Source organism: Amborella trichopoda, chromosome 12 (genome assembly GCF_054954075.1).
Source record: "Amborella trichopoda isolate Santa Cruz 75 chromosome 12, AtrichopodaSantaCruz75HAP2 v2.0, whole genome shotgun sequence".
Classification (NCBI taxonomy): domain Eukaryota; kingdom Viridiplantae; phylum Streptophyta; class Magnoliopsida; order Amborellales; family Amborellaceae; genus Amborella; species Amborella trichopoda.
In genome coordinates, this window is record NC_142347.1 from 49,535,985 (window position 1) to 49,607,257 (window position 71,273).

The window sequence follows — 71,273 nt, forward strand, 5'->3', positions numbered from 1 at the left end:
TTAAAATATCATCGATGAATACCACCATAAATTTATCCAAAGAGGGTTTAAATATCTGATTCATCAAATCCATAAATGCAACTGGTGCATTGGTTAATCCAAAAGGCATAACTAAAAATTCATAATGCCCATACCTTGTTCTAAAAGCTGTATTGGGAACATCTTCACTTTTAATCTTAAGCTGATGGTATCCAGATCTAAGATCAATTTTTGCAAATACTTGTGATCCTTGTAATTGATCAAATAAATCATCAATTATAGGTAATGGATACTTATTTTTCAATGTCACTTGGTTCAACTGCCTATAATCGATACACAATCTCATGGTCCCATCTTTCGTTTTAACAAACAGTACTGGAGCACCCCAAGGTGACACACTGGGCTTGATAAAATTTTTATCTAATAATTCTTCCAATTGTTGTTTTAGTTCCTTAAGTTCTGCAGGTGCCATTCTGTAAGATGCCTTGGAAATTGGTGCTACCCCTGGCAATAATTCAATGGAAAATTCAATTTCCCTGTCAAGCGGTAATCCTGGCAATTCTTCTGAAAAAACGTCGGGAAATTCTCGAATAACCGGAGTGGTATCCAAATTTATTTATTCTTTCCTATCTTCTTTGATATAGGCAAGAAAGCCTTGACACCCTTTTCGGAGGAGGCGATTAGCTCGAATACAAGAGATTAAATATGATGGGGAGTCTTCTTTGATACCATTGAAGTAAAATACCGGTTGATTCAGAATGCTAAAGGTAACCATTTTCTTATAACAATCAATACTTGCATAGTATGCAGAAAGCCAATCAATGCCTAATATTACATCAAAATCTTTAATTTCCAAGAGTATTAAATCAACCAACAGTTCCTTTTCTTTTATCTTTATTACACATGACTTGTACACTATATTGATGTTAATTGAATTTCCCATCAGTGTGGCTACCTCTAGAATGTATTCTAATTATTTTGGTTCTACCTTTAAGTGGCATGCAAAGTGTGATGACACAAATGAATGAGTAGATCCAGGATCAATCAAAACATGAGCTACTTTTTTTAACATAATAAGAGTACCTTGCATGACTGATTTTGAGGCCCGAGCGTCTTGCTCGGTGATTGCAAATACTATTCCCTTCATCTGCGGCTTGTGAATTATCTCTCCCTGCTTTGGAAGTTGTTGCATCTGTAAGCTATGACATTGTCTAATCTGGTGTCTCAATTTTCCACATTTAAAACAGGCTACGGTATTCCAATAATAAGAGCTGGATCCATGGTTTTTCCCACATTTCTTACATGGTTCTATTGCCCTTTGAAGTGGCAAGGGCCTTGGCTTCTTGTTTGCCCTTTCAAACTGTTGTTGATTAAATGGTGTGGGTCTAACATGGCTTTTCTGATTTTTCGTCTTTTGGTAATCTTCAAAATCTTTTTCGACAATTTAGGCTCGATCCATTATTTCAGCATAAGTTCTTAATTTCAATACTGATATCCTGCTTCTGATAGCTGGCCTGAGACCCCTTTCAAATTTTTTCACCTTTCTTGCCTCATTGTTAATCATATGCGGTGCAAACCTGGCCAATTCAGTAAACTTGGCCTCGTACTGTGCTACTGTCCGATTTCCTTGGATTAATTTAAAAAATTCCATTTCTTTTTTGTCACGAATAAAATATGGGAAATACTTTTCATTAAATGCCTCTAGAAATACTTCCCAAGTCGAAGGTTTATTTTCTTTGACCAATACTCCTTTTGCCATTCGCCACCAGTGTTGTGCTTCACCTTCTAACATAAAAACTGCCTAGGCCACTTTCCTATCATCAGGACATTCCATTACCTCGAATATTTTTTCCAATTGCATAATCCATCCCTCGGCTTCCAGTGTGTTTACAACACCCTTAAAAGAAGGTGGGTTCAATTTATTAAATTGTTCGATATTACTTCCACCATTTTCTGTAACCGACTGTCTAGATAGATTGTTGTTTTCCATCTGATGTTGCATTAGAGCAACCATATTTTTCAAGGCTTTGTGAATTCCTTCCATATTGGCTTCAGCTATTATGGATCTTGACTTTTTCCCTGTCTGTACACACAATAAATGTGATTTTAAGTACATTATTTTTAAATTTCCTAAGAATCTTAAACCTATTGCTTTGATACCATAATTTGTCACACCCCAAGAAATTTCAATACAGATATTCTTGAGATGTGACAGTCCAAAACATATATACATCTCTTGATAGGACAAATTTATAGTGGCGAGGTCTTACAAAGTAAATAAAGAAAGCTAGCACAACAACAATATCTTCCAAGGTTGATCTTGACTAGCACTCAAAATGAATCCGCAGTTATCCTGAAAAATGTTTACCATAGTTTGATGAGTTTGGCTACTCAGTAAGTGATCATCATAATCCTAAGAATAATCATGGTTGAAAGATATCAATGTTTTCAAACAGCAGATCTATTAACAGAAATGCATCAACAGTTTCACTTTCAATAAATGTATAATTAAGCATAATCCGAATAATTGAAATGCATATAACACTTTAACGGCAGTGCATAATTCAAATGATTTCACAAAATACCCTACTGGCGTCCCAAGTAGGTCACCTATATACCCCATCAGCGTCCTGATGGGTCCACTTAATCTCTATCGGCGTCCCAGATAGGTCCACTTAATCCTTGCAGGTCCACTTATACCTCATCGGCGTACCAGATGAGTCCACTTAATCCCTACCGGCGTCCCGGATAGGTCCACTTATACCTCACCGGCGAACCGGATGAGTCCACTTACATACTTAAATTATTTCTAAATTTCTTTAAACATTCGAAAGCAGCAAATATCATGTGCTCAACATATCACTGAAATCATTAATATGAATCTCACTGACACCATTAATAACAGTCACTTTCAATAACATTTCAACCAATCAAATATTTTGGGCTCAAATTTAGAAAGGTAGCAGTTCGTAAAGACATTCTAGCATAATTGCCAATCTAATATGTATAGAAAAGCTCTTATAGAAATTCAAAAATACGGAATTATCACAATTTATGGGATGTTAATTTGCAAATAAACATTTCACAACAATGCTATAATCAAATGCAAAAATATCATTTTTCAGCTAATAAGGCAGTCATTTGCACATGAAATTCACAATGTCTAAATATTTAAAAACAGTAGAAAGAAATCTCACAATTTTACTAAAAGCAGAAATATCACATTTATTTTTAATAATTTGATAGTATCTAAAATTTTCTAACAATAGACAAGAAAAATAAATAAATTTATTTTTCTAAGAATTTACAGCATTTAAATTTTTTAACATAGATAAAATATCACAATTTTTATTAAAAATATTATTTTTCAAGATAATGAGGTCGTGTGCGCATAAAATTTATCGCGCCTAAAATTCATGATAATAAACATAAATAATTATTTCATTTTATTTTTAAAAATAATGGATTATTTTTCGAGACAATGAGGTCACTTACACACAAAACTTATAAAATAAAGATCCTGGACGGAAATATCACTATTTATTAAAAACAGACTATTTTTCAAGAAGACGATGTCACTTACCTAAAATATTTTGAGAGGGAGCTTCCGATAAAAATTCGGCTAGAGAGAGAGAGACCTCAAAATTTTATAGGGTGGGAGTCATCGCCTCTCGTATTTAAACTCTTACGATACTTTATAATAATATTTTATTAAGTTACACCTCATACACGAGGTGTAACGTTTATATTACCTCTTATACGCTTAAAGCCCACGTCCACTAGACGTGGCAAGGCAGCGGCAAACAAAACAAATTCAAACTAAAAGCTTTGAAAATGGTGATGGTCCCTAAGAACTATCATGCTCATATATGGACCATCACTTATTAAAAGTTTATTTTCGCTTCTTTTTTTATATATATATATTTTAGGATTATTACAAGGGGTGACCCAAGCGATTGTGCCACAGTTGAAATGATGTAGCATGATTGCATGAATGTATTTTTTTTTTATCTTTGAAGACATAAAGGTCGTCACGTTCTTCACCTAGACCAATCACCCTCTTCACATATAGGACTTGAAAAACACAAAATTTAGAAATTCAAAATGGCAGCACAATTGTGAGTATGTGTTAATTTACTAATGGAAAGCAAATTCAAATGGAAAGAATGAATGCATAAGACATCATTAAGAATGAGTGTTGGAGAACGAGAGAATTGCCCTTTGTCATAAACATTGACAATTTCTCCATTGGGTAATCGAATTGATTGGTGTTGGTGGGGAATAGGTGTGACAAAGGAAAGGTTCATAGAGGATGTCATGTGGTCGGATGCGTCTGTATCAATAATCCAAGAAGATGACTAAGAAGAAAAAGTAGTACATGAAAGGGGCATGCCTGCCAGGTTTGCTGATGATTAACGGTTGTCAGTGTTGAGCAAATATATCAAATGGTTGTGTTGCTCAGGAGACAAGGGAACAACAATAGAACTTTTGCCAGTAGCGACGGGGACTTTGTTGGAGAAATCATGAGAGGAGGTAGCAACAGCAGTGCGACGGCCAGTTTGAGGGCCACGTAATTTGCGGCATTGATCATTAACATGACCAAAGAAACCGTAGTGGTCACATCTTAGGCGTACACGGCCTTGAGGACCATGGAGCTTCCGGCATTGGTCTTTGGTGTGACTATAGAATCCACAATGCTAGCAGTGGGTACTAGTGCGGCCCTTGGAGTTTTGCCAATCTGCCGCGTCCACTGCCATAGGAGGTGTTGGAAGAAGCTGCCATCGTTGTGGCCTCTAATGGCTGGGACATGCGAGAGTGCATATTTCGTTGTCGCTCATCTTGTAAAACTAGAGCATAAGTTTTGCTTATTGCAATAAGGGGGTCCATCGTGAGAATATTGTTGCGCACAGTCGATAATGAGTCTTTCAGTCCCATTAAAAACTGAATGACCCGTTCGTTTTGCTTGGGTGTGGACATCTCCTTGGCAGCTCCGCAATAGCATTAGGGAAGGGAAGAGAGGGAGTCGAGCTCATCCCAATAACCCTTTAGAGTTGTGTAGTATGATAAGATAAGAAGTTGGTCTTGAATTAGATTAGAAATGTCACGGGAAATGCAGTAAATTTGGGCAGCTTTACCCTTGGGAAAATCATTCCTGAAGGTCATCTCAAACATCTTGCGCAGTCTCAAAGTAAATGACGTTGTTAGTATGGTCTCTGCAGACATTATTCCAGACCCAATACAGTACCATTGCTTTGCAGCGATTCCAAGCGGAGAAAGTGGGTGCATTCGCCGCTGGTTTGGTGATAGTACCGTTGATGAAGCCAAGTTTGTTTTCAGCTTCAAGAGCAGTGCTCATGGCACGTTTCCATAGAGGGTAGTTATCTCTGGTGAGAAGTTAGGAGACGAGCACCAACCCGGGGTTATCCGAGTGATGAAGGAAATAGGGAGAGGAATGATCAGAAGCCTCTCCACTGGATTTGGTGTGATCGAGTGCCATGGGAAGAGAGCGATCGAGACGAAGAAGGAGAAGCAAAAAGGAAGTAAGGAGAGAAAGAGTAGTGAACGAATAGGCGTTGTTGGATTTTTTGTTTTTTTTTGTAGAGAGAGAAAGTGGAAGGTAGCAGGGGAAGAAGGGACCAAATAAAATACATAAAGAAAAAGGTTTGAGTGAATAAGGGAAAACCGGGGGTTAATTTGGATGAAAGAAAAGAGTAAAAAGTATTGCGCTTGACCGATAGTGTGATGTTAAAAGAAACAACGTTTTGGTTTAAGAGGGAGAAAATGCAGTAAAAGGGCGAAGAGTTGCAGAAGACCATGAAAGGGGCAGAAGTGGTGAGCAGCAAAGATGGTACGGTAGAGTACAAGAATAACGGAGATGGAGGAAAAGAAGTACGAAGAAGGGGCTGCTAGCTAGAGTTGGGTAGCAGCAGGGCGCGGGGACTGCTGGTCGGAATTGGGTCATAGCAGGGCTCAGGGCAGCAAGGATGGAGAAAAACAAGGAGCGCACATCAACATGCAATGGATCTGGCTGGAATTGGGTCACAACAGGGCTCGGGACAGCAGTGATGGAGAAAAACGAGGGGCGCACAGTAACAGGCAATGGATCAACGACTCTGCTCTGATACCATGTAAAACCGAGAGTGCTCTGTGTGACTTGTCTTTTTATTGACAAACACAGTGAATATATACAGATTACAAGAAGTATATGGTTACAACAGTAGAGAGAAATGAGGGATCCTCTATTGGACTCGGTACAATAGAGAGAAAAGAGGAATCCTCCGTTAGACTTGGTAATAGATTTCATGTGCAAGAACTACATTTTCGGACATGATTCTGCATGTGCAGCTTTGCACTGAAATTTGGAACGATACAAAAAAAAAGTTATTCCCTTTTTTCAGAGACTTCCGATAAAATTAGAATGATACGTAAATATATGTTCGAGTATGATATTTCTTTATCCATTTACAAGTCATGGCAAGAGAACCCAAATCCAGGGTCACCATCTATTTTATCACAACAAGTTGTCAACATTTATAATATATTAATAAAAATCACCTCGAATTGGTGGTCCATGTTGGGATCTGGTCGGCACCCAGATGATTCCCTTACAAAATAAATATTCAACATAATTGCAGGAATCGCTGGCGAACAGGAAATTCCCTTAAATATCAATTTTCAGATAATAGTTTTTTAGTACTTCCATTTTTTTACCCTAGATAACTGAGCCAAACCGGATTGGCGATTCTAATCCGAATTGGTATAGTGAATGGGTGATCCAATACCCAATTCCATGTTTTCAAACACTGATCATCTTCTGGTGTGTTTGTACACCTCAACACACAGCGCCCTAAACATGAACTGAAAAAATGGAGCTTGGCAACTTAAATGCTATGGTCATGGCTGGAATACAAACACTGTTAGGTGTAGGGGGGCAATGGACCTAGACCGACCAGGGACTTGAAGGGTAGACCCAACCGGGTCCGGGTATGGACAAACACTATTTGCGTCCAGGTCTGGATACAGGTCCAAATCCCGCATTATATTTTCGAGTTTGGATACAGGTCTGACTTTGGTTCCAAGACCCATAATACATATTTGGCGGACCTGTTGCCACCCCTAGTTAGGTGGTTGGAGGAAGGGATGCCAGTTCACCTTAGTCCAACATACAATTTACAGTTGACATACCCCCGATTTTGGCAATACATTTGTGGACACCACACATGTTTCCCAATGCCAGGGCAAATGTACGATTAATGACCCCTCACCTTTCATAATAATACAAGGAAAAAATTTGCATACGGTGTCAATCGTGAAACAAATTATATACGGTGTGAATCTTGTATTTAATTCGAGTGAGGTGGTGCATATAAAAAGTCCTCTAGAAGGGAGTGTTTTAATTTCAGAAAACCCTCTTATAAATATGAAACAAACAGATACCCTCCCCTCAAGTAGATATGAAAAAATAAAAAATAAAATTTAAAGTTCTAAATAAAATGTATATTGTAACAAGTTATACGGACTATCTATTTTAAAAATTTTCAATTGTTTATAGATTTGCTCAATTTGTACTATCTTTAACATTTTAAAATTTATAACTAGGGATGAAAGTAGATTTTCATGCTATCATGCGAATTTTAACACCAGCACAACATCTCGAGACAAAATTTGGAGGTGCGCCTTATTCCTACAGGACAAGGAGACAACTTATATAAACCTCACTTATATTACAAACCTTCCCTGATATTGTTGCTTGTCTGTTGGATACAGTTAATGTACGACTGCTGCTCATAACAAAAAATGAACTTAGTATCTCAAAACCCTATCTCAAAATGTATTTTTGGTATCCAAATTTTATATGATGGTTTGAAATTCTATTTGTGTACTTGATTTTAAAACTTGAAGTTTTAAAAAATGAAAAAGTTTATATAAGGTTGTAACCTTAAAATGTAAAAATACATATTTACCTCAAAAATCTATCAATTTTTTTTTTTAATGTTAAAAAACCCTCTAATTGATCATCTCGACATCGAGATGTATGAATATGAAAAAAAAAGATTTTGAATCCTATAAATAGTGCATCTTGCAACATATTATCTAGGCCGTCCATTTTCAAGTTTTTCATATGCGTATAGATCTACTTGAAAATAGACTTTCAGATAATCCTAAAATTGTTTTACTCTAAAATTACATGTTATGATAAAATTTGGAGATGCATCTAAATTGGATTGTTTAAGGTTGTAACCTTATAAAAACCACGCCCTTCAAAAACTGGTGCAGACAGTCGCTTTGTGACTACTCGAAAAAAAGTTGATCTAAATAAAATGCCGCTAGAAGTACTTTTCCCAATGCACCAAATTCATCTTCCATCCCATAATCATCGAGGTTGAGATTCTTCAATTTCCAAAGAGAAATTAACCGTAGACTTAAAAAACCGATGTTTGAAAAGTCGTCTCGTTCCCAGTACTATAGTAGCTAAAAATCATTAAAAAAAATAAAGAATACAAAAAAATTCCCCCAAATTAGGAAAAATATATTTAAAGTAAAATTTTAACAAAATACAACTAATTGTTGTTAAAAAAGTAGCAAAAATCGAGTAAAACAAATGAGTTTGTGATCGGGGGTATTTTAAAAATTTTCCACAAAAATAAGAAAATATAAAAATAAATATTAATGGCCAAAATTTATTCCAATTTTTGCCAAGATGATAGAAAATATAAATAAACATGTTACAAATATATTTATTATTTTCTTATATTTTTTATAATATATATATGTTTTAAAATCCTCGAATTGGATATCCAACTCGGGCTCGATAAGGACCCGAGTCTGAGTAACTCAGCCGAGTCGAATATCTTTTTTTAAAAGCTAAAACTATTTCATTGATGGCAGCCCCTCAACCATGTTTCGTTTCTCTTCTTTCAAGGCCAATGGTAAATCAATCTTCCTTCTACCCAATTTTAAATGTATTTGGGACTTTCACTGCTTCGGACAACCAAATATATGCTCCAAATTTGTATCCACCTGAGGTGATATGGACCTTTTCCTATTAATGTTTTTGGATTATTTTTTTTTGCCTTATTTACATGTCCTAGGAGAGAGAGGATAATTTTTTTGCCTTATTTACATGCCCAAGGAGAGAGAGAGGAGAAAAGGACCGGCCACCTGATGCCCCTTCCAAATCCCTCTTTTGTGTGACTCTGGCAAATCACATGCAAATGTCACTACTCTCAAACGGCTTGGGTTTCGATAAAGGGGCTACGGCTGCGGTAGTAGCACCTCCACACTCTAGTCAAAAAGTTGTGATTTTTCAATCTTATGGACCCATCTCACTAACACTTTCAAAACATTAACTTTTAAACTATTTAAAAAAAAAGGGCAGGACAGGGCAAAGCAGGGCATGTCTTCCTCACTGAATTACCAACTAAATAAAAAAAAAGCTTGGATCTACTTGGATCCATATGTAGACCATATCCAAGGCCAAGCCAGGCTTTGGACCCAACATGTGAGGTCCAATTGAGGGTCTAGATTTTGGCGGTCAAGATATGAACTCTACCAGGTTAAGGTGAATCCAACCATTTGCAGCCCTAGAGTGCATGTACATACACGCCTTTGGTATATCAATTCTCATGCCAAGCAAGAGAGTGTGAATTTCGCATTGTGTTTTAAAGCAAATAACAGGGGGTGGATTGTCCACCCGGCAATTTCAATCCAATCCGGATTGAAAATCAAAATCATACAAATATAAAATAAATAGATTTTAACCTAGATTTAAGTTCAACATGCCGATTCAGTCTAAAAATCATTGGGTGACCAATTGGCATTTTTTCAAACACTATGGTTGCCTTGCTGTCCAACACAAACACGCAGGTGCATGTACCCAAAACTCAGACATGTTACGCCCGATTGTTTGTGCTCGAAGCTCAAAGGAAACATTTTTCAAACTTATGAATAAATGGCAAACATAACCATCCAAGTTTACATATTACGGGTTTGGGTGTTTATGACCCGTCTATATGCATCCCCAAATTTAATTAAGGGAATTTATCAAAATATACATAAAAGTTCAATTATTTAACATTTTATCCGTCGTTTGATTTACTTTCGAAATGCACTTCAAATACAGGCATATGAGTTGGAATAGTTATAGATGGGTGGTGTCAAACTATTGAAAGGTTATGTATATTTTGACAAACTTCTCTTTGATCAAAGAAAAAAGATATTTCCATAGACATTTTTATTTATGGAAAATCTATATAATGTTGCAAACCGGCCTTAACCGGACAAGTCTCGGCCTGTCAAAAAAGTGTTAAAAATAAAAATACACAATATCTACAAAAATTATGAAAAATATATTTGAAGTATGATTAAATGAAGCATGTCCAAATGAAGTTGAAAATTAGTGAAAAATATATTTTGAATATAGACTTGTGCGCATGGGTATTTTTTGAAAAAAAAAAATAGAAAAAGAAGTAAAAACGAGTATTCATGGCCAAAATACTTTCTAATCTTCGTCAAAATGATAAATAATATTAAAAAACGTATTACAAACAAATCCCTCTTTTTTTGGGATTATATATATATATATATATATATATATATATTTTTTTTTTTTTTTATTTTTTTTATTTTTTTAAAATACCCATTTTGAACACCAAAACCAACTAAAATCGGTACCGACCAGTGCCCAATTCTGGTTTGACCGCTCAGTTACAAGTTAAATCGATCGAGTTTACAAATACTTATATACACTATCTATTTTTATTTAGACGGTCTAGATTGGACATTGTCTTAAAAGACATGGCATATATTGATATTGTCTTAAAAGATGCGTCAAATCTACATCGTTCAAATAAAATATATCGTGTAGAGTATTTCAATCTTAGGTTGCAACCAAAACAAAGATATATTTATTACATTGGTCGAGTTCAATGTTCAAATAAAATTTTCTCAAACTTCATTTCAACATCCAAGCTATCAAATTTCACATATGATGGTTATAAGTAGTTGTGACCCCCTTGTACAAAAGGTAAAGGGTATGGTTTGTATAAGGCTCATGCTCTAACCAATCAAAATAAGATGCGTATTCAAATAGTTTTGAAATATCTTGTTTCCCTATTGGAAGTCTTTGCGATGGCCTAAAAAATTAGCTTTATATCTAATTATAAATTTTAAAGCTTTAAAAATAATGTATACATAGTAGATCTACGAACAATTGAAAATCTCGACAAGCGACTATCTGAAAATGCATTACAAGATGCGCTATTTCCAACATATGAATTCCATTTTTTCTTGTATCCATGCATCTTGAAGTTGAGATGATCAATTTGGGGATTTTTGGACATCAAAACAACTCAAAAGTTTTGAGGTGCACCTTAATTTGATTGGTTAGGGCCTCCCCCTTTGGGAAAAAGTTTATATAAAGAGGCGGCCCTAAAAAATAAAAAGGAAATTTTTTTATATAAGGGTGAGACCCTAAACAATAAAATTAAGGCGTACATCAAAACTTTAACCATGAGAGATTGTTTCAATGCCCAAAAATCCTCAAATTGATCATCTCGACTTCAATATGCATGAACACGAAAAAAAAATGGATTTTAAGTATTAGAAATAGTGCATCTTGTATTGCATATTCGGACAGTGAATTTTTTAGGTGTTTAAGTGTTTATAGATCTGCTCGATCTACACTATTTTTCCAGCTTTAAATTTTATAATTAAAGATAAAAATAAAATTTCAGACCACCACAAAGATTTCCAATAATAAAACAAGATATTTCGACATTACATGATGGTGTGCCTTACCTTGATTGTTTAGCGCCATGGCTTTATACAAACCACACCCATTCGTTATTGAAATTAAAAATCAGTCTCATGTATTTCATATTATACATTCAATCTCACTTATTACAACGTATAGTGCAAATTAGTTTATTTATTTTATACCTTGTGCTAAGCCCAAATGTAGGGCCTGCATATTTCTCACATCTACATATTTGTAAAAAAATAAAAAATATTCGAAAGAGATAAAATTATAAAAATACCTCTGAATTTATTTTTCTCATATTTTTTACTTAATTATTTTTCTAACAGTATATGATGATTAGAAACACAGACACCCAAAATTCAAGTTCAATTTCATGTTTATAAAAAGGGAAAAGTTTGTGTAAAGTTGCATCCTTAAAATGTAGAAATATGGATGCACCTAAAAAATTAATCGAAAAACATTATTTTAATGTTGAAAAACCGTATAGTTGATCATCTCGACATAGAAATGTATGAATATGACAAAAAACAGAAATTAAGTGCCGAAAATAGTACATGTACAACACATTATCTAGACTATCAATTTTCAAGATTTTCATATATTTGTAGATCTACTTGATTTTAACTATTTTTGGATTATAATTAAATATAAAAATAGATTTTTGGATAATCCTAATAATTTCTTTTATGATAGAATTTGGAGATCCACCGGAATCCGATCGTTCATCTTTAAAAAAAAAAAAAAAAAAAAAAAAAAAAAGAACAATTCGATTTATTGGCCTATCCATATTAGAATGTAGAGGTTAAGTGAGACAAAAGAGGAGCCCATTTTATCATGTGTCTTATTTAAACGTATTTTGGCATTAAGTGGGGGCAAATGGTTTTCAAAATATTATCATTTCCCCTGTCACTCTCTACCCCATGCCGTACGTAGAGCTCAAAACTTATTTGTTTTACAGAGAGAGAGAGAGAGAGAGGGGGGAAAGGGCATACATTACATGGAAAGGGACAAGGGCATTACAAGTGACGAGACAAGTGCTGAACGAGATCTGATAGGTGTGCTAAACAGATTAATGGAGCCCCATGCCCCTCTCTCTCTAAAGTGTAGAGTCCCATCCTTCTCTCTATCTACTCTCAAATAAGCCTATTTTTTCTCTCTAAACTTCCGCCCTCGAAGGTATTTTCTCTCTCTAGCATTCATTATCTGGTTCAAGGAACAAGAAGAAACTCTTTTTTCGTTGGAAAATTGCATCTACTCCCATTTACACAATGTTGGTTGTTTTTTTACGGTACGTCTCCTCATATCCAGTCATTCACTTTATGTCACATAACGTCTGCAACTCTCTCTCTTCCTTCCTTCGATTTTGTGAAATATAATTTATATATGACTCCTCAGTTTCTGCCATTTGAAATAAGCCGCCGCCTGCTAGCTTCCCCCTACTCTCTCTCTCTTTCTCTCTGGATTCCCCCTCTCTAAGATTCATTGCAGTACCGTCTCTCTCCCCTCCCCATTTCTCTATCTAAATTGGAAAGAACCAATTTGTTCCAGCACAGTTTTGGGACATGCATTTCCATGGTAAATAACTAAAACTACTGTTTTCTTTTCTCTCTCTAAGTTTGAAAGGTGCAATTTGCTGTAGTGCTATTTTGGGGACTTGCATGCATTCTTATGCAATATCTTATTGAAATGAAATATCTTATGTGCTATCTTATAGAGCCTATGGACTTTTTATCTAATTAAGCAGAAATACTTTTATTGGTTTAGACTTCACAAATATTTTCATTGCCAAAATAAAATGCCTCAAAGTTTGAATTTATTTATTGCGTTATAAAGAAACTGGGTATTTTTCCTGCAAAATTTGTGAATTCTCACTTATTGGGGCCTAACAAATTGGAAAAATTATATTAACCTTTTTTTTTTCCTGAGATCATACTGTGTAAAGTGGTGTATGAAAACCCAAATATTTATTGTTGCCCTTCTTCGTCTTCTTTATTTATTTATTATTATTATTATTATTTAATATCAGCATAAAATCATAAAGGTTTTATTTATTTATTTATTATTATTATTATTACTATTTAATATTAGAAGAAAGTCATAAGGGTCTAAATTTATTGTTGGATGAAGTATCTACAAGGTCTAGTTTTTATAAAAACAAAATAAAGCTTCATCTCAAATCCTCTTCCCCAACGCACTTTGGGCAACATCCATATCTATAATGGCTTTAAAATTAATCTCTGACACCAACAATGAAATTTGAAACTCAATAAATTTGTATAAATCTTAGGGATCTATGAACATTATTTATTTATTTATTTTTACGGTAAAATGGACTGCCTAGATAATTTGTTACAAAAATATACTATTTTTAGAGACTTGAAATCCTATCTTTTTTTTCACAACCGCTGAGATGATCAATGTAAATTTTTAGTTAAAAAACTTTACATCCTATTTTTGGTAAATGATAATTCAGGGGCCATTTAATTTATTTATTTTTTTTGTGGTTATTTGTCTACGGTTAAGCCACACGTGGTGAATGTGAAAATATGTGATGGAAAGTGGTTCAAGACAAGCACCCACGGACAGCCAACAATTTTTTTAGTTTTTATTTTGAATTAAAGAATGCAAAAATCTCCACACAAAAAAAAACCCACAAATAGTTGCGTCATCGAGAAATTACAAAAATCAGACTCGATGAACCCATTTTTTAACTTCTAAACGTTTTCTTTTTTTAAAAAAAAAACTCTTTTGGGTGTTTGATATGATTATTTCCTCATAATTCTATGCTTTTTTTTAGCTCTTTGATGCTTTCTTTTAATCTCGGTGAAGGCGAAGAGAACGAGGATTTCACAATTTGATGGTAAGTTTCATGCCATTTATTAATATTTGTTTTTTAGTATTATGTGTAATTTAAGTTTTTAATTTTGTTGGGTATGTAATTAAATGAAAAAAAAAACTATGATGATGATGTAAATTTTTGAGTGAATTTTTTATTTACCTCTTCTTGTCCGATTATCCAATTCTTTTATTGAAAATTTCATTCACGGTGTATTGCATTTATTTATTTATTTTTTATTTTTATTTTTTATTTTTATTTTTTTGAGGTCTGGGATGTTTTGATATGAGGAATTAAGGCAGGAATTTTATTGCTCTCATTTTCTTGTTTTTTATGAAATTTGAAAAGATAACTCTTTTAAATTTGGAAGTATGATTTGGCAAAGAAACAGAGTCTTTGGAACATGGGTTGTTATTTTTTCCGCTTTACTTCACATGAAAACAAATGTTAAGGATTATAATATTTTATAAATGTAGTTTTAAGGAATTTCTCAGCCAGGTAATTCCATGGGAGATTTCCAAAACTTTTATTTGATTTTTCTGAGAGGTCTAGGTATTTATGTTTATGTCTACAGAAAATAACAGCAAAGAGTACTTTCAAAGTATTTATGAAAGGAAAAAGTTTATATAAGGGAGCAATCTTAAAATGTAGAATTGAGGTGCATCTCAAAAATTTATTTGAAAAGGTTGTTTTGATATTGGAAAATCCTCTCTAATTGATCATCTCGACATTGAGATGTACGAATATGTGAAAAAATAAAGATTTTGATTTTTAGTGCAATTTGCAATACATTATCTAGACCGTCCATTTTCAATATTTTAATGTATTTATATATGTATTTGATTTGAACCATTCCTAGGGTTTAAAAATTCATAATTAGACTTTTTCACAACAAAATTATATCTTATAATAATATTTGGAGGTACACCTTAATTGGATTGTTTAAGGTTGCAACCTTATACAAACCGCACCCTTTCTATAATTCATTTCATTTTTTTTTAAAATACCAAACTGGATTTTCTTGTAAAATAGATGTTCTATTAAAGCATGCACTTATTATTCTAATTTAGATAGTCAATATCGTGATACAAAGGAAGACATTAATTTTGTAATTACAAGATACTGTTAGAACTAAAGTTTTACCTTTTTATCAATAAATTTCCAATTTTTTTTTAGACTTTTACTTAAGAACTTTAGTCTATACATTTGAATTTTTCATTTCCAAATACATTATAAAGTCCTTGGTATTTTCATTATGTGTGTGTTTTAAGAGGATATTTCCTTCAATTGTGGCCAAAGTCGGCTGAAAATTCACACTTTATAAAATATAAAGTTTCTTGAATAGGAAATTCACCCGAATTTTGGCTGACAAGGCTCAAATTTGGCCTTATAATATCTAAACTTCTTGCTCCTATATTAAGTATTGTTTTTATCTCATTCTCAAGTGTTACCAAAACCGGATTAGGGGTGGCAACAGGTCGTGTCCGGGTCCACCGACTAGACCTGAACGGACCCGACCCAAAAATTAAAATATTTATATATTTAAATATATTCTAGTGTATTTTCATAAATTTTTTTGGATAAGTATATTTTCATAAATTGAAAAATGTAAGATCCGGACCCAAATAGTGTTCGGCTCCAAGATTTGAACCGGATTTGACCCGCCGTGTTCAATTTTTGAACCCATACCCAAGGGTCGGGTCTAGCCGTTGGGTCCCAGGTTGGGTCCATATCCATTGCCACCCCTAAACCGAATGGGCCACCAAATTGATCCTGGTGCAAAGAAAACATGTCTGTTTGTTGATCACACTGATTGAACTGGATTTTTGTTATTTAAATGGAACTAAGGAATAATAAATTAAAATATGACGTATATTATGGAACAAATACGTTACTTAAGTAACTAGTCAAAATTTGTTGGTTTAACCAGCCTGATCTAAAAAAATGTTTTTAACCAGTTTTAATCACACCAAGTTTTTGAATTAAAAGGTCACCGGTCGACTGTTGGACTAGTTGGTTTGGTCTAAATCGATTTTAGCTAGTCTAATCAATAAAATCAGTTCTACCAGTCAAAGTCGATCAAATATTGTTTTTACTTATTATTTACCAAATGTGTTCGTGCTTTTATTTTCTTCGTTTTTTTAATAAAATTATTTGAAAATTGTCTTTTATTATTGGTTGAAATTTGAAATTGCATATGGGCAAAGCTAAAGTCTCATTTAAAAGTTCATGAAAATCATTACATAAAAAACGTGAACAAGATGATGGCCAAAAGTGGACGAAAGTGTTTTATCTTCTTCCACTTGGAAACGTGAAGACACACGCCTCATATCTTTAAATCAAGATTGACACGCTTACTTTATGCATTTACACTTCTCTTTCTTTTTCTTTTTCTTTTTCTGGCTCAAATTTTGGGTAGGAAAATGTTTCATACACCACTCGTGTATTGTATACGCATAACCTTTGGGTCAGATTGGGAATTTTTATGAGTATTCCATTTTAATTTGATGGAGGCTTAGAGTCTCTTCATGAGGAAGCGAGTCCCTTATTTCATGTAAAAGCAACTCCCTGTGCATGTGAAGTAGCTTGTTTTAGAGAAAATCACCTTTGGATGATTGTTGTCCAATTAAGATCAAATGCCTGTTTATGAGCAGACAACAATGTTAGGATAATACAACTTATTTTATCGTCTAATTTATAATGAATATGTGATATCGTTGTCGACACTGTGATAGCCATTCAGTCGAAGTCAAACAGTTGACACTCATTCCCGATATATATTTTTATATATATATGTATATTATGATAAAGTACAAGTATGTCATGAAATCAAATGGTTAAGGGTATGCCATTGATTATGCATTATGCTCGATAAAACTTTTCTTGAATCGTGTGTATTGATTTTAGTGTCTGAATTTCAAGTCTAATGGCTAGAGGTAATTGTAACTGTTTTTAATGCCTGAATTTCAAATCTAACGATTAGAGATGATTATAACTTTTTTGTAGTAAAAAATAGTTAGGTCTCACATATACATTCCCATAAACTATATGTGTATGCTGGCCCGGCCGCCATTATGTATTGTAATGGGTGCTTGCTAACCGTTACAAAAAGAAACAGTTATTAATTAGTCTCTTTATGTTGCAGACAACGATGGGAAATTGGAGATTACTTTGGTGACAATGAACCCATTTTCTTGAACATTATATCTTTTGCTCCCAACCAACACCTTGACTTCGTGGGTATTGGCTCTTTGATTTGTTTGTCCATCTAATCAACAAATTTGGGTAGTTTGTGCTTAGGCAAATGAGGTTTTTCAATCAATGGACCTGCAAATAAAACAAGGTAAGTTATGAGCCTCTTTTATTTTACTTCATTTTGTTTTATTGTTGATATGGAACTCTTTTCTTGGTTTAACGTTGTTTTAGTTATATTTTCAATTCTTGCCATTTAATTTTTTTTTTGGTGGATATACTTTCTTATTCTGGGTCTTTTTTCAATTCTTTCTCTGTAATTATTATTTTTTGTGTGTGTGGATATAATGTGATAACAATGTTAATTTGTTGTAAATTGATAGAAGAAACGACTGTGTTTAAGGTTTCTGTGATCGACGTACAGTCATCTGTTAACTCTAAAATGGGGTATGCATTTATTTATCTTCATTTGATTTTATGGTTCCTTCTCTTCATTGTTTATCGAATGTTTTATTGTTCAAAACACTTAGCTCAATTATGGAGTGTTTTTTGAGTCTGGTAGTTTGAACTAAGATTATACGTGATTTGAGTTGCAGAGTGCAAGAAGCATCGGGAGAATGCTCCATGGTTATGGCTTGCAATAATGGAAAAGGAAAGATCTTCCCTCTTGCAGAAGAACCATTAAACCTCCTAAAAGAAGAGGTTATTGCAGTTTCTATCACTGGTCGTGGTATCTCCTTAAGTCCTTATTCTCTTCTTTCTTCTTATAACTGTAACTATTATTTTGTGTTCATCACCTTGGTTTTGTAATGGCTTGTCTTTGAATTTTAATATGAGAATATATATATTTTACCCTACCACGTTAATTAGAACTACAATATGCAGAGATGGAGATAAAAACAGAGCAATGCCCTGAAAATGGGACTCGCATGTCTCCTTTCACTTGTGATGACTGCAAAGGAAGTGAAGAGAGAGATAGTAATTGTGTCCAATTGGTAGGAGATGGCTCTCCTAGAGGGGTCTTGGAGGAATCCTTTCATTTATTGGAATCAGATATGAGCTCTTCGAGAACCAGCACCTCGTATTCTGATTCCCAATCCTCGACCACAAATACTTCTCAATGGAGAGCTTTTTTTAGCCTATGGAAGCAAAAGTCCATGAATCGACTCTCCTCTTTTCCTCCTATGCGGGTTCCCAAGATATCGAGTTGGAAACGGGGGAGGTTGAGATGCCAAAGCACAAGTAACGCTGCTGATTTATGTTTTTTGAAGCCTTCTTGGAAGAATTTCACTCTCTCAGAGCTTCGAAATGCAACAAATAACTTTAGTTCAGGTGCTTTTGCCTGCCCAAGTTTACATGCTTTTTTTCTACTTGTTAAGAGTTGAGAAGAGGGAAAGTATAACATAAACGATTGTTTTATGGTATTATTTCAATAAAAAATATGGTTTTGAATGAAAGGAAATGTGATATGTTTCAATTGGTTTACAGTATTATTTCCATGGAACAATGGAATGGTTGTAAATAAACGGAAACGGTGATGTGTTTTGGTTTTGTTTTTGTTGCAGAGAACCTCATCGGAAAGGGCGGTTATGCCGAAGTTTACAAGGGAAGGTTGAATCATGGGCAGCTTGTGGCCATTAAGAGGCTTGCTCGAGGAACACAGGCTGATAGAACAGGGGATTTCTTATCTGAACTTGGGATTATTGCACATATTAATCATCCAAATGCTGCTCACCTTTTTGGATTTTGCGTCGAAGGTGGACTCCATCTTGTTCTACAATTGTCGCCACATGGAAGTCTGGCTTCTCTACTTCATGGTATTGAAACCACATAAATAATATGCTGTTACTCATTTCTCTTTCCTTTATAATGGGTTGTCTTGTAATGTGAAATGATTATTTTGCTTATAGTGTTTTTATGTATTTTTTCAGGTTCCAAGCAAAAACCAGATTGGGCTGTCAGGTATAAAGTTGCTTTAGGAACTGCAAAGGGCCTTCAATACCTGCATGATGGCTGCCCGAGACGTATAATCCATAGAGACATTAAAGCTTCTAATATATTACTTACAGAGGATTTTGAGCCACAGGTATTCTGAAATCTAAATCTTATTGAACTGTCTATTATACAAAGATAAATATTGAGTAATCCTTGAGATGTTGGTGAATCAAATTGGATTTTCTTGTCTTGGGAAACCTAGGCGATTTAGTTTTCTAACAATCTTATTAATGGAAAGTCTTGTTTCTCAGTCATTCGAATCTCCCTTGAATTTTCCTTTGTTCTTTTTGTACTTATTGAATCATGTCCCTCAAATTGGTTTTTACCAGATATCTGATTTTGGACTTGCAAAGTGGCTACCGAATCAATGGACTCACCATACAATTTCCCATTTCGAAGGCACATTTGGGTAAATGTTCATGACAGAAAAAATACTCCTTTCGCTTTAGAACTTGCTTGTGGTTCTTCATTGGGGTGGCATGTGGGTCAGTATGACCTGGACCCTGACCTGACCCAGATGTACACACATGCAGATCTGTGTGGGGTTGACCCTGACATGGAGGTGTCCTAGTCAGGTTCAGATCTTTTGGCCCGCTGATCCAACCCGCTGTTCTGTTCTTAGGGTAAAGAAGCAGCTTGGGCGGGGTCGATCCTCCAGATCAACCAGACCAGACTAGCAGCCCCGTTCTTTACTGACCATTGTTTTATGTATTGTTACAGATATATGGCCCCTGAGTATTTTATGCATGGAATCGTGGATGAGAAAACAGATGTTTTCGCTTTTGGAGTCCTACTTCTTGAACTCATTACTGGGCGTCGAGCAGTTGATTCTTCTCAACAAAGCCTTGTGATGTGGGTATGCGTTTTGCCTCTCCTACTCTATTTAAAACCATTTAGGGGATTCCCTGTTTTTGCTTTTTTCTCCCCCTTTGTGTGCGTTGGTTAACATTGGAGATCAATGATTTCTGTCTCTTCTTTCTCAGTTGATATAAGTATGAAATTTGTGTTGATTCAGAATCGAATGTTTTTTGCACAGGCGAAGCCTTTACTTGAAACAAGTAATTTTGAGGAGCTCGTGGATCCCTGTCTAATGGGTGTTTATGACCTAGAACAGATGAAGTGTGCGGTTGAATCCGCCTCTTTGTGTGTGCAATACATGCCGATTTTCAGGCCTTGCATGAGCCAGGCATATACCATACACCCAGCGTTTCTTTTCTCTTCAATTTCCATTCTTTAGCCTTATTGTGTCGTGCATCTCATTGTGTTTTCTTTCTTGTCTAGGTTCTTGAACTTCTTGTTGGGGAAGGAAACATGGCGTCATTAGAGAAGCACCCAAAGCCCAGTTTGCAAAGGACTTTCTCCTCTGCTGAGTTATTTGAAGTTGCAGAGGGTAAAAGCTATATGGATGATCTTACAAGGCATAGAAAGCTTGCTTTTGAGTTCTGAGATTGCCGAATGCTTGTTCGGGTTCTTGTTCACAACGTAAAATTGTTCTTGATTGTGGATTATGGAAGGTGATAAATTGATGAAGCTACTGAGTGTTTGCATGTTTAAAGTTTCTCTGTGTGCTCTACAATTGTAAGCCAAATGAAGTATGAATTGAGCAGTTTTTTTTCTCTCAAGCATTTCTGTAAGTTATATATGTTGTTTAAGTGTTTGTACTCATGGCAAACAATTGACACTTCCTATATATACTATTTTTGCACCAAAGACACATGGCTCTTTACATGAGCCACTCAAAGGGTCCCCAAAATTTCAGGGTTGATTGCCCAACAACCAACCTTAAAAAAGAAAAGATTACCCACCTTGAAGCCCATGGAAAAATCATGTCCTTTGATTAAATGGTGCAGTTTATATAAAATGTTTGCATTAAACAATAAAAGATACACCTCCAAACCCAACCAGAAGAAGTTCTTCTATTGCCAGAAACTCGTATGGTGGCATAAAATATATTTTCGTCCTGAATTGTAAAATATAAAGCTCTAAGAATAATGTGGATCACGCCGATCTATCAAACTTAAAAATATTGAAAATGAAGAATCCAAACAATATATTACACAATACACTATTTTTAGGCTTTGAAATCGTTTTATTTGTCATGTCCATATACAGCGATGCTGAGATTATCGGTTTTGATGGCTTTTCAACATCAAAGCAATATTTTCTTATGGGTTTTTGAGGTGCTCCTCACTTCTAGAGTATAAGATTAACACCTTATGTCATTTTAGGGGTTTAAGAATTCAAATGTTTAATCCATCTTGCAAAATACTCCTCTAGTAGTTCGAAAGTGGACCCAAAATCTTGAGATCATAAAATTCTTTCTAGGTGGGTTTGTTTTTTGAGGGAGTAAGTGTACATTATATGCTCCCTTATGACAACAATATAAATTTATTTGAAATTAATTGTAATATAAGGCCACCGTAGTTTGAGATTTGGGATTGTATCCCATGAGACTATTTGTCTTTCTTACAAGGAGATTACAATTACTCATGGTCATTAGATGTCAAAATAGATGGCTTGGGGTGTGTCATGAAGTTCGGAAAATTTTTTTTTTTGAACTTTGAGTTTAGTCAATGACATACTTATAATCACTTCGATATGTAATCTGAAAGACGAGAGTAATTATGACCTTCTTGTGTACGGGTCACAACATGCAAATGGAAAGCTGTAAAAGCATTAACAAAGGTGAGAATTCAACTCATGAAGGCCAAACATCAAGGCATTGTGTATTAAGAGTAAGCTCGAAGAAGTTGAAAAATCAAATGTAACGAGCCACAGACATAATTTATCTTCAATTATACTTGTAGAGAGATAATACTATGACGTTTGTTACACTATAGTTAATATGACATTGATTTTAGTTTACCTTTAGTAGTTCAATCGGCTCTCGATAATCGAATACATATAAATCATGTGTATAAAGATACATAGAGAGCTAGTTCACTAATTAAAGTAATTGAGGTTATGAGTAGCAATTATATGTGATAATATTGAATTAGCATTTTTTTTTTTTTTTTGACAAAGTTACGTAATTTTATTCAAATAAAAGGATTACTAAAGGGAGGTTACATCATCACAAATAATTAAAAATTGCAAGGACACTCCCCTCTTAGAAAGTAAATTTGCAACTTCAGAATGACACCATCAGAGAAGCCACCATGTCTAAAATTTGAAGCCCAATCGATTTAAGTTGTCAAGGAATCTATTGCTCCTTCTTGCTCCACTTAATAACATTAATCGAATCTCCTTCAATAGTACACATCAATCCAAAATTATTGTTAACAAAAAATTTTAAACCATAGAAAAGTGCTAGAAGTTCAACATGATTGGCCAATATGACACCACAAGGACCTCCATAAGCAAAAATGACATTACCATGACAGTCCCGTAATACCCACTACAACCAACTTGACCAGGATTACCCAACGAGCTTCCATTAAAATTAAGTTTAAAATATCTTTGTTCTTGCAGCATCCATCCGAAGCAAAGTCTATTTCTAGCAATGTTTAATTTGAAGAGATCTAAAAGAGAGTAGGAAATCTGTTGGCTAAATATATGTTACATTCGTTCTCTTGTAAATTAGTTTAATTTACAGGCTATTTTGACGAATCCTTTTACGAAATTGAAAGATGTTCCTTCACGCCTTAAATATTGAGTAAAACACAAAACTGCAAATAAATCAAAGGAGCAAAACGGAACTCTTCGTTCCTTTATAGGCCACGCAAAAGGGCTTAAAAGGCAATTTCAAGTTTTCAACTCAAACGAATTATGAAAACTGAAAACTAATGTTTTATTAGGATAGGATCGCCACCTAAACGGTGACCGGGTTTTTGTCTTGTCAAAATGGGTCCAATCACCGATCAAAAACTATATTTTAGGAAAAAATAAATAAATATCTTAATTTTAAATATTAAATATATGTAGAAATTTATAATTTCATTTTGATGGTCCAACTAGTTAAAATTGACTTGTTCAATAGACCAAAGCTGGTAAAACCTGTTTTTTTTTACCATATTAGGGCTATTTATTTGACTTTACATATACACTATTTTCATTTCAATAAACAATTATAAAAGGCAAAATTTCAAAACACATGCTAGAAAAAGTTTTGGCTCAATTAATACGTGCCGTCTATTTGATATGATGCTTAGATCTCGACTTTTGAAAGATTTTTCCATGTCCAAATTTTTTTAATAAGGCTTCATTATGAATAGATGAATAATGTTAGAAAAAAAAAAAAAATGATTTTGAATTTGTAAATTCCTAGATCTTGAAGTTCATCAAATGGATGGTCTAGATTCATTGTCGGTAAGGGATTCATTTTGAGTATATCTAATGTGCAAAATGAATTTGATTTTTTTGGGGATTGATTATTAGGATAAAGAGGGTGTGCGTCATTTTTAGGGTCATACAAATACTACAAATATAGAAATCATATATATATATATATATATATATATATATATATATATATATATATATTATTGTGCTTACATTATATAATATTTTATAATTGCGCTCAACCAAATTTGGACACTAATATACCATTGTTTTATACATGGAGCATTTATTTAGTATGGGTGTTTTTTTGTTATTATGAGAGGTGTGGCATCATCCACATAGAACAAACTAGTTATATTTAATGCTCCATGCCGGTGATACTTGGATGATGTCACACCCCTCATAATAATACAAATATGTATTTACTAATAAAAGGGTGTAGATTGTACAAAGTCGAGGCTCTAAACAATCAAAGTAGAGCCCACCTTCAAATAGTGACGAGAAATGTGATTTTAAAACTGAAAATCTTTATGAAAGCCTTAAAATATAATTTCTTCTCTAGTTATAAAAATTAAAGATTTAAAAATAGTGTAGATCAGGTAGATCTATGAAAACTTTAAAATCTTGAAAATTAACAGTAAAAAAATGCATTACAAGATGCACTATTTCCCAAACTTGATATCCATTTTTTTTTTTTAATGTCCATGAATCTTGATGTCAATATGATCAATTTGAGGATATTTGGGCATCAAAATAGCACATTCTAGCGAAATATTTGAGGTAAGCTCTGATTTGATTGTTTAGAGCCTAGGCTCTATATAAACTATTCCCCTATAAAAATATGGGTGGGGTTTGTATAGAGCCCAGGCTCTAACCAATCAAATTAGAGCCTACCTTCGAATAGTGTTGAGAAATGTGGTTTCAATATTGAAAATATTTTTTATAGTCTTGAAATATATTTTCATACTTATTTATAAAGTTTAAAGCTTAAAAAATAATGTAGATCGAAAGATCTATGAAAACTTGCAAATCTTTAAAATTCACGATAAAAAATGCGTTACAAAATACACTATTTCCAAAACTTGAAATCCATTTTTGTGATCATGTCTATCCATCGTGGTGTCAATATGATCAAAATGAGGATATTTGGGGATCTAAACAACCTATTTTAGTAAAAAAATTGAGGCATGCTCGAATTTAATTGTTTAGAGCCTCGATACTATATAAACTTTTCCCAAAAAATATTGTATTACAAAAACAAAGTTATATAAGTGTCCAAAATTTGTTGAGTACAATTATATATTGATCTATAGTGTGAGTGTCATAACAAAACCTATATATATGGATAGTGATTTCATGCAACAGTTTTACAGTAATATAAATGAAATGATATTTAAAAATCATTATTAGGGCCATTTGTTTGGCCCAAAATTTAAAATAGGCTATCTTCTCACAAAAATAATAAATTTTTTTTTTGTCTTTGTTAGGGGGATGAGAGATGGCCAAGTGGGTTGTTTATCCTTCTCAAACAACCACTTGCACAAGGAAGCATGAATACGAAAAATCAAGAACTCATTATGTCGATGGTGAAGTATAGAACCAAAATTAAATGGAATTTTAATAGAATAATATGTATTTTACTTGGAAAAGGTGAAATACTGGGCATTAATTGTTGAGAATTTTATCGAGGGAAAACTATCAAAATACCCATTAGATATGAAGTATTTAACAATTTTCCATAATGAAACTATTCAAACTCAAGACCGTGCGATTTTCTATTAGGCATTTTTACATTAAACCAAACGATTTGCACAAAATATTAAATTGTTCATCTCAAATGAGTAAATTGATAAAGTTCCCTGTAATTTATAAACGGATTTTCATGTGTGTTTGTGCAAATGTGATTTATGCAAACTGGATTTCCAATTTGATCGAACGGTTGAGAATGAGTGAGCAACAAATTGATTATGATACAATAGAAGTTGTTGATGTCATTTCATGAGATTATTTCCAGTCCACAGTTAGTTATTTTATCAATATGAGACAACTGCGAGTCTTTTTGAATTTTCACAAATGATCGGATATATACTATCTTTTTCTCACAAAGTCATGGAGTTCTAACCAAACATGTACAAGTACCTTGTGAATGTGTTCAAAAGGACGAATAGGACCCCATTTTCCCCATGTATGAGGTCAAATTTGACATGAAAATGTATTTTACTACATTAATATTGAGAGATCATAATAAATTAGTAGTGACTTTTCAAACTAGAGAGAACTTTTAAATGGGTGTCGTTTGTGTACGGCCTAGGCCTAAACAATTAAAACTTTCAAATAGTGCTCAAATATGATGTTTTAGAATAATAAATTTATCTAAAATTTATTTTCATTTCTAATTACAAAATTTATATGTTTTAAAAGAATAATGATCCTATGAGACCCTCCCACATCTATGTGTGTAGGATCCCAAATGATCACTATTAAATTTGGTACCGATTTATAGAAAAGTCAAGTCCCACACCCATATGATAATTTTTTTAGAGTTATGCGTTAAATTTAATGGTTATTCTTTGAAGTCCTACACACATGGGTGTGGGAGGGTCTCATAGGGTCATTACTCATTTAAAAATAATGTACATCGAAACATTTAAAATTTGACGATCTAAATAATACATTACAAGACACACTATTTCCAAGATTTGAAATCTATTTTTTCTCGTGTCAATCAATCTTGAGGTTGAGATGATTGAAATGAAAGTTTTAAACATCCAAAACAATCTATTTTTACGTAATTTTAAGGCGTCCCCTAATTTGATTATTTAGGGTTTGAGGGGTTGTTAGCAAATAAGATTTTCACGGACACAATATGTATTTTGCACTTTCATCAATTTAGAAAAGGGCAAAAAACATACAATCAAAATAAGTTAATCACTGTAATTTTTTTTTTTTAATAAACAATAAAACTATTTAAATAAGTAAGTCATTGTAATTTTTTATTTTTATTTTAAAATAAACAATAAGACTATTTATCTTTGATACAAGGTGGTCTAAATTACTTACAACTGTAGGATGTGAAATTTGATAGCTTGGATGTAATATAAAGTTCAAAAAAATTTATTTTGAAATTTGAGTTTGATCAATAGAATAATTACAACCACCTAATTTTATATTTAATAGTCAAGATTAATGTGACTAAAAATAAATAGTAAAAAACCACCGTAAAATTGAGAAACCAATCGTCATTCGATTTAGTCAATACGGTTAAGTAAAAAAGCGACCAAAAACCAACGTCGTGCTGACCTCTCTCTCTCTCTCTCTAAATGATTCTATCCCGTATTTCTCTCCACCCTCTCCGAATTCCACCGTCTCTTCATTATCTACAGAGAGAAAATGAAAACAATATGTAGCTCTCGTGCATAGAGAGAGAGAGAGAGAGAGAGAAAAGTAAGAAGTGGGTCTTTTCATTTATTTTTTTTGGACAGAGACCAGTAAAAACTGGGTCTTTTCAATATATATTTTTCTTTGCAGAAAGAGGGAGAGTGGTTTATCGAGATAGGGGTGAGAGGAGAGAGAAAGAGAAGAGGTGCGTTTAGAGACAGAAGTAATATGTCTTATACTCTCAACAATCGGCGGCCATAAGGTATCCAAAGCTTGACGGGGAAGAGAGAGATGTTTGCGGGTCAAGTTAAGGAGGGCAGAGGAGGAGAGAGATAAAGAGCTGGAGGAGAGAGAAACGGAGAACAAATTTTTTTTTTGATAATTTGGATTGATTGATTCGTTGTTTTCGTGTGGGGGGAAGAGAGACAGATGGAGATGGGTGGGTTATCAGTGCGGAGATGGTGGTGATGAGAGAGAGAGTGGTAATCGGGGAAGAAGAGGAGGGATATGAAGAATGAGGGGAGATCAGGAAAGGGAGGAGGAGGAGGAGGAGGGGGTTTGCTACCAAATTCTCTCAGGATCTTATCTTCATGTCTCAAGACTGTGTCATCAAATGCAACCACCGTAGCTTCCACCGTGTGCTCCGCTGGTGCCTCTGTTGCTGCCTCCATTTCTCCTCATGAAGATGAGAGAGACCAGGTTTTCATTCTCCTCCTTATTCTCTTCTCTCTCTCTCTCTCTCGTGTTTCTTCTTATGAATTCGTTCGTATTTTATAAGGCCCCGCTTCTTATCTTGCTCATTTGTTTGTTATTCAGTCAGTTTTTTTTTTTTTTTTTTGAAGTTGGGTCTTGATAATTTTGGTAGCTTTTTATATTTTTTGTGGTTTGTTTCTGATGATCTGCCCATGCATGGATCTCTGTTCAATCGGTATTTTTTTTTTTCTATTAAATATGTTTCTATTGTTTTTATTTTGAGATGGGGGTTGCTTATTTGATGATTCATGCTTGTGGCTTCCTTTCTTTTTGGCCTTGATTGGGCATGTATGATAGATCTTATTTGATTGAATCCATTTTGATGAAATTATTTGATTACTTCTTTGGCTAGGATTGTGCTTGTTTTATGAATCTTATTCTATTTTTGTTTTGAAATTTATGTTTGTGTGTGCAATTATCCAGTTTGTGGGGCCCAAGTTTTTGTTGATTGGGCACTTATCTGGCTAAGGATTATCAGTTATGGATAGCCTTTTTTATTATTTTGCCTTTTACCTTTGATTTTGTAAAAAAATTAAAATTATATTGATTTGTATGTTTTGTAAATTGTTGGTTTAATACAGATAGTGAGATAATTGTATGAATCGTTGTCAAACATGTTGAGATAGATTTAGTAGTACCAGAAACTTTGACCACTTTTCCATGGATCATGCATTTGCTTAAGGATGTTTTTCTCTGTCGTTGTAAGGTGCAGCTAAAAAAAATGTCTAAGAGGGACATTGATTTGTACGAGTTGCATGAGGTCTCAAAAGTACGTCTATGACACAAACATCACGAATCAATCGGAACTGGGTCTCTCATAAAGAATACTCGTCTTCATTGGTATTATCTGGGAATTGAGATTGCTCAGACATGTAATGGATACGTTCTTTAGAGAGAGAGCCATTATGCATGTGATTCTTGTTCCCCATAGGTCTATGGACATTCCTTTGAAGCTACATCTCTTAGAAGCAGATATTCTCATTTTTGCGTTGAATCTGTACCTGGATGCAGTAGAATATTCAAATGGGTTGATTGACGGAATACTTATAGTTCCATAATTTGCTTGTATATCTTTATTTGGATGATAATTATGGCATTGTGTCTCACATTTGTATGATGTATGGACTATAAGGTCTTCGTTCTCAACTTAAGAGTCTTAGACTTCTTCTTGCCTATCTTCTATGATAGCCTCAAGGGCATATACAAACTACTTCAAATGTAGGGTTTCCTACATTTTGCATGCCATAATGATATGTGGCTGTGCATATGATTCCATTCCCTCTATTCAAATCCGAGTTTTTCCAACATGTTATACAAAAGATGCTGGCATGGATGCTATCCTTATTCGCAAGGCCAATGTGGTTATGTATTTCTTTTCGATTTTCCACTTTTCTTACTTGTTTCTACTTGAACAGGTACAATGGGCTGGATTTGACAGGCTGGAGATTGGTCCATCCATGTTCAAACATGTCCTTTTACTTGGTTACTCAACTGGGTTTCAGGTCCTTGATGTGGATGATGCTTCCAATTTTCAGGAACTGGTTTCAAAGCGTGATGGTGCTGTTACATTCTTACAAATGCAGCCCATACCGGCAAAGACCGACGGGGAAGAAGGATTCAGAGAATCCCATCCTCTATTGTTGGTTGTTGCGGGTGATGGAACCTTTAACACTGTACAGATTCATGACGGTTCATCAACTCATACTCAACAAGGAGGCAATGTTCCAAATCCCACTGTTGTACGGTTTTATTCACTAAGGTCTCATAACTACGTACACGTGCTGAGATTTCGATCCACAGTTTTTGCTATACGTTGCAGTCCTCGAATTGTGGCTGTGGCCATTGCAGCCCAAGTAAGTAGCCCAAAAATTTCCTTCACCAGCAGAGATAACACACAAGAGGAATAGATTTTTAATGGAATGTTGGATGAATATGAGTCTTTTAGCTTTTGTTCCCTTTTCTTTTGTCTTCACTACTCTCATATTTCCTTTGTCTTTTTCCTCTCCCTCTCTTTCCTCCCCCATTTTCCCTCTCTATCTATCCATTCTTCCTCTCCCTTCCTCTCTCTTTTACCCATCCTCTCTCTCATCATCTCCCTTTCTCTTTTTTTCCCTTATTTTCCTACGTATTATTGCATATATGCTTGTTTGTGCTGGGTGCAAATTGTTTTATAACTCCCATTGTTGATTAATATACATTACTCTCTAATTGACTAATATATATTATCCATTAAAATGAGCCTCATAGGGTGACTGCTATCCTTTTCTCTGTGGCAGATATACTGCTTTGATGCTGTCACTCTTGAAAATAAGTTCAGTGTACTCACGTATCCTATCACTTTGAATGGACAAGGAGTGGTAGGGGTTAATATAGGCTATGGTCCAATGGCTGTAGGTCCAAGTTGGTTGGCTTATGCTTCAAACCATGCCTTAACGTCAAACACTGGGCGTCTAAGCCCTCAGAATCTGTCACCCTCTCCTGGTGTTAGTCCATCAACTTCTCCTGGAAACGGGAGCTTGGTGGCCCGCTATGCAAAGGAGTCTACCAAACAAATTGCAGCTGGGATAATTAATTTGGGAGATATTGGATACAAGACTTTTTCTAAATATTATCAAGAACTTTTACCAGATGGTTCCAACTCTCCCGTATCATCAAACGCAAATTGGAAAGTAAACAGAGTTGTATCAGGTTCACATCCAAGTGAAACAGATAATGCCGGGATGGTGAGTGTTATTGGATTTCAGTTTTCGATTGGTAAATATGATGTTCTCTATCACTATCAACAATTATTGAGAAATTGGCTCCTCCTCCACCTGCCACGAAGAAAATAAACTTTTTCTCATGTTAGCTACACAAGGATATTCTTTTTTTGGGGGTGGGGGAATTCACAAATAAATCATGTTTTATATTTTACAGTCAAGTCCCATTTTTCAAGAACATAAAAATGTATTTAGTTTTTGGGGATAGTTTGGTAATTTTATTTATTTTAAATTATTTTTTAATATATTTTTTAGTTGTGTAATGGTGAGAAGTATGGACATACAAAGTTTGAGCTTTGGGGGGGTGGGGGAATTCACAAATAAATCATGTTTTATATTTTACAGTCAAGTTCCATTTTTCAATAACATAAAAATGTATTTAGTTTTTGGGGGTAGTTTGGTAATTTTATTTATTTTAAATTATTTTTTAATATATTTTTTAGTTGTGTAATGGTGAGAAGTGCGGACATACAAAGTTTGAGCTTAATCAAATATATAGAAAAAAAGATAAAAACTAAAATTTACTTTATGGTCTTAAATTAATATTTGATTGTAAATATGAAATATATGTGACCATTTTTAATATAAAAACTAAAAAATGTGTAAATTTCCCTTTTTTGAGAACAAAACATTTATCTATTGTTTATATATCTAAACCAGTGATTTAAAAATCGGCGAGTCGTAACAGACTCGCCCGAGTCGGCACGGGAATCGGTTACCCCGTGCCGATTTTAGTGTAAAATCGGGAACCGCCTGGTTCTAGAACAGAACCGGCTGGTTCTACAGAGTGATCTGCTTGTGACGTCATACTCGGGTGAAAATCGCTCGTATGACGTCACATAGCGAGTTAGCACGTGCCAAAACAACACCGATTCTCTGTAGTCCACACATGGGACTACAGTTTCCCACTGGCTGCGCGTGGATGGCAACCTCGAGAAACTTACAAAGCAATTTATAGACGCAAAACTAAAACTTGTTATTTGGATGTGGGATAATTCCCATGTTGCGTTAAATTATGACAGAATTTGGATAAGTACTATTAATATTAAAAGCAGTTACACTTGCGCTGATGTGGCGGAGTGGTTATCACTTCCATGATAGAGCCTTCACTTCTCAAGTTCGATTCCGCCTTGGACACATTTTATTTTATTTTTGTTGACAACAAAAACTCTTTCTATTAACAATTTTTTTTACTAAATTTATTCTATAAATCGAAAAAATTAATTTTTTTTAAAGAAATTTATTCCATTTGAAATCTCTATCTTTCTATTAACAATCTCTTTTACTAAATTTATTCTAGAAATTTAAAAAATTAAAATTTTGAAAAATTAAAGTGTTCTTTTGAAAATTGGTATGCATTCTAATAAATTCTAACCAAATTTTTATTTTATTTATTAATTTTTGCATTATAAATCTTGTAATTTATTATCTTTCTTACAGTTCTCAATAATACATTTTAAATTAGATCGTATTTCAAAATATTTTGGATTTATTATTATTTGTATAATAAAATAATTATAAAATTTAAACCAACAATTTTAATTTCAGTATATAACATTATAGTTAGTTAGGTTGTAATAAATTTGGATTATAGTTAGTTTGTAATAATTTGGGTTTTTTTAGGGGATTAGGGCTTTCCGCCAATTTGAGATTTTGATGGCCATTTTTTATCGATTAAATCTACTCTTTATAGTAGTCTATGTATGATTATATATTTTATCCAAGAGAATTATATGATTTTTCTTATGTGTGATGCAAATTTAATGGTTAACATAAGTTTATACAGAGAAAAAACATATCAATATTCACAAATTGATGAAAAAAGTGAAAGTTAACAATGAAGTACCCTCATTTCTTATTGGATTCCTAAAAGACAAGATTTATAATTAATTTTAACAATTTTTTTGGATTTTCTTAGAGCTTAATCCGACCGGGTCGGCCGATTACCGATCCGGATCGCCGATTCATCGATCCGGATGGGTTTTTGAAGTGCCCGATCCGGGGCACCGATCCGTTTTTTAAATCACTAATCTAAACAATTAGTCCTTTTGCAGGTTGCTGTTAGGGATTTTACTTCAAAAGCTATTATTGCACATTTCAAAGCTCATACGAGTCCCATATCTGCCATAAGTTTTGACCCGAGTGGTACTCTTTTAGTTACTGCATCTGTGCATGGAAACAACTTAAATGTCTTCCGCATTATTCCATCTCGTGTCCAAAATAGTTCGACAACCTATGACTGGAGTTCATCACACGTGCATCTTTACAAGCTATACCGTGGACTCACAACAGCTGTAAGCGCCTAACTCTCATTTTAGCTAATTTAGAGTCTGATTTGTTTTGTATTCCTGTATATGTATACAATTATGGTTGCTTATTTTTTGGTAATGTTTCCCATATGAGTCTGACTTGTGGTTACTTATTTTGTTGTAATGTTTATCAGGTCATACAAGACATTGTTTTCAGCAATTACAGTCAGTGGGTTGCAATTATCTCGTCGAGGGGGACCTGCCATATATTTGCTCTTTCTCCTTTCGGAGGGGATGTTGGTGTTCATAGTTTTACTGCTCGCGAGAATGAATTCCATTCTTTGCCAAATTTATTTTTACCATGGTGGTCAACCTCAGGGTCTTTAAGTACTAATCAGCATAACTTTCCACCTCCTCCAGCCCCAATTACCCTAGCCACTGTAAGCAGGATAAAAAATGGTAATGGCGGTTGGCTAAACACAGTTAGTGGTGTTGCAGCCTCTGCAACAGGGAAGGCACACTCGCCTTCTGGTGCGATGGCTGCAGTTTTCCACAATTCAATTATTATTGGGCTTCAATCAAATACCTCGAGAGACAATTTACTGGAGAATTTATTGGTATATTCTCCTTCAGGCCACGTGATTCAATATGTCTTATTTCCATCCTCTGGAACTGACGTTTCTTATAGCAATGGTTCAAGAATTGGACCTGGGTCTTTGAGCCCTAATAGAGATGAGGAACTCAAGGTTCTTGCTGAGCCTGTTCAATGGTGGGATGTTTGTCGGAGAACAAGTTGGCCTGAAAGAGAGGAAAATATCTCTGGCATCACGCACAGTTTACCTTCAGTTAATGGAATGCCGATTGATAATGTCAGTTATAGCAATGATGAAACAAGTTCCTGTGGTTTGCCTAGGAATGGGGTGATAGCAAATGATTCCGTGAAATGTGATGAGAAATTTCATGTTTATATATCCAATGCTGAAGTGCAGATAAATTCAGGAAGAATTCCAATATGGCAAAAATCTAAGGTAAAAACTTTAATAAAGTCATTTAATTATTTACTGAACATATCACTCATGAGATGGCATCCTAGTGTTCTATGTTGGTATTCTATAATGTTGAGAACAAGTTATTATGTGCATGCCAGATACGTTTCTATCTGATGATGCCTACATCGGCTGATGAGAAATTCGGTATGAATGGTAACTATGGAGGGGAAATAGAGATTGAGAAGATCCCAATTTGTGAGGTTGAAATAAGGAGAAAAGATCTATTACCAGTCTTTGATCATTTTCGCAGCTTTCAATCAGACCAGAGTGGAAGGTACATGTTATCCCCATAACTATTGTTTCACCAATTGTTTGAATAGAGGTGGCTTCTAAATGCTCTAGATTTTAGTTTGTCGAGGTAACATTATTGTGTTCATGCCGTGTTTTAATAATGGACATAAACAACATGTTTTACTTCCACTCACCCACAAACCAAATAATAATTATAACAATATCTATTGTTATTATGTACTAAGCGAGAAGGGGGCTTTTTTTATTTTTGTGACAAGTGTCTTTTGTTACGTCAATTTTTCCCTATTGATTTTTAATTTATGCTTTGTTCTTTCGCTATCTATTTCAATCTTTTTTTTTTTGATAGTTATCTTTCTTGTGCACTAACTCTATCACTAATTGTCTGTCATTTATCCTTTCATCATTATCTATATTATCACAAATTATATGATTATAAAAATTATGAATTATTACTTTTATATATCTTGTATAATGTTATTAACAGCTTATTAGAATTCAAATTAAATATTGCTAATTTAGTTTTATTAAATGATTTAATTTATAATTAAGTTCATGAATAATGCGAATATTATAAACATAATTAGTAGGTGTTCTAATCTACAAATCATTCCATGGTGTAATTATAACATGCAAGAATACTATGATTATACTATCAATCATCATCATTCGATCCTTATACTATAATTATAATATCGTACTGTAATTATAATCATATATCAATAACACTAGAATTATAAATATCTTTATCATGATTAGTTCCTTATTATTTGGAGAGTTTTTTGGTTAATATTGTAAATATGGTGAAATTCATGCCATGGTAAAATATTATTCTTATTTTGTTTCTTTAAAAAAAATCAACTGTCACATTGCATAAAAAGAGAGTTGTTTTTCTCTTATATATATATATATATATATATATATATTTATATATATGTTGAACGGTAACTGCTAGTAGTGGGTTAGCAATTTTTGAAACCGTTTGCAGTTTTCAAAAGGGGTTAGCATTGGTAGGAATGGAAACTGAAACGGGTAGCTGAGTCACAGGTGGTGCTACCACCTTGACCTCAACCCCATTCCTAATTCATGATATTGGTTTTTATAATACTTCTATCAATATTATTATAAAAAAAAAGATAAAAAATCTATCAATATTATATTATGTATAATATTTCAATGTGACCTGCGAAGCAGGTGCATGTTACAAGTAGTAACAATAATATAGTAACAATAATGACAATAATAGTTATGACAATATAATTATTGTCGTCGTCGTCATCAGCATTATTAAATGAGGAACAATAATAATGGAGTTTTCTTGATATTTTCTGTAGTAATTTTGTTCCCTTTTTATTGTAAATTATGTTGTTGGCATTGGGAATTGGATTTTTGAAATAATACACCCAGTAGTATTTATCTTGTTCCTTGAAATGCTGCTGCTCAAAGTCTAGTGTGACTGAATGATTTATGATCATGCCTGATCATCTATATATTTTATTTTGCTTTGTAGCCTATGTGAGCCTTACTTGCTCATATCAACCTGGCTGGCTTCACCTTTTTATGCTTATCGGGCCTTCTTATGTGGAGTGGATGGTCTTGTTCATGCGTCTTCTTGAGGTCTAGTCCTCTCTTACATAGGTTATGCGTGACGTTTGGACTACCTGTGATGTTTGGACTACCTGATATTGATATTTTATAGTTATGAGGAGAAAGTTAGTCATTGTTGTTCCAATATGTGATTTAACTTATGATTAACCACTCACTAGTCTTGGATTACTAGACTGGAATCAAGTCTAGGGAACCATATAAGTTTGAACGAGTCTAAAAGCTATCAAACTATATAAGCAACTTCAGTAAATCAAACATGCAAACTGGGAATTCTCCTTAATTTAATTGAGATGAGATTTTGAATCTAGAATGGATTGGAATCTGTCCTTTAGCAAAATCAGTCGAATGAAATTGGTTTCCAATCAAATCCAAGGCTAATCTAAAACTTAAAGTGAAGAAGAAGGTGTAGAATAGCCTTGAATGAATTCTGGAAGGAACCCTGCTATTAGATCTAGGGTTTTGAGTTTAGAGAAGGAACCAAGGTTTGGATTTTTGAAGGATTTGTTTGGGTCCAATTTTAGGGAGGGCAGATGGTTTATTTAGGGTTTCTGTGGATTTTGGACAGGGCACATGGTGTTTGGTGGTTTAAGGTAGGATGAATATAGAAGAAGAAAGAAGAAAACATGAAAAGAGAAAGGAGAAATAGGAAAAAGATGAGAATACAAAGAGAATAAGGAAGGGCAAAGAGAATGGGAACGAGGAAGGGAATAAGAAGGGAAAGCGAGAAAGAATTAGAAAGAAGAAAATAATATGGAAAATGAGGAAGAGGGAGAAAGAAGAGTTTGGAAACGAGAAGGGAAGAACAAAGAGAAGAGAATTGAAGGTTACCTTGGAAGGGAGCAACCTTTTGGTTGATGCTATCAAGCCTGCTCAATGGCCTTCAGTCAATGGAGATGAAGAAAAGCCCTTTTGAGGGTTTTTTTTCTAAATGTTTCTTCATCAAAACAATCACCATGAACAAGGAGAGAAGATTTGGGGCATGAAATTTGATATACTCCAGGCTTTAAAAGTAGTTGAATTTCAGGTGCTTCAATTGCTCATTACTCAAACCATGGTTTCACGAATGTCATCTTTGAACAATATTTTAGAGAGCTGAATCCCTCAAAATCAGATACGGTTTTGAGGTTGCAATATACCAAGTCAAAAAACACTAAAGATATACTATAAATAAAAGTAGATTACAATTTGTACAATGGATATTGATCAAAGAACCATTTTTAATGATTTTATGTAAGTGTTTACATGATAAATTGATGCAGGACAACATGGCTCTTATTTTTGAATTTTTATTGTGAAATTTTAAGGGTGTATTTTTGGAATTTTCTAGGATTATTTTTAGGATTTTTAATTTTTTTTGGGATTCTAGGGTTTTTTTTTTAGGATTTAGTAATTGTTTAGAGTAGTAGTTGGAGTGCTTATAGAATTATTTGTTTTTGTTAGGGGGTTAAAATGTCATTAAAGTTTTTATTTTAATTAGGGATTTTATTTCTATAAGAATTAGCACTTATAGGGTTCTAACTAGAATTATTTGTTTTTGTTTTAGTAAGGTTTTTTATTGTAACTAAGGGCCTATGTAGAGAATTTAGAAGAGAGATTTGAGTTATTATTGAGAAAGACTGTTTTCTTGAGTTCTTGTGGACTTTGGAGAGTGCTTAAGCTAGGCTTGTTAGCTTCTTTAATTTTCCAATCAATAGATTATTGGATTTTCTTCCTTATGATATTCTTCCTACATTAATTGGTATTAGAGTGTAGGGTTTTGTGATTGTTAAGGGCCGTGTTTTTTATCGGCCTAGGGTTTGTGATTTTGGTGAAGCCATAGCAACAAGAAGACGTCGAGGAAGTGGAGTTCTGTGGGATCTACTTTGCAATACCGGAGATGAAGAAATGAAAGACCTTAGAAGGCAGGTTCAACAACTTGTACAACAATTCTCAGACATTACTCATGGGCAAGGTTGTTGTTTTTTCCGCCAAGAAGATGTCGAGTACAACCCTTTTCACCTACGTTCTCAGAGGAGTCAAGTGAGGTGGAGAGTGACCTAAGAACTTGATGTGGGGACCATACTCTAGGGTTTCCAACATGAAGGTGGACATTCCTGATTTTAACAAGTTAATGACCATAACTAGATGATAGGCGATCTAGCTATTTGTGAGTCTAATATGGTTTGTGATATTTAGGAAGCCTGCCTATAGAAAATCTTTAGTTTCATGAAGTTGTTTCCAAAATCAGCAGGTTGTAGATTGAGATTCGCCACCAATCTTCAATACATGCTCATATGAACATAAAGATCTCTCCGGAAGTCCGATCAGTGATAAGGTTCAAGATAAAGATCTCAAGCACATCGAAGAGGTGGAGCATTCAAAAGATTTAGGGCATTGAAATTATAGTATAGTGGAAATGTGGTTGATTCATAAACCACAAAATGTGGGCCTTGATTTAGAGAGTAATGGAATAGATGTCAAAAAAGCCTCTTAAGGCATGAGAATTGATTTTGAAGTTTTGTACACGATTTTCATTGTAAGTTCAAGGATAGCCAAATTTCATAAAATTTGTATTGATTTTTGAATATGGATAGTAGGATATGTTTCTTGAGGATTTCTTCTTACCACTAGTAATATTTGAGCCAACAAAGAAGAAGACGTTGAAGGAGGTTTTGATACTGAATTCATCTTAGCCTATTTCAAAACTCAAGGATGAGTTTTCTCCAACTAGGGGAGATTGATGGAGGACAAGATGCCTCGTATTTTTTATTTTTTCTTATTAAATTTTAGTGATGTAATTTTGGATTTTTTTGAGGTTATTTTTTAAGATTTTTAATTTTTTTTTAGGATTCTAGGAGTTTTTAATATTAATTGGATTTTGGAAATTTTTTAGGAAGTAGTTAGAGTGCTTATGGAATTACTTGTTTATCAATGGTAAAAATATCATTACGAATTCTATTTTAATTAGGGCTTTTATTTCTATTAGAATTAGGATTCCTTGGGTTGTAAGAAAGGTCTTTTGTTATAAATAGCGTCTATGTAGAGACTTTATAATAAATATTTGAGTTACTGTTTAGAAACACTTTTTCGTTGAGTTCTTATGAATTCCGTAGAGCCATTGAAGCTAGGGTTGATATAATTTTGAATCAGTAAATTATTTGATTTTCTTCCCTGCAAAATTCTTCCTACATCATAAATGGATCCATCATAAATTCTTCCTACATCATAAATGGATCCATCCTGATAAGTTTAAAACAAGTTATTGTAGGCCTCTCTTTGTTGAAAAAGGAGCCATTGATCAAGATGAAAGCTATAAAACCTCATTGGTTTGTAAGTCCTAAGCTCTAGAATGGGGCTTTCATGGAGCAAGAGGGAAGTGTCTGTTATTCTAGCATCGTTGAGGTTAAGATGGGTATTGAAGCCATGCATCTTGTTTGATAAAATGAAGGTTCTTGCTTTGTGTAAGAGAGAAAATGTCATTTTCATTAGAGAGAGAACTGATACTATTTGCTCAAGCTGCAGTAGCAATCAATACAATGTTATCAAATGCGGCTGCATAACTCATTATACGGCTGTATAATCATTATCTGGCAATGGGTGCATTGCCTCCACTTGCATATGGGGGATAACCATTATCAAATGCGGCACATAGCTGCATATGCGGCCGCATCACACAAGGGGTGGTGAATATGCATATGCGCCCCTACTCATGGACAGAAAAAAACAGTTTTGAGGGGACTGAATTTGAAAAGAAAAATGACAAAAAAGTTATGTGCTTCCAAATCTTTGAAAAAAATTTGGGGTTTTTTCTTGAATCTTTGGTGGATTGTTTGATAGTCTTTTGGGTTTTAGTTTGAAGATTTTATAGTGAAGATTCAACAAGTATTCGAAGTATTCAAGGTCTAGAAGATTAAATCCAAGAAACCAAAATTCCTTTTGGTTTGGGGTTCGGAACCTCGGATCATCATTTTTGGTGTTTATTTCCTATTAGTATTGTTTTGGAACAATTTCTTCTTCTTGATCAAGTAACAACGATCCAGCGTGGAAATATTCGAGACTCAACAATCCCAAGGATCGAAATAGTATTTCGTATGCTATGTGAGAAAAGATTTGCTGGGGGTATGTTCCTGCAAAAAATGCATCTTTTTGGAATTACCGGGAATGTGACATTATGCCCTCAGGCAACCTAAGAGAGATTAGGGCATATATTTGGATAGCCTTAAAAAGAAAAAAGAAAAGAAAACGCTGAAACAAAAAGAATTGGTAAATGAAATTCTTGTGTGCTGATGATGAAGAAGATGAAGACTTCGAAGTTGGAAGAGGACATAGAATTATAATGTAGAGGGTTATAAAGTCAGTAAGCTAAGAGAAAGTGCTTACCCTTGCTTTGAAAGCGCAACCGCTTTTTCTTCTTCTTTCCTTTAAGAACAGTAAGCGTCTTTATTATGATCATTTCTAGTGAAGATCAGCCTTGCAAAGAACAGCCTTGGTACACATGTAGGGCATAGAAGACCACTCTGTAAGGAGTTTGTAAGTTATGTTATGTCATGGTTATGAGGATGTAGTGGTAAACATGGGAGTGTGAAGTATTTTTGGTCTTTGGAGGTTATGTTAAATTAAATTGTTTATTCTCGTTAATACTGGAAAGGATTGGTTATATTACATCACATGTAAGACAATATACTTAGGTTGATGAGGAATCGGGTTTGGTTTGAGGCGGCAGCAGCTGGGTTTTTTTTTTTCTTTTTCCTCTAAAAAAAACCCTTGTCAAAAAAAAATATACTTGGGTTGATAATCCAGGAAATTGGAAAGATTGAGGAAGATGTCACGCATAGAATTAGAGCTGAGTAGGCGAAGTGGAGATGTGCAACTGGAGTTTTATGTGATCGTCACGAACCAATGAAGTTGAAGAGAAGTTCTATTGAACAACTGTGAAACCAACTTTGTTTTGTGCGGCAGAATGTTGAGAAGTCAAGAAACAACATACCCATAGGATGAGTGTAGCTAAGATGATGATGTTGAGATGGATGAGTGACAAGACAAGAAGGGATAGAATTCGAAAATAAATACATTCGGGAGAATCTAGGTGTGACTCTAATAGGTGATAAGATGAGGGAAAGGGGAGTTTGATGGGCTGGCTATGTGTAGCACAAACCCAATACAACACATGTTAAGAGGTGCTAGTTGGTTTAAGTGGAAAGCTCAAAAAGGGCAAGGGGAATACCCAAAAGGGCATTGATTGGAGGTAGTAAGAAAATATATGGGGACTTATGGCCTCATTGAGGGTATGACCTTTGAGAGAGTAGAATGGCGGACCATGATTCGTGCAGCTGACCCCAAATAGTTGGGAAAAAGTTCTAATGATGATGATGATGATGTTAGACAATACACTATGTTATTCTTTATCAGACAATCATGTTATCAGGCGACTCAGATAGCTAATATATTAGAGGAAAGTACTGCTGTCACATAAGTCGCACATTTGTGTTTTCCTCTGTGTTTTTACATTTTTATGATTTTTATAATTTTTTTAAATTTATTGATTGCATCGCCTATGATGTGCTCTCTTCGGACCGCATCAATCTGCATTCCAATCTCTCATCGGACTCCCGATTGCATCAAGTGTGCATCCCACATTTGATAACATTGCATCAACATGAGAATGCCGATGAACAATATATGATAAGTAATAAGCTTGATATTGCAGTGTGCAAAAGACCTTGAGAACAATAAAGTCTTTTCTAGAGGTTTCTTCTCTTCTCTTCAGATCCTGAATCCTATAGAAATCCAAAATGCCCAATATTAGTTAGAGTACCCTCCCATTCCTCTCTGCATCTCAACTTGAAAGAGAAGATGTGATAGCGAATGGAGAAACCCTTTAGGTGCCAAAACAAGTGAACGTCCTTGTAGAAGGTAATTAAGTATATAGTTGGGCTTTGAGCATCCTACAATGGGAGAGAATGCAAGAGGGAATTGGTTTTTTTGGAGAGAAGAACATAGAACTTTTAGCGAGTATTTGCTCCTTCAGAGAAAATGGAATGAATCCTCTCTTCCATTCTCGCCATTTGTTTTCCAAACCAGTGGGGTTTTATAGCTATAATCTTGATCAATGGATCCTTTTTCTAACAAAGAGGGATCAAGTTAGAAAGAATATTTCGGTGATGATTTTGATAAAAACTTTAAAAATGGGTTGTTTGATTGAGATGAGTCATACCATTATTCTTCTCTTTTTCTTTTTCTGCGCAAGATGTCTTCTTATTATATATATGGTTCTTATTATTATATATATATAGGTGATAAGATGATAAGATATCCTCTCCCTCACACAATTCCCATGAGATTTGTGTTAAGGCAGCCCAGAGGCTGGGTGCTTTACATGAGTAAAAGAGGAAAGAGAAAAAAAAATTTAAGGAAAAAGTTTTTATGAGGTCTCAACCTTATACTACAGAAGTAAGGTGGATGTCAAAAACCCACTGAAAAAGGTTGTTCTGAACTTGGAAGACCTTCCAATTGATCATCTTGACCTCGAAATGTTTGGATATGAAAAAAAATGATTTCGAGTCCCGCAAATAGTGCATATTGTAATGCATTATTTGAAGCGTCAATTTCAAGATTTTCTAGTGGTTGTAGATCTCCTCAATATCATTTTTAGAACTTAAAATTTCACAAGATGACCTGAAAATAGATTTTCATACTACCACAAGGGTTTCTAACAACAAAACTGCATTTTTCGGCACGTTTTTTAGGTGCGTGTTACTTTGATTATTTAAAGTTGGCGCCTTATTCAAACCCCACCCAAAAGTAAAACAATTTATTACTCGAATATGTGGCCCTCAAGTGGAGTCTAAAAAGGAGGGGGTGTGAGCTGTGAAAGTGTGAGGGAGAGGATTTTCGAAGGCAGATAAAAGAAAACACCAACAACCAACATGTCCATTTGCAACAGACAATCCAAAATAAAAAAAAACAAAAGGGTGCTAAGCATGTATGTCCGTTTGGACCATTTTTGCTAAAGCATCAACAGCTGAATTCGCTTCCTGCCAGGTATGACGGAAGGCCACTGGAAGTGGTATGCAGAAATGGAAAAAGCGGTCAAAGATATGCATTAGTCTCTAGGGGCATTGGGAAATTCTTGTAGCTTAAGATATGATATTCTTTGAGTCTCTTTTGATCCGAGATGTGTCATGCAAATCGCATTCTTCTTTGTTCTCTTGTGTGTCTTTAGTGTCTTTGGACTTGGTTAGCTTAAACCTTCATCAGTTTTGAAGGTTTTTAGCTCACTCAAATATCTCTTTCTAAAACTTGTTACCTTCAATGATGACAATGACATTCTTGAGTCCATAGTTTTGGGTAGTGAGCAACTGGAGCACGTGGAATTAAATATTGCCATGGCCTTGAGTCTATTGAATTACATGCCCAGATCTTGTTTTCTCCTTGTTTGTGGCAGCTTTTCCGTTAAAGAAACTTTCAAGGAAAGAGACAGAGGGCCTCAAAGTGGGTCTACCCCTGAAGCTCAAATAGTGAGTTTCACACTACATTAACCTATAATCATAAGTTTTTAATCAAACTTTTTCGTTTGGGGAGGTTTTTAAATTAGTCAAGTGGGTGATAGGGGGGTTGTCCACCTTTCCCCCATTTTATTAGAAACCCCAGCTAACCTGGGATTCCACAAAACTGTGGAAAAGGGGAAAAGCAGACCACCACTTTCTACTCTTTCCATAGTTCACTGTGGCTTTCCCCATTGCCAACCAGTGAAAGGCTACAGAGACCTGGAAAACAGAGGAATTCCCCCGGTTTTCCAGGTTGTTAAATGTGCCCTTAGTGAATTGGCTGTTATTTTTATCAGTTTGTAGGATGAGCTCAACAATATTATACTGTAGGGCTCTCTGGTATTTAACGTTCATCGTGGAAATGAAAATTATTACTCATTAGAAATTACACAGAACTTTGCATTTTGAAATGCAGTCTTTCTTTTCGATTGTGTATGTAGCTTGCTTACAAGCTTTTCATTTCCCATGCAAAGGGTTGTCCATCTTTCCCCCATTTTATTAGAAACACCAGCTAACCATGGGATTCCACAGAACTGTGGAAAAGGCGAAAAGCAAACCACCACTTTCTGCTCTTTTCCATAGTTCACTGTGGCTTTCCCCATTACCAACAGTGGAAGGCTACAGAGACCTGGAAAACAGAGGAATTCCCCTGATTTTCCAGGTTGTCAAATGTGCCCTTAGTGAAATTGGCTGTTATTTTAATCAGTTTGTAGGATGAGCTCAACAATATTATACTGTAGGGCCCTCTGGTATCTAAAGTTCATGGTGGAAATGAAAATTATTACTCATTAGAAAGTACACAGAACTTTGCATTTTGAAATGCAGTCTTTCTTTTCGATTGTGTTTGTAGTTTGCTTGCAAGCTTTTCATTTCCCATGCAAAACTTTACATGCTCATGCTTAGTGCTAACTTGGACATGAAAAGCTTCTAACATCTTTTTGAGCCAATGATTCTTGATCTTCTTGAAACTCCTCATGCAATATTGTTCTGTGCAACTTTCACACCTGTGTAAGAATGTCGTGGTTTGCAGATGCATTCTCCCCGAATTAACAGATTGCTGCACACAAAGAAACCAAATAGTCGCATTTTGTTGTGGTTATTCGTACTTGCCTTTTGACTGAGCTTCATTTGATATTATGATCCATAGCAATATTTATTTTATCCATAAACTATTGCCTATAAAATGTAAATATATTTACATTTTAATAACTAACAATAGTATTAAGAGATATACAGGTTACATTTAATGGTATCTGTTAAAAAATGGACTGGGAAGAAATAGTATGGTTTTTATAAAAAAAAATACAAAATTGTCAAAATTGCTTCTAATTGCACCATCTTTCTGAGAAAAATATTAATTAGTGGGTATTAGAGGCTATTTGTTATGGGAAAGGTTTCTATACTTCCCTTACAGCATAGAAGATCTATGCTTCCCCTACCATCCAGCCGTCCAATTTTGATCAAGAGTCACTCATCATTTGTTCTTAGATCCATCATCTCAAAGTATTTTATTTTTAGTTTTTTTTATACAAATTGTATGAATATGAAATTTGGTACGTGCCATCTTCTCATTGGGGCGCACTTATAAAAAATATTAGAAATAATTTTTCGATAAAATATAATGACCAAAAACCCTTGAAACTTTCTGGGGTATTTTGGTCATTTTATTTTATTGGAAATATTTTTTAATATTTTCCGCTAGTGCGAGTTTAATAGATTGGACATCCAAAATTTGGTGTCAAAATAGTTTATAGAAAAAAGCTAAAAATAAAATAGTGTAGAGATGTGACATTGTGTTTGGGGCAATCTTAACCCTCCATTCAGAATGGACGGTTGGATAAGGGGAAGTATATAAGTTTTATGCTGTAGGGGAAGCATAGAAATCTTGCCCATTAGTTATACCATTGATTGATCAAGTTGTTCCTGAGTTTTATTTTATTGGATGTTGTTAGTCTATTATAAATTTTAGAATTTTAGTTATTGGAGGGGTTGCTGTATATGACATTATACTTGCATTCTGATGGGATCGATACACAAATTGCTATTTCTGTTCTTTCTGAAAGGTTTCCTCCATCTCTGTTTTAGATGCCCTGTTGGGGGAAGGAATTCTAGTGTGTCAGCGTTGAATGCACATCAGACCAAGGACAAGTTAATGGAAGGATTGGTTCTTAAGAACTCTGCTTCTCATGGTGAGCACAGCATTCATATTGAAAACCCCTATGTTGGGTCTGCCCTAATTTGATTTCTGAGCTTCTATATAGCTTTGCTTCCTTCTATCTTTGCATGTCTGGATTCATTAATATCAGACTCACTAATGGATTGTAGGTTACTCCAAATCAGTTCAGGGTATTCTTGGTAATCCTGATGCATATCAATCCGTAGAAATGCCAACACCAGTTGGGTCTTCAACGAATTCAAATCTGATGAGCCATGACTTCATGAAAGCAACTGATCGAAGAAGCATCGAGGATCACCCTGCTTCACCTCAAATGTTATTATCTACTTGGGGTTCAAACAAGGATTTCCCCACGCAAGATTTTAGGCATTGCAATAATCAGGCTCTTGAAACTATTAAGGATGCAACTCGCAATGGGTTTTCCCTTACATCCTGTGATTCGCTTGGTTTTGAAAGACCTGACACAAAAGTTTTCTTCTTGAGTAATGGGGTCACAAGTAACTGTGTTGATAACAAGAACATAATCTCAAATGCATCAACTCTGAAGAGCCAAACAATTCAGGCTTGTGACAATGGAGACTTGAATGGTGCAATGGACTTTCAAGAGGGGTATTGTAAAATATCCGAGGTTGTTGATTGTCATGAGTCAGCTGAAATTGTTGCTGATGCAAACAGCAGCAGCAGCAGCAGCAGTCACAGGGAGAAAGAGAAGCCTGGGGAAGATGGGGACCATGATAATGATCCAATCGAAGGTGTATTTACCTTTTGTGATGAAGGTTACAGCTGGAAACCATTCTAACCTTTCCTTATAGCAACCTTTCTCTTGCTGGTTTTACTGATTTCTCTCCATGTTTTGAACAGGTTGATTGATCATAACATGGTCTGGAAATTTCTCGTTCCAAAATACGCCTTTTACAGAACAAAGGAATTCTCATTTGAGGATTGGTTACATGTTATAGGATCTTTATGTAGGTGTGCCCTTGAAATGATGGGTTATGGGTTGGTTTGACTCCCACCGAATTATAAAGTATTTACCATTCTAGTCGTCTTGGTTTATTGAAATTGATTACGAGGAGAGAAGGGCAGTCGATTCAAGCATGTGGAGTTTAATACTGATGATGAGAGGTAATTTAGTAAACAGCCCTATGATTGACTGATTTGTCATGTATATATGGTTGTCATGCCATCCAATTAGATGGAGTTTCCATAGCATATGGGGCTAGCATTGGCATGAGGAAGTCTTCTCTGCACAAGCATTATGTTGTACAATCTTTGTTGGGAGTTCCAAATCCCCATGTGTGCCCTTTGTACATAGTTTGTATAGAATTTAGCTGTACTGGCTTAAACAGATGGCTATCAATGAGGAGGGAAATCAAGTGATTCTTTTCCCATCTGAATCCAACTTTTCTTTTTTTAAGCAGTATTTATCAGTTGTGGACTGGCATTTGCTGCCTCCGAGAAGTGTACTTGTAAAATGATCTTCTTGTATCACATTCTCAAGGAAATGCCCTTTTTATATTGGAAACATAAAAAGGAATCCAGAATTATGCTTGGTTCTTCAAGACTCCAACTTGTAGTTGTTTGGTTGGAAGATCTGTTTTCTTCAGTTATTCTTTATATAAGCTTCACTCTTGAGAGTGCACAAATATATTTTTCATATAAGCTTCACTCTTGAGAGTGCACAAATATTTTTTTCATATAAGCTTCACTCTTGAAAGTGCACAAATATCATTTTAACCTACCTATGTATGATACGTCCGTAATACTCTACTCCATAGGTGTATGATGACGGAACCCAGGTCTTGTAATATCTTTACATATTATGCTTGATAGCTGAATAAGATCTTTTTCAGCACCAATTAAGAATCTACACAAAAATTTCACTTTGGTATGCATGATTCTCTATTGTTTTCTTTGGTTTAAATCGCATGTTCCTGTATTGTCACTCCAAACCGTCCAATTTGACATATAATGAGTGAATGATTGTGATATCCATGTAAAAAATATAAAGGGTGCGGTTTGTATAGAGCCGAGGTTCAAAACAGTCAAAGTAAAGTGTACTTTCAAATAATAGCGAGAAATGTGGTTTCAATACTAAAATCTTTGTGATAGCCTTAAAATAAATTTTCATGTTCAATTATAAAATTTAAAGCTTACAAATAGTGTAGATCGAGCAGATCTATGAAAACTTGAAAATTGACGGTCCAAAAATTGAAATCCATTTTTTTCTTAAGTCCATGAATTTTGATGTTGAGATGTGACATTTGAGGATCAAAACAACCTCTTCTAGTGAAATTTTTGAGAGATAATGGTCTCTTTGTAGATAGTCCCGTCCACTTATAATTATATCGTGGGAATGTACAAATATAGATTGGTTCATGGATTCCCTATTGGATTGAGTCCTCCTCTCCAAAATCCATCTTGGAAATACGTTTTGGATTTAAAATTTTACAAGTCTATGATACGATCATAAATGAGCCTTAAAAATAGTTCATTTTGTACATTGTGTTATGGACTGATCATTTCAACTTTTTAAAGATGATTAAGTTTGTAATGTTTTTTGGTGCCTATATTCAAGGATTTGAGGTGGAAATAAGTTTGTAACGATTTGGGATGTGTTTGGTTCTCCAAAACCATTCAATTTGGATGAACACCTGGCTTGCCCCAAACTTTTTCATTACAAAAGCTACAATCATCACCATTCGTTAGATATGAAATTAGCCGGTTAAAATAGTGACAACAACTATAAATTAGAACAAATTATCTACTGATCGTGTCACAAAATGACACACCTCAAATATAAAAAATTCCATTTGATGGCTTGGGGTGCTTGTGATCTTTACGAAGTAATTTGTAAGAATCTCATTGGATACAATCCCATTTTATTCAGGGTGCAGATGGCATACAGATGCATCCGTAGCTGTAGAGGTAAGATGCGCCTTCAAATTTTATCATGGTACATAATTTTGATGTCAAATGTTTTTAAGATTATCTCAAAATCTATTTTTATATCTAATTCTAAAATTTAAAATTTAAAAAATAATTAAAGTCAAGTAGATCTATAAACATATGAAAATCTTGAAAATGAACAGTGTAGATAATATGTTGTAAAATGCATTATTTCTGAGACTTAAAATCCTTTTATTTTTCATGGTCATACATCTCGATGTCGAGATGATCAATCAAAGGGTTTTTCAACATTAAAACTACTTTTTTTGATGGATTTTTGAGGTGCGTACATAGGTCTACATGTTACAACCTTATATAAACTTTTTCTTTTTATTTATATTATTCGTTAAAGGAAAATTGTTGTATACCTCAGTGGCGCATTCCTAATCTTGTATCCTGGTGCAAATGAGTAGTCACTCCACACAATTAAAACCAATGTTCTAAAACATTTTTTCATTAAATTATTATTTTTAGTTTATAAAATTTATTTTTATAAATTAATAATCTTGTAGAGTAGCGGCATATGTAGGTGACTCTAAAAAATTGAGAAAAAGCTTGGAGGACGAGGATGATAATGATATTAATAATCTCCATGTTGGAGACTCTATATTTCTAAAAGAAAATTACATATATATCTGATTTACAGATGTATCAAATAGTTTCTGTTATTAAATGTATATGTTTGTTTTTTATCTTTTATAAAGTAATTTTTTTAAAAAAGAAAATTTTACTATTTTTCAGATGTTGAACATACGAAAATTACATACGCATCCTTTGTTTTTTTACTTTTTTGGATGTTGAACATCCGAAAATAGGCCAAAAGTTCATATTCTCATTTTCGGGCGTTGAACATCCGAAAATATGATATTTTGGGATGTCGGACATCCAAAAATATCATATTTTCAGATGTTCAACATCCGAAATGTGACTGTGGAATGTGAAAAATGGGAATGTTAATGTTTAACTTTCGGGCTATTTTCGGATGCTGAACATCCAAAAAATCTTTCAATTCGAATGTTTAACACCTAAAAATGGGAATGTGAACGTTACATTTTCGATTTATTTTTAGATGTTTAATATCCGAAAAAAAATAAAACCATCATTTTAAAAAAATTACATCATAAATAGTAAAAATTGGACATATATGCAGTAACGAAAACTATTAGGTACATTCGTAGTAAGCAACGCAAAGTATAAGATGTAATTTTGCCCTTTTCTAAACTTCATTACAAAATCATCCCAACAAAAACAAATTTAAGAGGGGACTCAATTTCCACATCTGAGTACTAGGATTCATAGAAACCGTGTCCTTCGTTGAAAGGCTTGAGCCGCCGTATATATAAATGGCTTCTCCGAGGAGTTCCAGTATGGATCACGAAATGTTGAATTTTTCACTGTGATTAACACCCTCTCTCTACCCATTTCTCTCTCTACCCAAATGGTCGACTTTAGGGTTTTCGTGGCCTTGTTTGTGGCCCTTTCTCTCTCTAGCCATGGATCCAATGCCTCCTATGCTGATGCGTCCTCCCCAGTTGTCAATCCAAGCAAAGTGAAGCAGATCTCATGGAGACCCAGGTCAATTCTACACACTTTCTCGCACTGAAATTTATGATGATGCTTTGAATCTGTTTCAGTTTGTTAACGGGAAGAAATCTGGTTATTGACAGGGCTTTCGTGTATGAAGGCTTTTTAACAGATGAAGAATGCGATCATTTGGTTTTTCTTGTGAGAATTCTTCACCCGTTTTGATGGTTCCAATCTGAATGCATTTGTTGATGCGATTTTTGAATTGTTTTATTTATTTGTTGTGATTAAGGGTGGTGAATTGGTGTACTGATACTATTATCTGATAGGTCTTGTCTTGCAATTTAAACACTATAATACTTCAATTGATATACTTTGTGGGTTATGGGTTTTAATCTATGGATAAATCTTTTCCACTGTGTCAATTTGCTTCGGTTCCAATTGGGTCTCTGTTGTTTTGTTGCTTGTGATCGGTGACACGTATAATTGGTCAAAGAAATTTATGGAATTAGCTTTAAAAGATTTAGTGCTGCTGCATTTTGGTATTGGGAGATAATTTTTCATTTTTATTCTTCCTATGGGTACATTCCTCAACTCTTTTTGCATTTGTCATATTATTTTCTTCATTTTTTTTTTTTTTGAATGTTAAATTGGGTCCCGGTGAGAATGGACCTCTAGATGTCATGTTGGGCCCCTGCGACCCATACCACCTCTGCCTAGAGCCTGTTTCTCTCATTTAGCATGACTTCTGTGTAGACCATTTTCACCTGCCATGTAGACCATTTTCACCTGCCATGAATTCCAGGCAACCTTCGAGACTTTGTGGAGATATTTATCTTCAAATTCTTGCCATTTACCAAAATAAGGCATCCTCCTAATTTAGGATGTGCAGAAGTTAACGTTTATTATTGATATTTGTAATAATAAGGAACCTTCTTGCTTGCAAGAGTACTTTCTCCCATCATAATCCATCTCTCGGAGGTTTAATTCTGGAGGCCATGATTATTATTGATGGCAAGGACCTAAAGAGTGAGATAGATTGGTATCAAAGGAAATGCGGCTTCCACTCCATTGGTTTGTGTACTAAGAACATTTACAGTAAGAAGTTGTATAGGTCTGTGAAACTGGAGATGGGGATGGGTATTATGTAAATGATTTTTGCCTTCCAATTGTCTCGTTGAACATTTGTCAGAGAAAAACAAAGGTAGAGTCTGTTTTCTCAGTATGTTTTATTTTTTCATCTGAATGTTGAGATTCTTCAATCTTGTTTATTATGTTTCCTTATAACAACAACGACAACGACAACAACACCAACACCAAGAAGAAGTAATAAAAAAAAGAATAATAATGATTATATTGTTAACATTATTTAATTATCGTTGTTCTGAGTATGTTTAAAAATTGTTAGTGATTACGATCATCATCCTCAGAGATGTACATATGTTTTTATTTTGTTTTTCTCCAGGTTTAATCATTTATTGAATCATTTTACTATATGTTTTTGTTATAGTGAACTTGTCTATTAAGGGTGCTGGTCTGCATTCATTGTTCCATAGGCCTACTGCTATTATGTGTTATTAGTATATCATTTTGCTTACTGTGACATTGTTTACAATGTATATCTTTCAAATACTGATCAGAAAATGTTGATGCTCTGTGGTTTGCAGGCCAAATCAGAGCTCAAGCATTCAGCTGTTGCTGATAACATATCTGGCAAAAGCAAGTTAAGTGAAGTTCGCACAAGCTCTGGAATGTTTATCAGAAAAGGAAAGGTTATCTCCTTGTCCTACTAAATGTGCTCAGTTGTATTTTCATTACATTGCATTTTCTGGGTTTTAAGTAGCAACTTCCTTTGTTTTGTATAGGACCCCATTGTTGCGAGGATTGAAGACAAGATAGCTGCTTGGACATTCCTTCCAAAAGGTAATCCCTCTTTCTGTTATCTTGTCGATGCCTTTTTGTTTTTCCTATATATGTTAAACATACATTATATTTTATGCAGTGCTGCTCCTTATTTCTGTAACAAACCATCTCATAAATTGCACTGGGTAACTTGTGCCGTTTTCTTTTATTGCTGGGGATGTCACTTGGTTTGTCTACTTGAATTTAGATAAGAATGTGAAACTTGGCAGTTCATTAGCAAGTGTGAAGTTAGATCTTTAAAACTTCATAAATAGCGAAACCAAAGAATGCGAGTGATGACAGATGTGGCTATGTGGAATTCAAGGGAGTAAGATAACAAATTTTCTCTTTTTCTTTTATTAATGAATCTGAATTCCAATTAGAATTATCAGAATGCACTACTATGAACAAGAAGTAAAGCCCTAAGTACAATCTAGGATCTTTGCTTGTATTACAAATAGAATAGACACAATCCAAGAATGAAAAACAATCTTCTACTAACAATTTTAGTGCAAATAATGTTCCTGGAAATTCAAATAAACAAGCAAAGATACCGAAAAAATAAAAGCAAACAGGTGGGAATATTTACTAGAATTGCCTAGGTTACCCCTTAGGACTTTGTACACCCCACACCTGATTTCTTGATTGATAGAGGAGACCTTTGATCCTATTGTCCTTATTGAATTTTCTGAGCTGGGAAGCTTTCTTAGGCAATACCATACAAACTATAGTTTTTATTAGAGAATAACATAATTAGGGTTTCTTGGACCCTTTTATGAAGTATGAACCTTTGGGGAATCTCCCCTTGATCTAATTTGTGGTTGGGCGTGCACCCCTAAGTCCTTGTGGGGGTGGCGTGCCACCTAGAGAGAGAAGAGAGAGAGAGAAAAAAGAGAGTGGGGCTGGAGAGAGAGAGAGAGAGAGAGAGAGAGAGAGAGAGGTAGAAAAAATTATTTAGAGAATGAGAAGGGGGGGGGGGGAGGGGGGAGGGGGGGGGGTTCTCTTTCTTAGATTGGCCTCGAGGGTTTTAGGCAATGCCTATGCAAAATTATGACTCATCATGGTCAATAGGGTTTTAGGAAATCTAGGAGGTAAGAGAGGATTAAATCTGAGCCATCCATCCTATGAATCAACCACCATGAATTAGGGAAGAATTCTTGGAACCTTATCCCCTGAATCTATGACCCATACCCACTCCTAGTCAAACTAGGATAAGACCAATCTAAAACTATATTCTAGAGCTTCCTTTATCTCTCACAAAATTGTAGGAAGTCAAAAATAAAATATTTGGTCAAAATTACAAACAATATTTCAAATACCAATTCCCGCAAAATAAGGACATATTGTCTTTTTTCACAAGATTTTCTAACTAACCAAAATAAAAGGCTTTTCAAAATTAAGAAATAAAGAAGAGAGGAGGGGGGCGTGCTGCCTCATGTGTGAGGTGTGCACCCCATGGGCTCCATGCCCCACTCATGTAGGTGTGACACACATGCGGGTTGGATCCAAAGGTCGTCACATGCTCCACTCCGCCCTTCTACAGTTCTAGAATATTTGAAATGCCCTTTTTAGGGATTTTATTGTTGAAATTAATCTTAAAAATTCTAGGAAAATTCCTAAAATTCACATAAACTTTTATTACACTGAAAACAAAATATTTAAAAGTTGAATGCTACTAAGAAGTCAGCATAAGTGACTGTAAGGGATCTTCACCTGACAGAGTAACCGCGATCCTCTATTGTCTTCTCAAACCAACGCAATGAGACCCATGACTCACAATCTTATGCATGGACTCATGATTGGCTCGTTAAAATTGGTTAATAAATAGTGGAACTATAGTCCTGGAATACAGGCCCCCCTCCCTTAAGAGCAAGTAACACACGTATCACTATATTACAAGGGGGACTTGCTCTATACACATGTAAATATATCGCTTTGAGGGTTGCTTTGTGGTGATGCAGTTTCATGTGTACATGTTGTGCTGAAGTTTGTTGAGGATCAGTTCTCGCTTTCTCCAACTTACATCCGCACACAGGAGACCACATAGTTCTTCTGGCGTACAAACGATCTCTAGCCATCTTTCCGACCTCAACAAGGGATGACCCTCTGAAAATCCTTTTTGGTAGTGCCATATTGCCCAGGGGTAAGGGTTTTGGACATATTTTCAGGGCCATATATTTTCTAACCTTAGGTCAGTCAACTAACAGACACGCTCCCACTAAAGTGTATAATCAACTAAATAAGAATATAATTCTTATTTACATGCTTTTACGGCCTTTAAAGGCCACGAAACCCCTACATGATTTAACATTCAGAACCATGCTGATCAAATATTTCATTTTCTTTTATGTTGTTGCTGCACAACTAGTAAACCTAAGTTTCTTGCACCCATTCACAGTTCATAATCTTAATTACCACATAGTTTCCATGAAGATACAGAATACTACAATTCACCTTATGAAAGAGGAGCGATTTTATCATTTTTAAAGGACCATATGGTTTCCATGATGATACGGACTACCATTCACAGTTCATAATCCTAATTACCAGATAGTTTGGATAGTTTCCATGAAGATACAAAATACTACAATTCACCTTTTGAAAGAGGAATGATTTTGTCAAATTTAAAGGACCATATGGTTTCCATGATGATAAAGAGTACCGTGATTGTCTTGGATGAGGAATGATTTTGTCATTTCTAAAGGGATTTTTATCTTTCAAAGTTGCTGAAAATCTTTTATGCTTATCAATACGGAATGTCTTATTTTATTTTCATTGGTATGAGAATTCAACCTAATGGTTGACAAAGAACTCCATGCCTAGACCATGGCACTCAATGTTATCATTTTGGATTCCTTGATCTACACACAAAAAATGAAAACTTAGGGGCGAGTTTGGTTTTTGCTCCTGAGTTAAATATCTTCTAAGAATCTTCCAGAAGTCCGCACCTTCAAGACATCACATTGCTTTTGTTATTGTGTCCAAATAACGATCTTATATCAACTAAATCATGACGTGCATGACTTCCCTCAATACTGCATATATATACATAAGATTACGGTTCCATACAGACAATATTATATGGTGTACTATTCATGTTCGCATATCGATCAAGAAGAGAATTTTGCATTCAACTTTTGCAGTAGTTATGCAAAATCATAACTTGGACCCCAAGGGAAAATGCTATAGGACAACTGTGAGACCCGCTTTGTTCTATAGAGTAGAATGTTTGGCAAACAAAAAACAATATACTTATAGAATGGGTGTAACAGAGATGAGGATGTTGAGATGGATGAGTGGCAAGATGATGGAGGGAAAAATTATACTTATGTTTTTTATTTATTTATTTTTAAAGAATGTATATTTTAATTTTAGGATTTACTTTTAGGGGTGTTTATTTTCTAGGAATTTTAAGTTTTTATATTTTATTTATTTATTTCATGATTATTATTCACAAGTACTATTCATGAGTACTATTCACATGAGTAAATATGTCATTATGAAATTTAAGTTTAAATTAGGATATATAGGTCATTCTAATAAGTGCATGGGCATGTAACGTCCTAGAGCATTGAATTATAATAAATAAGTTGTGTGGGGCCTTGAGAGGGTCAATTACATATGATTTTTAGAAATTGAAAGAGAGAAAAGCTTAGGCCTTTGGAACCCTAGCTTGGGGTATGGAGAAGAAACCCTAGGTTTCTTTGAATTATGTCAACAAAAAAGAGGGAAATTATAGTTAGGGCTTGCTTATTTTGGCCAAAATTTTTCTAAAACAACCTAGATTTTGCTGATTTCGTCAATTTTTATTGATTATTTGCCTAGGATTTGTGATTTCGACGAACCTATGGTAGTGAAAAGGAGCCGTAGAAGTGGGGTTTTCATAGATCCACTATGTGATCCCATAGATGATAGAATTGAGAAACTTGAAAGCAAGTACAGCAGCCCGCACAGCAGTATGCGAGCCTCAATAATGGGCAAGACGGTGATTTTTCAGCCTCAGAGGATCTCGATTACAAGCTTTTTCACTTTCGCACTCCGCTTGTGGGGTCAGGTGGTGAGGATAGCGATAGAAGACCTAGATGCATTGAACATCGCTCTAGGATTTTCGATTTGGAGGATGAGATTTTTTATTTTGACACAGATTGCATGAAAAAGTAGCAAGTTGTAGATTGAGATTTACCGCCAATCTTCGATATATACCCAGATGAACAACAAGATCTTTTAGGAGATTCGATCTATGATAATAATAAAGATGATGATAAGGAGATTTTGGAAGAGGGTGAAGAATATGGAGAGAAGGCAACAGGAGGACTGATCCGAATCGTGGCCTTTAAAGATCTCATTAATATTGAAGAGGTAGAGCATTCAAGAGATTTAGGGCATTTGAATCAGAGTAGTGCAGTGAAAGCATGATTGATTCACAATCATCAAATTGTGGCCCTAATTTCTCAGTATAGATGTCGGGGTCCGTTTTTTGAGGAATTATCTTTACCATGAATAGTATTTGAGCCAACAACGAAAAAGAAGGTGTTTTTGATGATGAATTCATCTTAGCACACTTCAAAACTCGAGGACGAGTTTTTTTCAACAAGGGGAGAATGATGGAGGGAAAAATTATACTTATTTTTAACTTCTATTCAATTTTAAAGAATGTATATTTTGATTTTAGTTTTGGGGTTTAATTCTAGGGGCTTGTAGTTTCTAGGATATATAAGTCATTCTAATAAGTATATGGACATGTAATGTCCTTGATGATTGAATTATAATATATAAGGTGTGTGGGGCCTTGAGAGGGTCAATTGCACATGATTTTTAGAAATTGAAAGAGAGAAAAACTTAGTCTTTTGGAACCCTAGCTTGGGATATGGAGAAAAAACCCTAGATTTCTTTGAATATGCGTGTGTTTGGCTTGTTTTTTACTAATTTTATTGTTTGCTCAAATTTCCTTGCATCACAAGACAAGAAGGGATAGAATTCGAAGTGAATCAATTCGAACAAATTTAGGTGTGGCACCAATAGGCGATAAGAAGAGAGAGAGTAGACTTAAGTGGGCTAGCCATGTGTAGCGCAGATCCAGTACAACACCTGTTAGGAGGTGTGACTTAGTTCAAGTCGAAGGTTCAGAAAGGGTAAAGGGTAGGCCCAAAAGGACATGGTTAGTGAGAAAAGATATGGGGACTTATGGCCTCACTAATAGAGCAGAGTGGCGGATCAAGATTCATGTAGCTGACCCCAATTAATTGAGAAAAAGCTATTATGATGATGATGATTTAGAACTAAATGACTAATTCTGAATCATTATGACATCAAAGGCCAATTACCTGCATATATCATGCTTCATTGTGCTGTGTGGGTCACGGTCATGGTCATTCCCATGAATGAAAATTATTAAAATAATTACACTCCATGACATCTGCAAATGTCCTTGCTTTGAATGATCCCATTACAGCTGAGGAATAGCGATTACCCTTGGCTCCTGAGTATCTACCAAGTTCTTCCATCACTCAGAATAACCAAGGATCTAACTTACATAGAGATAAATATGGAAGTGTGGGCTAATAAGGCATATATATTTTTTGAAGTAAGAAGGCATATATGTACAGAACATGTTTGTATTTTGAGCTAAAAACACCAAATTTAGACTGAGAAGCCTGCTTGGGCCATGCAGAGTTTTTGACTGATCTTAAAGCGTTGAGGCAGCAGGATCTTTTTGAATTTGACCAAAATAATTTCTTTTTTTGAAGAAAATAGTATAGTGGTCATTTTCTAAGATATTTATGGCGTACTTGTTCTCTACCTGAAATTCATATTAAGACCATATCACCATATTATTTGATAATATTTTCTGAGTTGATTTAACTTCCAAAGAGAACTCCTGGAGGTCTAAATATTTAAGAGAGAACTCCTGAAATCATTCAGCTCAAAGCAACGGTCGTTATGATCAATATGGTTGCAATAAACAGTAACACTTACCAACGAAGTTGCTCTGTTATTTTGTCTCCTAGAAAATGGTGAAGACCTCCAAGTGCTAAGATATGAACATGGACAAAAATATGACGCACATCATGATTACTTCTCTGATAAGGTGAATATTGCTCGTGGGGGTCACCGACTTGCAACTGTGCTTATGTATCTTTCGGATGTGGCCAAAGGCGGCGAGACCGTATTCCCTCAAGCTGAGGTCAGTTGCATTGTGCACTTTGTATGTTGTGGTACATATAGACTTAGCAGTTGTTTATTATCATTCATTATCATTTTAACATTTGACAAAGCTTGGCCTCCAGTGAGTTTTATATCTTCTCTTCTATTACATACTATATTATCATCAATGAGTGGGAATTTCTCTACTTACATGGACTCAATTCAAAGTACACGAGTTTCTCTCTACAAAGCTAATGTCATCCAAAAAAAGAAAATGCTACGTTCTCTTGTACTCTTTATTTCAGTACAAGTCTTAGTTGACAAAATTTCTTTTTACAGATAAAAGAACGTCGCAAAAACCATGTGGTGGATGAGACACTATCTGAGTGCGGCCGGCAGGGAGTTGCAGGCAATGACTCTACTTTGACAATAGTATATCTACCTTAGACGAAGTATTAGTTTCACAATGGAAAATAAAAAACTATTATACATTGTGCTCATCACCATCCAACAGGACGGTGGAAGGTGATGGAAAGAGAGCGGGATCCATCTCCAGGGTTCAGTCCGACTCTCTCTCTCTCTCTTCCCATCATTTCATTGGAGTATTGGACTCCATAATCTTCCCAATTTTCTTGCCTGTTTTTTTTTGGTGAATCTTTTATGATAAAAGCATTGTCTTTCTTTTCCATTCAGTTAAACCAAGAAAAGGGGATGCTCTCCTCTTCTTTAGCCTCTTCCCAAATGCTTCCATTGATGAGGTCAGTCTCCATGGTGGGTGCCCAGTCCTCGAGGGAGAGAAATGGTCGGCGACAAAGTGGATACATGTTGACTCTTTTGACAGGAACGTTGATACTTGCAAAGATGAGAATGAGAGGTGTGAGAAATGGGCGGCTCTTGGAGAGTGCAAAAACAATCCTGAATACATGGTGGGTTCTGCTGAAGTTCCCGGTGCCTGTAGGAGAAGCTGTAAGGTTTGCTAATTGCGACTTTCTCTCTCTTAACTCTTCTATTCCCTACCATTAATGTGCACTTGCTCCTCCGGTGGTTGGTTTTTTCCCCCGTGTGCACAATTCTGGTGATCCTTGCTTTATTCCCCTATCGTGCACAATTCTCGTGATCCTATTGTTCTATTGGGCCAGACACACCAACACGATCATCTTCTTGTTTTGTTGGGAATTTCTTCTTTTTCTTCTTCTTCTTGGTATTGTATCAGAATTTGTTTGGTAATTTTTTCTTCTTCTTGGTATTGTATCTTAATTTGTTTGTTGACTAGCGAATGTAATTGATTTTGTTTGTGAAGAGAATTTTATTTTCCGAAGGTTTAGTGAGAGCACATTTTTGACATTCCTTGCTCATGCTATCTTCCTGAGGAAATACGTTCTCCTAGTACTTGGGATGCATGATAATAATTGAGGGTAAAATGAAATGGTTTACCATTAATGTTGAAACATATTCATTGGGATGCATGGTAGATTCTTGATTTGCTAACCATTTGTTGCATAGGAGTACATTATTTGTTAATGAAATTTTCTCAAAGAATATCGATGTCCCTTTCAAAAAACATTTTGCGAGGTCCAGATTTATGATGGTTACTTTTTGAGACAGATGAAAGCATCATGTATCTAGGGATTGTATATGGTGCTGCATGCAGTTTACAAACACTAAAATCCATGTCACATCAAGTCCGGTGTCAAAAATGGACAATGTGCGATGAACATTCGCCTGCCTAAACTTACATTCAGGAGAGAAATGGTTCACATCAACCTGCTGTTGTCAACAACTATCCATTAAGTCGACATGTAGTTTTGTTATTTGTAAACTATAGTGCATCACGATATATTTTCTATACTATTAATACTTAATAGGGGAAGTAGAACTTCGTAGGTTAATCTCCTCCATCTTTCAATGGGCACAAACGAAGGACATCCAAGTGTTGTAGCATATGTCATGCACCACTACTTTGAATTGACTGAACTATTATTTGGGTTTGCTTTTTATGGTCTATGTACACATAATTTATATGTATAAAGGGACAGAGTGTCGTCTGAACCTGATTTTTTCAAGATTAGATGATGGTTAGTGAGTCAACAATAATGCCATTATGAAATTGTGGCTTGACTAGAACAATTGACACTGATATGTGACATTATCATTGCATCGCTTTTAACCTCTAAATATGACTAGTAGTTCCTTAATATGTATAAATTAAATGTGCATGAGAAGATATAGAAAGGTTTTGTCATTAGTTTGGGGTAGGTTGGAGTGATTTGCAGGGTCCCAAATTTTCAAATCCTCTACTTTTGTCCCAATGCGTGACCAACATGGTTGCCTTTTCATTCGTCCTCGGATTCTCTCTCTGTTTGTTAGCAAAAGGTCGTAAGTGCAAGTGATGATTGACCAAAATATTGTTGAGGTCACAAATATGTAATCGTTTGTTATTAAACTTTTTGAAAGGGTGGCGTCATTGTTTTGAGACTCGGCCGAGGCGCGAGTTTATGCTGAGTGTATGCCAAAAATTTGTAGTTTATATAAATTAGTTGGAATGATGGTTCTTATCTATGGTGATAATTATATGTCTCATGATAAAGGATATTTAAGATTTTTTTTGCTTATGAGTTGTTTCAATACTTCAATATTGGGATTAGTTACTAGTCCCAATTTGATACAAATCTATATTTTTTGGGAAGTGGGAATTTGTTCGTATCTATCTATAAGCTTTTGGTTTACCTGACCAAGTGTCCCAAATGCTTGTCAAAATGCATTTGTAACTAATCGTGTAGGGGTTTTGGTTTATTATTAGGAATCTCAATGTTTATTTCAAGCCAAAAGGTGCACGAAATACTCACGCACATTGCACGTCACGACAAGGGTTCGAATCCCTCCGATTTAATGTTGCCCTCATTATTGTCATTTTTTTTTTTAAGTGTTGAAATACATAAAGCAAAATACAAGAGCTAAAAAAAATAGGTTCATGGGAATCGATCCTTCGTGAAGGAGGTGCCGGCTAGATTAAGTGCTACGCCAGTCAATAATTAATATTAAATGGAGGCAGATTATATTGTATATGTAGTTATGTATTCTACTTTTTTTTTTTTTTTTCTTAAATACGATTGAACTCGGATGAGTTATTCGGATTTGCCCAAAAAAACTCACCTCGGCCAAAGTTAAGTACCTTGGTCCGGGTACAGAACACTGGGTGGTGTTGGTTTCCTTGGAAAAAGAAGTGATCTTCCTTCCTCAAATTTTACAAGATCTTATGCTTCAATGGAGATGGTTGTTTTATTTGATCTCCTTTTGTGGGTATAAAAATTGGATTCTTGAGGAAGTGTAGCCCAATATGATACGGAATTTACCTCTTTGATTGCCACCAAGCAGAAAAAAAAGTTGGTATCATCTCTCTCTCCCCTACAGGATACATTTTGATTCTTCCAAAGTTTTTCTTGGAAATTTTTCTCATGCAAATACATTTGGATTTCTGGGAAATTTTTGGTCTCATTCCATTATTAGTTATTTGGTGGATTTTATTGGGAAAAGTATTTAATAAGTCTGCAGCAGCGGCTGCGGCTGCACAGATGTGGCCTAAATCTTGTTGGAAAACCAGTCATGACAACGGGTACTGTGAAAATCCATCATCTCCATATTGACTAACACGAATCTGAAAAAAAAAAAAAAAGAAAAAGAAAAAAAAGGAAGAAAAAAAAGGTTGTTTTCAAGTCCCTAAAAAAGGTCTAGCCATGCTCAAATCTCTTTAGAAAAATTAGTCCTTGCGGTAGACACTTGGCAAATCTGTCCTATCTAAGTCAATGAATAATGGATCTTTCATAGAATAATTTCTGAAAGTGGTGTATCTTGCAACTTTTAAGGATCTTCCATTTCTAGGTTTTGTAATCCATCTGATGCCCTTTTTGCGGCTCAAAATTCCACAATTAGGGATATTTGCAGGCCATCAGGATATTTTTTTGACACTTTATATGCCTATTTTGAACTCCAAATGTTGAAGTCAAAGCAGAAATGTATTAGAAGGTCATCACTTTATTATTTGGATTTATAAATTGTGATATCATTTATTTATAGTATAAAGAGGTCACGATCCTTTTTAGCCAATTTCAAAGTGATATTCGAGAATTTTTATTTTGAACATTGTACCCTAGTAAAATAGCACTTTTTAAACTACTCAATTTCAAATCTAATGATCAATGATGACTGTGACTCCTTATATAAAAAATAAATGGTTTCATTGTATATATCTTCTTATCCGTACCCATTCCTTTTAACGGGTCTTGAGTAGTGATCCAAAAAATCTGTGTAGATCACTTTGAATTGATGATCTAAAAAATATTAGTATATAAATAAAATAAAAACTCAAATAAAGTTTATAAGGCGGGGGTTTAGAGAGGATCTAAAACTTCAGGAGGGATCCGAGCCGAGGGCCCATTCCATCTTGATACTGGATCAGTCCTACTCAATTTCCATTAGTATAGGTGATTCGGATAAAAAATTACCAGAGTTTTAAAACAGTCTTCAAAACTTTCAATTTCAAACTTAATCCCATTGTTTATTTATTGGAATCATATCTAATCACACTCCACATTTATCTACTTTTACTTTCCTCACAGCAAGAGAGAGAAACTTCATATTACAAAATTCTTGGGAGACGCAAGAACAGTTACAACCCACGGACAAAGGGACGTGGCACTCGCCTCCATTTGCCCAAATGAACGACTCATTTTTTTATTATAAACAATCCAACTAAGGTGCACTTCCAATTTTTTTATAATAATATATAATTTTAGTATAAATTTTTTTTAAGATTATTTTAAAATCTATTTTTATTTTTACTTATAAAATTTTAAACTCTAAAAATAGTTAAAATCAAATAAATCTATAAACATATGAAAATCTTGAAAATGGACGGTCTAGATATGTGCCGCAAGATGCGCTATCTCTGCGACTCAAAATCTTTCTTTTTCGTATTCATACATCTCGATGTCGAGATGATCAATTAGAGAGTCTTTCAATATTAAAACAACAGTTTTTTTATGGATTTTGAGGTGAATATGCAGTTCTACATTTTAAGGTTAGAACCCTATATAAACTTTTTCCTTTTTTATTTGAATCCCAAAATTCTCTTTCACTCTCTCTTGCTATTTGAATCTCAAATCTATTTCTTTTGATTTGAATCTCAAGTCTCTCACTCTTAGATGTGGATGATCAACCATCCCATGCACCTTAAGCATAAACTGTAATATTTTATGATCCTAATGAATTGCCTATGCTCAAGCCATGTCACCCAAAATCCTCATTTTTTTTGCTTAAAGGGAAGCACTTAGATGATTCCAAATCAAGTAATTCTTGAAGATTACTCATGTGAGAGCCAACTACCCCACAACGGAAATTTTATTTTAAACTTTAAGTACTTGAGTAATAATTATAGGAAAAAGTTTATATCATGTCTCAACCTTATACTGTATGGGACCTTATACTGTATGGGTAAGGTGCACCTACAAAACCCACTATTGAAGGTTGCTCTTATGCAGGAAAACCCTCAAATCAATCATTTCAATCTCCGGATTTATAGACATAACAAAAAAAAAAAGAGGGGATTTCTACTCCAAAAAATAGTTCATCTTCTAACACATTATATGGACCGTCTATTTTCAAGATTTTCAAATATTTATAGATCAACTTGATCATCACAATTTTTGGAATTTTAAATTTCATAATTGGGATCAACAATAGATTTTCACATCATCGCAAGGCTTTGCGGCACCGTAACTATATTTTCGACATAATTTTGAGGCGCACCTTACTTCAATAGTATAAAGTTGCCACCCTATAAAAAACCTCACCCATAATTGTAAAGTATAAAAGGGAAAGACAACCAACTCATTTGATAGGTAAGATTCTCCAATGGATTCCCTCAATATTATTGTACTTGAAGTGGGGAATTTTGTAAATTTTTGCAGTGGATAAGGAATGGGGAGTGGGTATGGAAAAAGGGTACGAAAAGATGTCATTGCCTTCAGTCTCGTAGTGATGTGGACTACAGACAATAGAAATATTAGGATAATATTATAGGAAAGTATATGGTACAGAACAAGGACATGCGCCCTTTATGTTTTTGATGGATGGTGGAGATTTATCGCATTTGGGTGAACTTCTATGATGCAAAATGTAATATGTTTGTACTGTTGGAAAGGGTGGAGGGTTCTATGTCCGACTCTTAGGGGTGAGTGGCTTATATGTACTAATAGTAATTGACTTTATTGAGCACTTTAAAATTGGTGAGGGGACTCAAAATCTAAAAAAATATCTATTAATGTATGATGTTGTTGTCCTTTATGAAACCCACTCTCTCCCAAGTTAATAATTGAAGAGGAACTCAAAAGTATTTGATATTCGAGATCCATATAAATCAAGCATATCTAAGTAGGAGGAAATCATCCGAGTGTGTCAATTTATCCATAACATTAAGCATGGCATTACTATAAAACCACTCTCTTTTGGTATAAGCAATTCATTATTATTTTTAGCCATTAAATGTGAATTTGGACATATGGAAATGTGTCACCACATGTTAGAACTTTTATTTTGGATTCTGTGCCCTATTAATGACACATCCATAACCACCCAATTATATATTTAACAGTCCAATATCAATTGTGACATCCTTACACTAAAAATACATAATTTTATCATATGCATTTTCATAACTTTAAAATAATTTCTTCAAAGTAATGAACTTTCAAGAGAATGGGTTATGGTCTACACAACACACTGTAATGAAAAGTTGCATATGTTATGTAAAACGCTTATGGGGCCACATGTGACAAATCAACACAAAAGAGACGACGTAAACGTACAGCAAAATTGTGGCTTTAGAGGTACTTTCCAAGTGTCGCAACGAAAGAAGCAGGCCCAAATGGGGGCCATCAAAGGGAGAGGCATCTTTAAACTCCAAAGTCTATATAGACTTTAAGGGATTATGGTACATATACACACACAATTCATACATATATCATAGAAAAGATGAGGTATGCTTACTCGCGTGCCTTATCTCGTTCGAAAACAGCGTAATTTAAAAGAATAATTCAAATAAAAAGACCAAAATATTCTTGAAATATTTTGGATATTCATCACTCTTGGGAATTGAGGGGAGGTGGTTCATGATATGACCATAGTGGCAACATGGGTTGTTCCCAAAAAGGAGAAGAAGAAAGTGATAGGAATAGAGATGGAAAGAAGATAAGCACATGATAATATTATTCAAGGCTTAGATTGTGTTTTCCTTCCATCAATTTGACTGTTAGTGTTTTGGGGAGTGATAAAAAGATCATGTCGGCCCACTAGCTGATGGAATAATATAAGTTCAACGGTTCATATTGAATTTGGATAGATTTGATGGTTACAAGTATATTTCATAATTATATTATATAAATCTAAATTATTTGATATTTGGAGCATCTATTCTTCACATTAAGGTGCACCAAATAAAAGTATATGAAATATATATTCATAAAACATATTTTAATCAAAATAACCTTGTACATTTTAGCTGTATTTTGGTCAATTTATTTTTTATAAAAATTTTTTTTGAATATTTTTATTAAGTTCACCTATTTTTCAAGAGTAGATGTAGCCATGACCCTTAGATCGGCCCAGACAGCTAGCAGGTTGATATATATATATATATATATATATATATATATATATATATATATATATATATATATAGAATGAGACCATTTACCTTTGATACAAGGTAGGCGCATTAATCTTGACCATTGGATGTGAAACTGGATGGTTGCAATTATTTTATTGACCAAGCTCAAATTTTTTTAAAAAAATTTCTCGAACTTTGTGACATATCCAAGCTATTAAATTTTACATCAAATAGCTGTAAGGAATTATGACCACCTTGTATCAAAGGCAAATAATCTCATTGTACACAATCCCCTATATATAGTGACCTCAAAGTTTAAAACAAATTTTCTCGATCTTTGTGAGACTCAAGCTACTAAATTTCACATCAAATGGTTATAAGTAATTGTGACTCCCTTGTATCAAAGGTAAATGGTTTCATTGTGTATAATCCCAAAGCTTGTGATGTGGGCCAATGCTTTTGGGTATAGATGTTGGATTATTAGGGAAGAGATGGAATCCTCTCCCAGGATTACTGGTAGCGTCGTTAGACTTGGGATCGCAGAGATCAAGCCCTTTCCCAGAATAATGAGAACTCAAAATTGATTATGTAGTCTTCCTCTCCATTGCCATGAAACCCTTCTTAAAGAAGGATGGAAGGAGGCCGTTCTCCAACGCTCAGTCGACTTCCTGAAATCTCTGCGAAACGTGGCCCTGTAACCCTAGAAGGTAGGTGATTATTTCTGCCCGTTAGATAACGACATTTTTTATCTCTAAGAAGCCTCCCTATTATAGTGATAAGCCTTAAATTATAAGAGAGAGAAAAATGACATGTTTAAAGGCTCCATGGCCACACACATACGTACCAACATTTCCCACTTGGTTATGAGGGCCGGATATATTGCAATACCATAAAGTATTTACCACTTAATGAGTTTAATCATATTTTTGTCATGAGGCTTTTCACGCTAGTGCGGTTATAAATCTCATAACAAAAAATATCCAAAGTCATGTCACAGGGTTTCTCACGTTAAAGCGGTTTTTCCTCACATAACTAAGATATTAAAGAAAAAGATCCAGTTTGTGAGTTTCAGACTTAAATATTCTTAAGTCCCATCAAAGCTACATGCTTTGATAGTATTTCTGCACTCAACCCCTTTGTTAAAGGGTCTGCAATCGTATATGAAGATGGCAAATTACTTACAGTTATTTCATTCTTTTCAATAATATCATAACTATAATGATAATCAATTTCAATGTGCTTACCAATGAAATTATAAGCTCCATTTCTAATTGATGAAATAATAGTTTGATTATCAAAAAAAAATTTAACAGGTCCGTCGGCTATATCTTGCTTCAAATCATTTATGAAGCATTTAATCCAGACGTCATAAGTTGTAGCAATGTTACAAGCAATATACTCGGCTTCCAAAGTATACCGAGCTACACAACCTTGTTTCTTGCTAGACCAAGAAACACATCCACCTCCAAAGAGGAATACAATACTTGAAGTTGATTTTCTATCATCTAGGTCTCCTGCAAAATTTGCATCAGAGTATTGAGTAACCTCTAAGTTGTCAGCTTGGAAGCACAACTTATAATTTTTAGTTTGCTGAATATATCTGAATACCTTTTTATTGCTTACCAATGAGCCTTCCCAGGATTACTCTAAAATCTACTTACAAGACCATATGCATGACTCAAATCAGGTATTGTATACAATATGACATAATTTGTGCATCCCACAGCTTGAGCATATGGAATTCTTTTCATTTTAGCTTTGTCACTATCATTTAATGGACACATTTTCTTTGACAATTTTAAGCCCTTACAAATCGGTGTATCTATGGATTGGCAATTTTTCATCATGAATCTCTTTAAAATACTTTAAATAATTTTTTTGAGATAAACATAGAAGTCTTGAACTTCAATCTCTTGTTATTTTAATGCCTAATACATATGAGGTTTCTCCCATATCTTTCATCTCAAAGTGAGAACTTAGCCATGATTTGGTATGATTAATCATACCAATATCATTACCGACTATCAAAATATCATCCACATATAATGACAATATAACAAAATTGCTCCCACTATTCCAGACGTATACATAATGATCTAACCTATTGGCTATATAACCAATTTATGTGATTGCATTATGAAAAGTAAAGTATTATTACCTAAAAGACTGTTTTAGACCATATAAAGATCTCTCAAGTTTATATACTTTCTCTTCTTAGCCTTTAATTACATATCCTTTTGGTTGTTTCATGTATATATCTTCTTTTAATTCTCCATTTAAAAAAGTTGTTTTAACATCCATCTGAAATAATTCTAGATCATAATATGCAACTAATACAAAAATGATCTTAATAGATGAAAATTTGACTACTAGAGAATAAGTTTCTGCATAATCTATGCCCTTCCTTTGGGTTTAACTACCAACCTAGCTTTATATTTATTAATGGATCCGTTTGCATTAAGCTTTTTTTTTTAGGATCCATTTGCAACCAATTGCTTTTTTATTTTTCAAGAGGTTAACCAACTCCCAAACTTGATTTCTTTCAATAAAATCAAATTCATCATCCATGACTTGAGCCCACTCAGCTGAGTTATGTGAGCTAATAGCTTCACTGTAGCTTCGAGGTTCATCTATTGTATCCTCACTCATTAAAGAATAATTATCTTTATTCATTAATACATAATATTCTTCTAAAGTCGTAGGTGAGGCTCTAGTTCTTTTAAGCCTGTATGGTATACATGATTCAATTGAATCATTATCACCAAATGTAGAAGGAGTATGAGAAGCATGATCTTCCAGACTCTTATCTTTATCAATTTCATGTAAGTCAACAGGCTTATTTAAAATATTTTTATCATCTATATTTTTTAAGAAATGAGCATCACGACTCTATATTAATGATCTAGTATCATGGTTATAGAATCTATACCCTTTAGAAATTTTTGAATAACCTATAAAAGAGCATTTTATAGTTTTACTTTGTAATTTATCTCTATTTTATGGTTGTATAAGCACATGTGCCCAATAACTTCAAACTTTTAAGATAGTAAGGTCAGGTTTCCTACCTGTCCATAATTCATATGGGATCAAGTCTATAAATTTAGTTGGGACACGATTAATAATATACATTACAGTGTTGAAAGCCTCACCCAAAAAATAAGGTGATAAATTAGAATGGCTCATCATGGACCTAACCATGTCCATTAAAGTTCTATTTCGCCTTTCAGTTACGCTATTTTGTTGTGATGTATATGACATGGTTGTTTGGTAAATTATATCATGCTCCTTACAAAATTTGGTAAATAAGGCGGAATAATATTCACCTCCCCTATCTGTTCGAAGAATTTTAATATGTCTATCTAACTGATTTTCTACATCAGCTTTATATTCTTTAAAAGTTTCTAATGCATATGATTTCTTATTAATTAGGTATGCATATCTATAACGTGAAAATCATCTATAAATGTTATGAAATATTTCATACCTCTATGTGTTTTTACATTTAATGGGACATATATATCAGAGTGAATAATACTAAACAGTTCTTTAGACTTTTTCTTTTTAGGGAAAGGTTTCTTAGTTAATTTACTAGAAATACATGGCTTGCATGTTTTGAACATAATTTCTCCAAAATTGGGGAGCAACCCTCTTTTAACCATTTGATTCATTTTGTCTTTATTTATATGTCCTAATATTAAGTGCCATAAATATGGATCATCCATACATACATGAGCATCAAAAGAGGCATCAAAATAACCAAAAAGAAATGAACTTTCATTAATATTTAATCGGTACAAATTGTCAACTTTAATACCATACACCAATGCTCTAGAATGCTTCCCAATGGTAACCCTACCAGAAATAAATCTTATTTAATAACCCTTGTAGTCCAGCTTAGGGACAGAAATCAAGTTGTACCTCATATTAGGTGCATACAATGTATCAGTTAATAAGAGATTTGTTTCTTCTGATAAACACAGCTTGAAAGTACCGACACCTAGTAAATCGCAATAGGTGTTATTTCCTATGTAAATCCGCTGGTTACCGACTGCAATCTCCTTCAATTATGTGAATCCATCCTTAGTCCTCGAGACATGTCGCGTGGAAGCTGAGTCGACCAACCAATTTCTCAGGTTATAGGCGGTAGCTAGTGATTCTAGGACTACGCAGATCAAGTCTTTTATCTTATTTTGATTATTTCGAGCATGGTTGTTATTCTAGTTCTTATTTTTATTTTTCAGCTTAGGACAATTAAACATGATGTGCTCAATTTCCTTACAATAAAAACATGTCTTCTCAACTTTATTATTTTTTATTTTTAAAATTTCTACCATTTCCCTCATATCTATTATTTTTCTGATTACTGAAAGGTTTCTTGAGGATCTGAGAAGATGAACTTTCGGCAAAGTGGAGCTCATTTGATTTCTTCATCATTCTTCTCTCAACTTCAATACTGAGATGCACGGGAAGTTTAACATGGTTGTGCCTTGTGCAGAATGGTTCAATGCAATTACAACAGACTTCCAAGATGGAGGGAGACTGTTAAGGACAATTGACAATTGCATACGATCGGGGACTGGATTCTCGACCGTAACGAGGTCCTTTGCAAGTACTGTCATTTTATTGACATGCTCGGTCACTGAGTCTGATTCTTTTATTCTAAAAGAATTGTATTTTTCTAATAACAATTGCGCATGGGTCTCAGAAGTGGTCCCATAATTTTCAGATAGGGCACCTATCATACTTTGAACTATGGTGTGATCTTCAAATACTCTAATTAAATCATATTCCATAACGCTTAACACAGTAGTCATATCTATTTTATTATCTTCTAAGCATTTGTCAAGTCGTCTTCTGGCTTGACCTTTGGCATTAGGCTCTAAGGCAGGTGGTTTTGTTTTTAGTACATAATCTACCCTATCTTGGAAAAGAATATACCTAATTTTTATTTTCCACATAGAAAAATTGGTCCCTTTGAGTTTTTCAAGTTTGGATAGTTCTGACATTACTGGCCTAAATATCATTTTAAATTTTTAGATAATACCTAAAAGTTCAAAAAAATTAATTGTGTTTAAGAAAAGGGTTGTCTACTAGTTAAATCAATAAGTTTGCCGACTCTCAGTGAGCTACAACCTTAAAGAAAAATTTTCTCGAACAATTTATGTTCGCCTTGCTGTGATGCAAAAAAAAATTTAATAAAGGCAACAACTACTTTTATGTCAAATCTTGCATAAGAATAATTTTCATAAATATGTGAATATGTTTTAACACAAGAGAGAGAGAAAGTCTACAATGATATT

The 71,273-nt window shown here is 34.5% G+C and overlaps 3 protein-coding genes and 1 long non-coding RNA gene across 21 annotated transcripts; 3 read left to right on the forward strand and 1 right to left on the reverse strand.

The window, feature by feature from the left end:
- Window positions 1-1,652: 1,652 nt before the first annotated feature.
- Window positions 1,653-2,333, reverse strand: LOC148779650 (uncharacterized). The gene is made up of 2 exons (XR_016045480.1): window positions 2,250-2,333; window positions 1,653-2,062 (listed from the first exon to the last, which is right to left on the reverse strand). It is a non-coding gene; the product is annotated as an uncharacterized LOC148779650 (long non-coding RNA).
- Window positions 2,334-12,607: 10,274 nt separating this feature from the next.
- LOC110007358 (receptor-like cytosolic serine/threonine-protein kinase RBK2) lies at window positions 12,608-21,473 on the forward strand. 13 transcript variants are annotated; one of them, XM_020667841.2, is made up of 12 exons: window positions 12,793-13,315; window positions 14,538-14,600; window positions 17,722-17,919; window positions 18,152-18,215; window positions 18,365-18,498; window positions 18,654-19,100; window positions 19,334-19,585; window positions 19,700-19,854; window positions 20,093-20,172; window positions 20,484-20,619; window positions 20,800-20,949; window positions 21,045-21,473. In XM_020667841.2, exons 3-12 carry the CDS (start codon window positions 17,898-17,900, stop codon window positions 21,207-21,209), a joined length of 1,605 nt encoding a protein of 534 aa, XP_020523500.1. In that variant the 5' UTR covers window positions 12,793-13,315; window positions 14,538-14,600; window positions 17,722-17,897; the 3' UTR covers window positions 21,210-21,473. The 13 variants fall into 13 exon arrangements, with proteins under 13 accessions (XP_020523502.1, XP_020523501.1, XP_088709315.1 ...); XM_020667843.2 differs by lacking the exon at window positions 14,538-14,600 and having other exon boundaries at window positions 12,608-13,028; XM_020667842.2 differs by lacking the exon at window positions 14,538-14,600 and having other exon boundaries at window positions 12,634-13,315.
- Window positions 21,474-27,408: 5,935 nt separating this feature from the next.
- LOC18435713 (autophagy-related protein 18h) lies at window positions 27,409-47,324 on the forward strand. 6 transcript variants are annotated; one of them, XM_020667939.2, is made up of 9 exons: window positions 27,409-28,121; window positions 29,591-30,028; window positions 30,452-30,898; window positions 32,989-33,228; window positions 33,378-34,211; window positions 34,331-34,506; window positions 45,701-45,804; window positions 45,941-46,567; window positions 46,653-47,324. In XM_020667939.2, the coding sequence occupies exons 1-9, from the start codon at window positions 27,930-27,932 to the stop codon at window positions 46,655-46,657; spliced, it is 3,063 nt and encodes a 1,020-aa protein (XP_020523598.1). In that variant the 5' UTR covers window positions 27,409-27,929; the 3' UTR covers window positions 46,658-47,324. The 6 variants fall into 6 exon arrangements, with proteins under 6 accessions (XP_020523598.1, XP_020523600.1, XP_020523599.1 ...); XM_020667941.2 differs by having other exon boundaries at window positions 45,941-46,543; XM_020667940.2 differs by having other exon boundaries at window positions 45,956-46,567.
- A 2,799-nt stretch (window positions 47,325-50,123) lies between these two features.
- On the forward strand, window positions 50,124-59,628 carry LOC18435714 (2-oxoglutarate (2OG) and Fe(II)-dependent oxygenase superfamily protein). The gene is made up of 7 exons (XM_006845756.4): window positions 50,124-50,315; window positions 50,408-50,465; window positions 51,932-52,036; window positions 52,130-52,187; window positions 58,175-58,350; window positions 58,650-58,719; window positions 59,004-59,628. The coding sequence occupies exons 1-7, from the start codon at window positions 50,179-50,181 to the stop codon at window positions 59,288-59,290; spliced, it is 891 nt and encodes a 296-aa protein (XP_006845819.1). The 5' UTR covers window positions 50,124-50,178; the 3' UTR covers window positions 59,291-59,628.
- Window positions 59,629-71,273: the final 11,645 nt, after the last annotated feature.

Excerpts from the sequence above, each read along its gene's own strand:
- LOC110007358 (XM_020667843.2), top strand. The coding sequence starts at position 17,898 with ATGGACCTGCAAATAAAACAAG. Across the intron at positions 18,216-18,364 it reads TCTGTTAACTCTAAAATGGG|AGTGCAAGAAGCATCGGGAG; the intron begins GTATGCATTTAT and ends TTTGAGTTGCAG. Across the intron at positions 18,499-18,653 it reads AGTTTCTATCACTGGTCGTG|AGATGGAGATAAAAACAGAG; the intron begins GTATCTCCTTAA and ends TACAATATGCAG.
- LOC18435713 (XM_088853191.1), top strand. The coding sequence starts at position 27,930 with ATGAAGAATGAGGGGAGATCAGGAAAGGGAGGAGGAGGAGGAGGAGGG. Across the intron at positions 30,029-30,451 it reads CTGTGGCCATTGCAGCCCAA|ATATACTGCTTTGATGCTGT; the intron begins GTAAGTAGCCCA and ends TCTCTGTGGCAG. Across the intron at positions 30,899-32,988 it reads AAACAGATAATGCCGGGATG|GTTGCTGTTAGGGATTTTAC; the intron begins GTGAGTGTTATT and ends GTCCTTTTGCAG.
- LOC18435714 (XM_006845756.4), top strand. The coding sequence starts at position 50,179 with ATGGTCGACTTTAGGGTTTTCGTGGCCTTGTTTGTGGCCCTTTCTCTC. Across the intron at positions 52,037-52,129 it reads TGTTTATCAGAAAAGGAAAG|GACCCCATTGTTGCGAGGAT; the intron begins GTTATCTCCTTG and ends TGTTTTGTATAG. Across the intron at positions 58,351-58,649 it reads CCGTATTCCCTCAAGCTGAG|ATAAAAGAACGTCGCAAAAA; the intron begins GTCAGTTGCATT and ends TTCTTTTTACAG.